The sequence below is a fragment of the Triticum aestivum genome, chromosome 1D (genome assembly GCF_018294505.1).
Source record: "Triticum aestivum cultivar Chinese Spring chromosome 1D, IWGSC CS RefSeq v2.1, whole genome shotgun sequence".
Taxonomy (NCBI): domain Eukaryota; kingdom Viridiplantae; phylum Streptophyta; class Magnoliopsida; order Poales; family Poaceae; genus Triticum; species Triticum aestivum.
Genome location: NC_057796.1, coordinates 83,158,623 through 83,230,711, shown reverse-complemented (window position 1 = coordinate 83,230,711; position 72,089 = coordinate 83,158,623). Strand labels below are relative to the sequence as shown.

General features: G+C 46.8%; 2 protein-coding genes and 1 long non-coding RNA gene across 11 annotated transcripts; 2 read left to right on the top strand and 1 right to left on the bottom strand.

The window, feature by feature from the left end:
- Positions 1-20,864: 20,864 nt before the first annotated feature.
- LOC123180471 (probable 4-hydroxy-tetrahydrodipicolinate reductase 1, chloroplastic) lies at positions 20,865-39,894 on the bottom strand. Its single transcript, XM_044592523.1, has 8 exons — positions 39,586-39,894; positions 37,399-37,636; positions 36,926-37,059; positions 36,782-36,856; positions 22,601-22,702; positions 21,802-21,911; positions 21,308-21,395; positions 20,865-21,216 (listed from the first exon to the last, which is right to left on the bottom strand). The coding sequence occupies exons 1-8, from the start codon at positions 39,793-39,795 to the stop codon at positions 21,148-21,150; spliced, it is 1,026 nt and encodes a 341-aa protein (XP_044448458.1). The 5' UTR covers positions 39,796-39,894; the 3' UTR covers positions 20,865-21,147.
- Positions 39,895-42,522: 2,628 nt separating this feature from the next.
- On the top strand, positions 42,523-46,167 carry LOC123180470 (uncharacterized). Of its 9 annotated transcripts, none has more exons than XR_006491052.1 (5): positions 42,529-42,882; positions 42,967-43,926; positions 44,859-44,943; positions 45,028-45,554; positions 45,748-46,167. It is a non-coding gene; the product is annotated as an uncharacterized lncRNA (long non-coding RNA). The 9 variants fall into 9 exon arrangements; XR_006491049.1 differs by having other exon boundaries at positions 42,530-42,882; positions 42,967-43,625; positions 43,795-43,926; positions 44,859-45,554; XR_006491047.1 differs by having other exon boundaries at positions 42,531-42,882; positions 45,405-45,554.
- Positions 46,168-52,235: 6,068 nt separating this feature from the next.
- On the top strand, positions 52,236-54,479 carry LOC123165810 (uncharacterized). Its single transcript, XM_044583544.1, has one exon. It carries the CDS (start codon positions 52,373-52,375, stop codon positions 53,543-53,545), a length of 1,173 nt encoding a protein of 390 aa, XP_044439479.1. The 5' UTR covers positions 52,236-52,372; the 3' UTR covers positions 53,546-54,479.
- Positions 54,480-72,089: the final 17,610 nt, after the last annotated feature.

Genomic DNA, 72,089 nt, shown 5'->3' with positions numbered 1-72,089 from the left:
GGTAGAGGAAAGTGATCTTTCGGGCAGGCCCGATTGATATGCTTGAAGTCAATGCACATGCGAAGTGAGTCGTCCTTCTTGGGGACCATGACAACATTGGCTAGCCACTCGGAGTGGTAAATCTCTCGGATAAACTCAGCTGCTAGGAGCCGAGCTACTTCTTCACCGATCGCTTTTCTCTTCTGTACGGCGGACCGTCGAAGATGTTCTTTGACTGGTTTCACTTTTGGGTCGACTCGCAAACGGTGCTCAGCCAGCCCCCTGGGAACACCCGGCATGTCAGAAGGTTTCCATGCAAAGATGTCCCAGTTCTCACGGAGGAACTGGATGAGCGCTTCTTCCTATTTGGAGTCGAGCGTTGTCGAAATGTGAGTCGGAGCAGCATTGGGATCGGTCGGGTGAATATGAATCGGCTTCGTTTCACCAGACGACTGAAATGCTGAATCCGTGGCAGGCTTCTTTGCTCGCAACAAATCACTCGGATCTGCATTCTTTTGATACTCCTGCAATTCCACTACTGCCATTTGTGCATCGGCGATCTTTGAGCCCTTCTGGAAGCACTCTTCTGCCTTCTTCCGATTGCCAGTGATAGTGATCACTCCTTTGGGACCAGGCATCTTCAATTTGAGGTACACGTAGCATGGTCGAGCCATAAAACGTGCATAAGCCGGCCTGCCCAGAATAGCATGATAAGCACTCTGGAAATCGACGACTTCAAACGTCAACTTTTCTTTGCGGTAATTCTTGGAATCACCGAAAACCACATCAAGGGCGATCTGGCCGAGTGATTCAGCCTTCTTGCCAGGAATAACTCCATGGAAACTCATATTGCTTTCACTGAGTCTGGACATCGGAATGCCCATTCCTTTCAAGGTCTCCGCATACAGTATATTCAGGCCACTGCCACCATCCATCAGAACCTTAGTCAACCGAGTGCCTTCGACGACTGGGTCGACCACCAACGCTTGCCTCCCAGGGGTGGCTATGTGTGTTGGGTGATCAGACTGGTCGAATGTAATGGCAGTCTGAGACCACTTCAAATAACTGGGCGTCGCTGGGGCGACCATGTTCACTTCTCTGTTGATGACTTTCAGTCGACTTTTGCTCTCAACATCAGCAAAAATCATCAGAGTTGAATTGACGTGGGGGTAACCATCATCGTCCTCTTCCTTATCCTCAACCTTGTCTGATTCTTTCTCCTTCTCTTTGGGCTGTTTCTCTCGGAATTGCTGGATTAGGAGCCGACATTGTCGAGTGGTATGCTTCGGGTAAATGAGATTACCCTCCTCATCTTTTTTGGTGTGAATGTGGCACGGTAAATCCAACACATCATTTCCATCTTGATCTTTTACCTTCTTGGGGTTCCATGGCCCTTTGGGCTTCCCCTTGAACTTTCCTTGAGTCACGGCTAAGGCTTCTCCGGGAGCAGCTGGCTCGGCTTTGCGCTTCTGCTTCCGACTGGAGTTCCCTCCCCCGGTTTCGTGGGCGACTGTTTTGTGCTTGCCACTCCGGAGCCGATCCTCCTCTTCACCATTAGCATACTTGGTGGCAATTTCCATCATTCGACTCAGAGACATATCTCCGGTCCGACCGAACTTCAGATTCAATTCCCGACACTTGACGCCTTCCTTGAAGGCACAAACTGCTTGGTGATCAGACACATTCTCCACCGTGTGGTGCAACGTGATCCATCTCTGGATATAATCTCTCAAAGTTTCATTTGACTTCTGCACACAAGACTGTAGCTCTGTCAGCCCTGCCAGCCGTTTGCATGTACCTTCAAATGTCCTGACAAACACTCGAGCAAGCTCTTCCCAGCTATAAATACTGCCAGGTGCTAACTGATTCAACCACGCTCTGGCCGAGCCCTCTAACATCAGAGGAAGGTGCTTCATGGCCACTTCATCATTACCACCACCAATCTGCACAGCCACTCGGTAGTCCTCAAGCCAAGTGTCAGGCTTGGACTCACCAGTGAACTTGCTGACTCCAGTCGCCAACCTGAAGTTGGGAGGAATCACTGCTGCTCTGATGGCTCTGCTGAAACACTCGGGACCTGAAACATGCACCCTGCTGCCGGTCGGGTAATCTCTATCGTGGCCATCTCTGTGTGCTCTGTTCCTGTCAACCAGACCTTGAACGAGAATGGATCTCGCGTCAAAGCCCGGCTCCCGGGGGTCGACTGGAATCCTTCGCCCACCACTGTGAGGGCGTCTGTCATCGTGTTGCCGAGGCGCGTATGACCCACTCCTTGGGGGAGGCGTGGGTACTCGACGACGATCATACTGCTCACGGTTCCTGTACTGATCCTGTCGATCTCCACGTCCCTCACGCCTTGGAGGCGATCTTGGGCTGTGAGCCGACTGAACTGTGTCTGCCATCACAGATCTACTATGAATCCTATTCCGAGACTGTGACACTGCTGTGTTCTGCTCCCCGCCGCCCGGAGCAAAGCCCGGATCTGCATCAAACCCCTACCAGCCTCCGACTGGGAAGGCTGAATCGACTCTGCTATTCGGGCAGCAGCCGTGAGATTCTGGATCGGAGTTCGATATACCTGGGTTGGAGGCGGAAAGAGTTGACGTCGACTGGATTCAGGAACTCGCTGCCGAGCACGCTCGTCGAGTGCGTGCTGGAGATTCTCCAGTCGAGTGCGCTCAGCCAAGTTGGCCAGGCGCACCTCCTCCAAGGCCCGGGCCTCGGGGGTTTCTCCAACGATAGGAGTGTGAAGTGCATCCATGTTACGGCGGCGAAGCTCTTCCCTCTGCTGCGAAGAGAGGGGCTCGGGGCGGTACTCCTCGTGGGCACGCGACGGATCGCCTCCGCCATCACCACCGTCGACGCGGGGGAAGCCAGGAGGACTGCGCGGTCCGTTGACCATCAGGACTTCCGCCGCAGGGTCACTGCTGTCGCACTCGGATGCGGTCTCAACGGAGCCAGTCGAACAGGCCGTAGAGAGTTTCGTCGGGCTCGATTGCCGCGACTTGAGGGGTGGCCGACTGGCGAGCCACCGCGTGCCTCACCCACCGCTGGAGCCTCGACCGACCGGAACGCTTGTGCCGGCGGGCTGCAGGGAGTGAAGACGCCACAGGAGCCGACCGATACTGGGTCGACGGCTGCCGCAGGAGGACGCCGCGGACGCACGCGCGAAAGTGCGTTGCCCCGCGGACGGGGAGCACCTCGACGTCGAGTGGAGCCTCTTGGAGCCAAGCGGAGTCGTCGGCGACGAACACGAGCGCGCCGAGACGGATCTCGCGGCCCTCGGTCAATCCTCCGCCTGAAACCATGCTGATGGGGATCGGAAAAATTGCAACTTCTCCAACAAGTCGCTAAAACACCTGCCCCACGGTGGGCGCCAACTGTCGTGGTTCTAAGTCTGATAGTAGAATGGGGGGTAGGGATGTAAAGGCAAGGTCCTAGCTATGGAGAAGCTGTAAGCACGAGTTTTACGAGTTCAGGCCCTTCTCGGAGGAAGTAACAGCCCTACGTCTCGGAGCCCAGAGGCGATCGACTGGATTATATGCGTGTGTGTTACAGGGGGTGCGAACCCTTGTGCCAGTGGAGGGGTGGCTTATATAGAGTGCGCCAGGACCCCAGCCAGCCCACGTTACAAGGAGTTCAATGTTCATAAAGAAGGAGCGTTACAGGTAACGTCTGTAGTAAAGTAATATAAATGACTATTAAGTCTAAGAGTAAATGCCCGACCGTTGCTGCGCGGAGTGGCTTTAGGTCTTCTGCACGTCGAGTGGTTTAGTGGTCGAGTGACATAAACCAGGGGGGTCTCCGAGTGAATGGTAAGTCGAGTGGATTGCACTCGACACTTTCGTTGGGTCCCCTCTATTTACTCCTGAACCTCTTTGCTTCTAGGACAGGGACCTTAGGTAGGAGGTATAGGTCAGGCCTATTACCTTACCCTAGGTCTATGTCCTCATCACCACCCTCGTGGGTGCCTCGGGACTCTTCTGGCCCATCTCCGATGCTCCGTGGGCTTCTTCTGGTCCAAAAATAATCGCCGTCAATTTTCAGGTCAATTGGACTCCGTTTGGTTTTCCTTTTCTGCGATACTCAAAAATAAGGAAAAAACAGAAACTGGCACTGGGCTCTAGGTTAATAGGTTAGTCCCAAAAATCATATAAAATAGCATATAAATGCATATAAAACATCCTATATGGATAATATAATAGCATGGAACAATCAAAAATTATAGATATGTTGGAGACGTATCAAGCATCCCCAAGCTTAATTCTTGCTCGTCCTCGAGTAGGTAAATGATAAAAACAGAATTTTTTATGTGGAATGCTACCTAACATATTTATCAATGTAATTTTCTTTATTGTGGCAAGAATATTCAGATCCATAAGATTCAAGACAAAAGTTTAATATTGAAATAAAAACAATAATACTTCAAGCATACTAACCAAGCAATTATGTCTTCTCAAAATAACATAGCCAAAGAAAGCTCATCCCTATAAAATCATATAGTTTGGCCATGCTTCATCTTCGTCACACAAAATACTCAAATCATGCACAACCCCGGTTTCAGCCAAGCAATTGTTTCATACTTTAGTATTTTCAAACTTTTTTCAACTTTCACGCAATACATGAGCGGGAGCCATGGACATAGCACTATGGGTGGAATAGAATATAATGATGGGGGTTGTGTGGAGAAGACAAAAAAGGATAAAGTCTCACATTGACTCAGCTAATCAACGGGCTATGGAGATGCCCATCAATTGATGCCAACGCGAGGAGTAGGGATTGCCATGCAACGGATGCACTAGAGCTATAAATGTATGAAAGCTCAACAAAAGAAACTAAGTGGGTGTGCATCCAACTTGCTTGCTCACGAAGACCTAGGGCATTTTGAGGAAGCCCATTGTTGGAATATACAAGCCAAGTTCTATAATGAAAATTCCCACTAGTATATGAAAGTGTCAACATAGGAGACTCTCTATCATGAAGATCATGGTGCTACTTTCAAGCACAAGTGTGGTAAAAGGATAGTGGCATTGTCCCTTCTCTCTTTTTCTCTCATTTTTTTTGTTTTTTTCCTTCTTTTTTTATTTGGCCTTTCTCTTTTTTTCTTTTTTTTCCTTTTTTTCTTCGTTCGGAGTCTCATCCCGACTTGTGGGGGAATCATAGTCTCCATCATCCTTTCCTCACATGGGACAATGCTCTAATAATGAAGATCATCACACTTTTAGTTACTTACAACTCAAGAATTACAACTCGATACTAGAGAAATATGACTCTATATGAGTGCCTCCGGCGGTGTACCGGGATGGGCAATGAATCAAGAGTGACATGTATGAAAAATTATGCATGGTGGCCTTGCCACAAATTTGATGTCAACTACATGATCATGCAAGGCAATATGACAATGATGAAGCGTGTCATAATGAACGGAACGGTGGAAAGTTGCATGGCAATATATCTCGGAATGGCTATGGAAATGCCATAATAGGTAGGTATGGTGGCTGTTTTGAGGAAGATATAAGGAGGTTTATGTGTGATAGAGCGTATCATATCACAGGGTTTGGATGCACCGGCAAAGTTTGCACCAACTCTCAAAGCAAGAAAGGGCAATGCACGGTATCGAAGAGGCTAGCAATGATGGAAAGGTTAGAATGCGGATAATCCATGGACTCAACATTAGTCATAAAGAACTCACATACTTATTGCAAAAATCTACAAGTCATCAAAACCAAGTACTACACGCATGCTCCTAGGGGAAGGGTTGGTAGGAGTTAACCATCGCGCGATCCCGACCTCCACACAAAGGACGACAATCAAAGAAATACCTCATGCTTCAAAAAATTTACACAACGGTTACCATACGTGCATGCTACGGGACTTGCAAACTCCAACACAAGTATTTCTCAAATTCACAATTACTCAACTAGCACAACTTTAATATCACCATCTTCATATCTCAAACAATCATCAAGTATCAAACTTCTCATAGTATTCAATGCACTCTATATGAAAGTTTTTATTATACCCATCTTGAATGACCATCATATTAGGACTAATTTTTTAACCAAAGCAAATTACCATGCTGTTCTAAAAGACTCTCAGAGTAATATAAGTGAAGCATGAGAGTTCATCTATTTCTCCAAAGTAAAACCACCGCCGTGCTCTAAAAAGATATAAGTGAAGATCAATGAGTAGTTGAATAATTATGTAACTATGTGAAGACTCTCTAACATTTAATAATTTCAGATCTTGGGATATTATTCAAACAGCAATCAAAACTAAATAAACCAAAATGACGCTCCAAGCAAAACACATATCATGTGGTGAATAAAAATATAGCTCCAAGTAAAGTTACCGATGAACGAAGACGAAAGAGGGGATGCCATCCGGGGCATCCCCAAGCTTAGGCTCTTGGTTGTCCTTGAATATTACCTTGGGGTGCCTTGGGCATCCCCAAGCTTAGGCTCTTGCCACTCCTTATTCCATAGTCCATCGAATCTTTACCCAAAACTTGAAAACTTCACAACACAAACTCAACAGAAAACTCGTAAGCTCCGTTAGTATAAGAAAATAAATCACCACTTAGGTACTGTTGTGAACTCATTCTAAATTCATATTGGTGTAATATCTACTGTATTCCAACTTCTCTATGGTTCATACCCTCCGATACTACTCATAGATTCATCAAAATAAGCAAACAACACAATGAAAATAGAATCTGTCAAAAACAGAACAGTCTGTAGTAATCTGTATCATTCGAATACTTATGTAACTCCAACAATTCTGAAATAAATTGGCGGACCTGAGGAATTTGTCTATTAATCATCTACAAAAAGAATCAACTTAAAATCACTCTCCTGTAAAAAATGACAACTAATCTCGTGAGCGCAAAGTTTCTGTTTTTTTACAGCAAGATCATAAAGACTTCATCCAAGTCTTCCCAAAGGTTCTACTTGGCACAAACACTAATTAAAACATAAAACCACATCTAAACAGAGTCTAGATGAATTATTTATTACTAAACAGGAGCAAAAGGCAAAGAACAAAAATAAAATTGGGTTGCCTCCCAACAAGCACTATTGTTTAACGACCCTAGCTAGGCATGATTATTTCAATGATGCTCACATAAAAGATAAGAATCAAAACATAAAGAGAGCATCATGAAGAATATGACTAGCACATTTAAGTATAACCCACTTCCTATGCATAGGGATTTTGTGAGCAAACAACTTATGGGAACAATAATCAACTAGTATAGGAAGGCAAAACAAGCATAACTTCAAGATTTTCAACACATGGAGAGGAAACTTGATATTATTGCAATTCCTACAAGCATATATTCCTCCCTCGTAATAATTTTCAGTAGCATCATGAATGGATTCAACAATATAACCATCACGTAAAGCATTCTTTTCATGATCTACAAGCATAGAATTTTTATTACTCTCCACACATAAGCAAAATTCTTCTCACTCAGAATAGTGGGAGTATCATAAGAAACTCGAATACTATAAATTGTTTCCACATTAAAAGAGTAATGTTCAGAAAAAGGGTAATCATAATCATGACAAGTTTTATAAATATAATCATCACTACTTTTTATAGCATAAGTGTCATCACAATAATCATCATAAGTAGCAACTTTGTTCTCATCATAATCAATTGAAATCTCTTCCAAGATAGTGGAATCATTACTAAATAAAGTCATGACCTCTCCAAATCCACTTTCATAATTTTCACAATAAGATTCAACACCTTCCAAAATAGTGGGATCATTAATTCCTAAAGTTGACACTCTTCCAAACCCACTTTCATCAATATAATCATCATAAATAGGAGGCATGCTAACATCATAATAAATTTGCATATCAAAACTTGGGAGGTTAAAAAATTCATCTTCATAAATCATAGCATCCCCAAGCTTGGGACAAACATTAATTGCAGCAAATAAATTCTCAAACATATCATTCTCATCAAACATGGCATCCCCAAGCTTGGGCCTTTTCATATCTTAAGAATAATCACTCTCATCATTAACAGTATGGATAGCACCAATAGTATAGCAATTATCATCATCACAATGAGTAATAGGAGCAACATCATTTGGGAGGGATACCTTTTTACCTTTGTTTCTCCGTCTTTTCTTTTTCTTCTTCACATCATGTGTGGGTTTAATCCTCTTTTTTGAGCTCCTTATTAATGAGATTGGTTGAATAGAAAGCTCCTCCTCGTTACCTGATTCATCATAAGAAATAATAGGAGGATATTGGGAAGTCTCTTCCCTTTCATTAGTATTCTCTTCATCTTCTATTTGTTTTCTTTTCTTTATGTAATTGGCAATATAAGGATTTTCAATGCAAATCACCGCATAATACATAAAAATTTCTTCTAGATCAAAATCAAGAACTTTATCAAGGACAAATTATGGCATATCCTTAGTTATACGTTTCATTTCTTCATAACCCAAAAGCAAACTAAGTTCATTATGATGTGCAAGGGAAATCAAGTCATCACAATTTTTGGACACGATTCGATCATGAAACAATTTGCATTGGAGATTTAAATGATCACGTTCATTGCAAAGTTCACAAGGATGGCAAAGAAATTTTAAATTTTCAGCACAAACATCTAGCCTTTCTTGCAACCATTTAGTTTCTAAATACTTATGCCTCTTGCAAAATCTATCTTCCCTATTTGGTGTGTACTTGCAAACTCTATGCACTCCACAAAAGTTGACATGCTTATAAGAGACATTTTCATCATGACTAGTGCAATCATCATTAGTACTATGGATATTCAAAGAGTTCATACTAACAACATTGAAATCATGCTCATCATTCAAAGATTTAGTGCCAAACATTTTAATGCATTCTTCCTCTAGCAATTGAGCACAATTATCGGAATCCTTATTCTCATGAAAGATATTAAAAAGATGAAGCATATGAGGCACCCTCAATTCCATTTTTTTTGTAGTTTTCTTTGATAGACTAAACTATTGATAAAACAAGAAACTAAAAGATTCGATTGCAAGATCTAAAGATATACCTTCAAGCACTCACCTCCCCGGCAACGGCTCCAGAAATTGCTTGATGTCTACTACACAACCTTCTTCTTGTAGACGTTGTTGGGCCTCCAAGTGCAGAGGTTTGTAGGACAGTAGCAAATTTCCCTCAAGTGGGTGACCTAAGGTTTATCAATCCGTGGGAGGCGTAGGTTGATGATGGTCTCTCTCAAACAACCCTGCAACCAAATAACAAAGAGTCTCTTGTGTCCCCAACACACCCAATACAATGGTAAATTGTATAGGTGCACTAGTTTGGCGAAGAGATGGTGATACAAGTGCAATATATATAGTAGATATAGGTTTTTGTAATCTGAAAATATAAAAACAGCAAGGTAGCAAGTGGTAAAAGTGAGCACAAACGGTATTGCAATGCGTGGAAACAAGGCCTATGGTTCATACTTTCACTAGTGCAAGTTCTCTCAACAATAAGAACATAATTGGATCATATAACTATCCCTCAACATGCAACAAAGAGTCACTCCAAAGTTACTAATAGCGGAGAACAAACGAAGAGATTATTGTAGGGTACGAAACCACCTCAAAATTATCCTTCCTGATCGATCTATTCAAGAGTCCGTAGTAAAATAACACGAAGCTATTCTTTCTGTTCGATCTGTCATAGAGTTCGTACTAGAATAACACCTTAAGATACAAATCAACCAAAACCCTAATGTCACCTAGATATGTCACCTCGAGTATCCGTGGGTATGATTATACGATATGCATCACACAATCTCAGATTCATCTATTCAACCAACACAAAGAACTTCAAAGAGTGCCCCAAAGTTTCTACCGGAGAGTCAAGACAAAAACGTGTGCCAACCCCTATGCATATGTTCATAATGTCACTGTACCCGCAAGTTGATCACCAAAACATACATCAAGTAGATCACGTGAATATCCCATTGTCACCATAGATAAGCACATGCAAGACATACATCAAGTGTTCTCAAATCCTTAAAGACTCAATCCGATAAGATAAAACTTCAATGGGAAAACTCAATCCATTACAAGAGAGTAGAGGGGGAGAAACATCATAAGATCCAACTATAATAGCAAAGCTCGCGATACATAAAGATCGTGCCGAATCAAGAACACGAGAGAGAGGGATCAAACACATAGCTACTGGTACATACCCTCAGCCTCGAGGGTGAACTACTCCCTCCTCGTCATGGAGAGCGCCGGGATGATGAAGATGGCCACCGGTGAGGGATCCCCCCTCCGGCAGGGTGCCGGAACAGGGTCCCAATTGATTTTTGGTGGCTACAGAGGCTTGCGGCGGCGGAACTCCCGATCTAGGCTATGTTCTGGGGGTTTCTGTATATATAAGAGGTTTTGGCGTCGGGAACAAGTCAGGGGGGTCTCTGAGGCGGCCACGAGGTAGGGGGCGCGCTCCCCACCCTCGTGGGTGCCTAGGGACTCTTCTGGCCCATCTCCGATGCTCCGTGGACTTCTTCTGGTCCAAAAATAATCTCCGTCAATTTTCAGGTCAATTGGACTCCGTTTGGTTTTCCTTTTCTGCGGTACTCAAAAACAAGGAAAAAAACAGAAACTGACACTGGGCTCTAGGTTAATAGGTTAGTCCCAAAAATCATATAAAATAGCATATAAATGCATATAAAACATTCTATATGGATAATATAATAGCATGGAATAATCAAAAATTATAGATACGTTGGAGATGTATCAATACAAATGAATAATTTAAATGCATAAAATAAAAATAGAATCAAACATTGCAGGTACATTATTTCCAGAACTCTTACATTTACATAAAAATTCTGTTAATTACATCTCCAAAGAGAAAACCCCTGATTAAGAATTCCAACATTTCTATTACATAGGATTGCATCACATTCCTATTACAATATACTAAAAGAGAAATCCTCTTGGCGGTCGACGACGAACTCCTGCTTGGTGAGCTTGAAGTTTGGTTCCATGCAAGTACTCCTCTATGATTTTGTGTGTGATGTTTGGGAATATATTTCCTAGCATGCAACCATTTGTGTGTGTTCAACCTCACTTATATGCAGAATGCAGGTTGATTTTGGCTAGGCATAGTTTTATCCTACGTTTGGCATATAGGATATGTATATATTTTCCTTTGGGAATTTTATATGACATCTTTGGTTTTAGTGGCATGGATATATGTGACATGCCAATTTTAATAAGTTTTGCATCATCACATTACTACTATCATCGCGCGACACTGATGTGGTGCCTGTGTGTAGCGTAATGGACTGAGCTTTCTGACACAATATTGATGCTTTTTATGGTGCATATGATATGTGCCATATTTTGTTGACTCTGAGTCCGGATAGTATCAAGCCTGACCGGAGTGGAATTTGCTTATGATATTTTTTATTTGTTTAAAGCCTATGTGGGCTACATGGAACATGGCTTATCATGTATTTTGCATGAATTTTGTATCCATATGTGGATGTGAAGTAAACATATTTTTATTAAATTTTGTTTTACTTGTATTACTAGTAACATCGCGTAGCATTATGGAACAATTTTAATATTGCATGTGTTATATGACACGTATATTTTTTGTTTATATTTGCACCTTACTTGGTATTAAAACTCCACGCCGCGTCATTTTAGTCGGTGCTTGTGTGTAGTCTAACCCAAGTAAAGTGAGTTTGTGATATCCATTTGTGATGGTGCTAGTAGTTTAGGCTCTTATAGCATTGGAGCATGTTTGTAACACCTTTTATATGATTTCTGCCAAGATATGTGGCATGAGTGTTTTATTTAGATTCATCTCACTTGTATTACTACTAACACCATGTAACACGAATATTGTGTCCGCATGTAGCGTAATCAAGTAACACTGCTTTTTTTATGATGCATTATTTATATTGCATGTTTTGGTCTTTGCGTGTGTAGCATGAACGCATTTTTAATTAACTTTCACCTTGCTTGTATTACTACCAACACAATGTAGCATTAAAATAACACCCACGTGCGGCGTAACCAAGTGAAGGAAAATTTTCGTATATTCTTGTCTATATTACAACTAGCGTGACATATAATGTTCGTAGAGTAACCGAACAAGAATTGTATCATCAATTCATTTGTAATTTGGCTCCAACTTAGTCATATCAATTTTGTTGATGATGATCAAAGCAAGACCATTTTTTATGAGGTTTTCGTACCTAAGACACTTCCTTGATTTGTACCGCGATGGCCGAACCAAGGACAAAAAATTGAGATGGATGCAACACACTCTTTAGTCTGTACCAAAATAGTCAAACCAAAGACAATTTTTTTGAGATAGATTAAACATGCATCTTAGTCTGTACCACAATGTCCACACTAAGGGCAAGAATTTTGGAAAGATGAAACATGCCACTTGATTTGTACTGCGATGGCCGAATCAAGGGCTGGAGTTTTAGGAAAGGAGGAAGAATAAAGCTCCCTGACCTGTACCGCAATGGCCAAATCAGGGACTAGGGGAGAGCGATGAATCTCACCTTTCAAACCTCCTGCACGCCTGCCTCCTTCTATCCTTGTGTGTGTATGATTTTTGGCTGAGCGAGGAGGTATTTATAGGGAGAGCTAGCGCTGATTTTTGGATCGCTGCCACGCTCGCCTGCCCACGTTCTGTGTACGTGAGATCGTGGGAACGTGGGCCGTTGCATTCCTTTCTCTTATTTCTTTATTGCTAATTAACCGGCAAGGTCCCATCAGCCAATATGGGCTTAATTAGGCCAAGTTTTTTACAACGTGTAGGTTCTGGGCGCATTGAGCCTAATTATTTGATTAAGCTCTAACTACATGTAGGCATAGTTTTTTCTTTCTTTTTCGCGTACTTATGACCTCTTGATTTAGTTAGGGAGCCTTAATACATGTACGTACATGCATGTCTATGCATGGACCAAGAGGAAAAGGAAAAATTCCATTACGTATCTGATTATATAGGCCATGTCACGTACATACATCCTATACGTGTATGTACATGTGCGCTTTTTACCCAATGAATCAAGTTTTTTTGAAGTTCCATGAATCAATATTATTATTGGCTTCACTTATATTTTTTAAACACCTAGTTAACACAATAATATTTTAGTGGCGCCGCGCTCGTACGTGTTATATTTCGCCATGTCGGCGCCGTCTGTGATGCCAGGGTTTTATGCAAGCGATTTGTCCTTTATGATTTTCTTAGGACAAAGACTTGTGAGTATTATTTCTTTCCGTCATATTTTATGTTTATCGGTCTTTTCAATGTTTACAATACAGTCAATATATCATATTATTATTTCTAACCGCCGTCGTTCTGAGCGGTTGTAATTTTTTTATTTTAAATTGCTTCTTTTTTGTCATAAAATGGATTTTTGTCATTTTGCATTTATATTTTATGTGGTTTATGCATTTTACTTTATCTTGGTCAAAATCCATGTCAACACCTGCTACTGGTAGGGTCAAGGACCTGACATCTAAGGCCCACCTAGGGTCCTACACCATCATTGGAAGGTCCCTGGACCACAGGCGCATTCGGATGCACACCATCAGAAATCCACTCAGATAAACCGACAACACTCAGACGTCCTCCCTCCACTCGGCCCAGCCTACCGCACTCAGGCAGAGGAGACATAGAGATGACATGGGAGCTGCAACTGTCGAGTAGCCTGATGTCGGGTTTCAATTGTAGGTATGGCTACCGTTACCAGTAATTACCGTAGTTATACCCCCCCCCCCCCTTGTAATGTCGCAGTAATGAGGCCGAGGCGCAGTCTATATAAGCCTCCCTCCTGCTCCATGGCAAGGGTTCAGCATCCGTTGTAATCATACACCCCAGAGAAAACATAAGCCTCCGAGGACGAGACGTGGGGTTGTTACCTCTCCGAGAGGGGCCCGAACTCGTAAAATCCTAGAGATACACTTGCGATGCAGCTAGGCTCCACCCCTTATTCGTGCCCCTAGTACTCAGTGTTAGGTTCGTTGCCTCGACAGTTGACACTCACTGTGGGGCTGCGCGTCTAGCGATTATCCGGCTCTGGTGGAATTCTACATCATCACCATGATCCTCAGTGGTGAGATCCGATTCGGGGCTCTCAGCTTCATCGCCGATGATTTTGCATGGCTCCAGGAAGCCCCGCTGGATGCAGAGTCGCTGCCCACCTGTGGCGAGGCACACTTCCGTGCATCTTCATACGGGGTTCTCCTCCGCCGGCCATCGGCCCCGTACTGAGTGGCTCCCCTCCTCCCCGCTGGTTGCCGTCGCAAGCGCCCCGGGCGCTCACGGCTCCAGCGTTGGATCAAGAATGTTGTGGTCCTCCAGGCCCCGACTGAGCAGGTGGCGACGCTCGAGCCGGACGAGCCCGCCCTTGATCTTTTTTATGGTCTCCATGAGGACTCCACGGACGGGTCAGAGTGCAAGAGTACCGATTCCACTTCCGAGCTCCTTATGGCCGGCTCGGAGCAGCACGGACCCCTAGGCTATGTGTGCGCCTGCGACGACCACATTGGTACATCACGCGGACGCGGCGGCGACAACCACGAGGATGACCGCTCCGCCGATCACGAACCGTACGTGCCCCAAGCTCTCACACGGGAGCAACGGGAGGATTTCCGGCAGAAGAATGAGCAAGCTCTGCGCACCCCCATCACCGGGATGACTCCTGAGGCCCTGGCCATGGAGTCTGCGCGTCTGGCTATTCTGGCCGAGCGCGAGTGCCTCGAGCGGCTTCAGAAGGAATTAGACGATCGCACCCCTCAACCACAGAGCTCAAGTCGAAACAGGCAGCGGTTGTTCCCGAGTGATCAGTCTCGGAACTACCGAGTGCTCAACACCCCATTGCAGAACCTGGCGGCTGCTACCAGGATCGCTGACTCCATCCAGCCTTCCGGCTCCATTGCCAATGATTATAATCTGCGGCTAAAGACCGTATAGAATTTGTGCTACCTGACGAGGGACTGAATCTGGCGATAGAAACATATCGCGGTGAGAAAAGGCTTCTTCCATTACCTCATGTTGGTAGGTATTTAATCTTCCAAAATAATTTTTTTCGCTGCCTTTTTATATACATGCCTGATGTTATATATTGTTTACCCTGTGTTGCATATATATCTTGTTCTAACCTTGTATACTTGGTATTTTCCTAGCTCTCGACACTCTTTCTTCTGACGATTTTGAGCACGTTCAATATTATGTCTACTCTCAGGATATTGAGCTTACCTACGACCAGACACGCTTCTTTCTACAACGCCTTTTTTGAGATACTTCCATCCATTGTCGTCCATTTGTCCACGTGTTGACTGCCACTAACACCAAAGACAACATCACGGTTGGTTACCTCTGTCCTTGTTAAAACACCCAACATACTTTGCTTCGTATGTCTACATTTACTCTTCTATGATATCGAGTTAATCTTGCTTATATATAAAATTATAAAGAAATAATTTATTAATCCAAAACCAACAAAACTTTGGTAGCTCTCTTATTTATTTTTTATTTCTTAATTATGAACTTAAACATGATGAGAAATATATTAGTTTCAATATGAATTTTTTTATTGATGGCGCACTCAGCATATTTAGTATTTCTTTTGAATGTACAAATGACAAATCAACCATTTTCATTTCTCTTTTTATTTCTATTTCTTTTATAAAATTCCAAAGAGTGTTGTCTCGACCCTGAAGAGATGGGTGGATGTGCCAACCAATGCCAGGGTGACCCTTGAAGCTGCTGATGAACCTACTCATGTCATCACTCCATCATACTCCGTATGCAAAAAAGACGGCAGGATGGTAATTGAAAGTCTTCTTTGGGAGAGTTTCTGTCAGTTGCATCCTTTGTTGAAGAGAACGTTGTCCTGATCACATTCAAAGAGCACAATGATTGTTCTGTGTCCATTATCATTCAGCGTGTTCCGTGGATTCTGTTTGTACCAGTACTTAAAATGGAAGCAACGTTGCCTCTTCTAGGATGTTTAGTGGTCGTTTCGTGACAATGACTCTCCAGCGCAAATGGCAGGATGCTATTATTTGGTTATTAAAATGGTACTAATGTAGCTGTTATGGACCAACTGCTGTTTGAAGTATGGGAATGATCTTTTGAAAATGATCGTTTTCGAATTTTTAGAATTCCAAAATTCAAAAGACAAAGAAAACATTTTTTCTTCAATTGTGAGTCAAAAATAAAACAAATGGAGAAACAATTTTTGCATCAAAAACTATAACAGAGTGTGTTATTAAAGTTCTTCAAACTATCTATTCAAAGAAGTCTTAATTAATCACCAAACAGAACTCCATGTTACAAATGTGTATTATGTTTTCTTCAGCGACTATTTTTAAATATACAAGCATGCACCAAATAACATAACAACAGTGTCTCATTCAATAAGGGATATAGTCAACCGGAAAAAACGTTTCGACCACAAAGGCACGACCGTGACTCTGCTGTGTGTTCCACCATGACTCGACTACCTTCACAGGTCAAGAAAGCGCATCATCCTAAACAGCTGGAATACGCAGGTAACACGTGATGAATAAAACATTTCATTCAACAAAATAAGTGGAACGTGAGATACTAAGACCACGCACAAACCGGCACGCCGAGTGAGTGATGTACTTACAGTAAAATATATATTACTCGAAAACCTAAAAAAATGATCTAACAGATGCCTGTTTCCCGTGACTCCTGGAACCGTCGGATGACGTCGCAACAGCTCTTTGTTGGTTACCTTTTTTGCACGACGAAGTAGCGATCCCATTCATTTTATCGAATCCATATCCCTCTTCTTCCTCGGCCGTTCCTCGTTGGCCGCCACAAATCACCACCGCCTCCCTGCAGCCATGGACGATGAGAAACTAACAATAGACACCAAACACGTCACTACCCATGGCACAACCGTGCTGGAGGTGGTGTACACCAACGACCCAAACACTGTGGAGCGAATCATTAAAATGGATGAGGAATGGCTAAAGGAGGAAAAGAACAAGTTCGTCGGCCTCGACCTCGAGTACACATGTAAGAGTAGTTATAGACACCGAGGGGTCGCCGTCATGCAACTTGCAATGCACGAGCATGTCCTCGTGTACCGCTACTGCAGGTCCGAGCGCTCCCAGGTGTTGATTGAATTCCTGCAACGCAAAGCGATAACTTTCGCCAGCGTCGACACCAGGAGCGACAAGATCATGCTTGCTCGTGTATGGATCAGAATTCCAGACGAGCACCACGTCGACATGTAGAGGCAGTTCTGTATCAAGGGTGGTGGAGAAAGGGACTCCATGGATGACCTTGCAGCGCCCATCATCGACCCCTCCTACAAGAACATGAAGAAACCATTCCCAAAGGAGAAACCAGTACTCGGAGTGGAAGCCGCTTTTCCCGCTACACCTTGAGTACGCAGCAAAAGACGGGTATGTTAGCTACAAGTTGTATCGTAGGATCCTAATCATCAAGGATAGGCTACGTCACCTTCTCCAACCATCATTGAGGGAACGCCTCCGCCCTCGTAAGAACAAAGACGAGGATCTTCGAGCGGCTGGAAGTGCCAGAAGGGAAACAACGGGTGATGAATTGCTAGAAATTGGATGTGTACATTCAACTAGTAGTATCCAGTAGTATGTTAATTTAGATTGAATGAACATATGTTGTAACTATGATTGTTATTGCTCAGAGATGCAGCGTGTACTATATTAATTATTGACGTTGAACATAGTGGTGTGCTGATGTACAAATGCACCGTACCTTTGGATGTCTAAATGCAATTAATAAGTTAACTTCTATTGAGCGAACATATGTTGTAACTATGATTATACTAGGTCAAAGATGCCGCATGTTATTATATTATACTTATCATACTTATTATACAAAACGCGGTGCTATGTAACAATATGTGATTCTATCATTGTTAACTTTTTGTAAAATGCTTATTCAAGATTGGCATGAGCACTTTCAGAAATATTTCTGAGGAACTTCAATATATCCATGTCCAGCTTTTTGGAAACAGTATGAGCACTTACACCAATTTGATATTCCATTGCAGAAAACACTGAAAGCATTTTCAGAGTCTTAGCGCATTGAAAATAAAATAAATCACACAGACACCATTTGACATCAAACACTGTCTAAATATAGGAGCGCGCCTCAACTACAACACAGAAGCATGACCGTGACTCTTCTGCGTCTACCACGGTGACTTTGCTGCGTCAAAAACCGTGACTCTACTAAAACTACCACCGTGACTATACTGCATCCACGACTGCTACTCTGCTGCATCTACCACCAGGCCTCGACTAGGTTCAGGGCCATGCCTCTCTCAATAAATGTGTCAACTGAAATAATGGAAACACATAGGCACAACCGTGGCTCTTGGTAATATAGCACCGTGCATCCACTAGGTTGACGAACCCTGCCTCTTCGACTAAACCTGTCGGCGCACAAACATTGGGACGACAAACACACGAGCATGAATCTTTATAGTATAGCAGTGTGCCTCCTCTAGCATCACAACAGTGCCTCTCTCGATAGAGATGTTGACAGAAAAAACATTCAAAACACAGAAGTAAGAGATAAGCAGCAACACTAAACAAAATACTCAGCATATACATTTTCAAACACAAAAGCATGACTGTGCCTCGAATTTATGAATAAACGTGCCTCTAGTATCTTCATGACCCTGATTTTGAGTCTCTACGTACCAAACGAAAACATTTCAAACAAACAAGCACACCGATGCTTCTAATTTATGTATAACCGTGCCTCCATTACCTACACGCCTGTGCATCTCGGACTGTCCATGTCAGAGGAAACATAGAGAAGACAAAGACACGCCTGTGCCTCTAATTTATGTATAATAGTTCCTCTCATAAATTGGCATCTGTCGCAAAAAACATCTAAAACAGAGATGCACAGCACTGCCTCTTCTACATCCATAGTACAACAATGAACAGGTAGGTTCATATGGTTTTATATATCTAAACAACATTATATTCTACCATAGATTTTTAAATAACATTTGTCTACTTCACAGCCTATAAAAAACATCACTGCGGCAGAAGACTGAAGATAACAACAGGCCTCTCATCACGCTCTTTGAAGATTATGAGCACCAAGTTGTTTACTTCAATAGACTTATGCCTGAAGAAAATCATTGAACACTTGCTTCTTGAACACCATTCTACCACCCAAGCCAATGAAATAGGAAGAAGGAATGCTCATATATATATCATCATTGTGAGAATCCAAAGTAACTTCAAGAGTTTAAACAGCAGACCTAGGAAATGACACAAACTCTTTCAAACTCCTCACAACCATGCTAGGAATAACCTGACGAAAACATCAAGCTATTAGAAATAAACAAAATTTAAAAACTATAAAAAAATGAAATAATAAATAAATATAAAACTAAGAAAAATAAAAGAAAATAAATCTGACCATATGATGACCATTAACATTCATGGAATTAATCCTGTGAACAAAAGGACAACAGAGTATGTAGTTGTCATCAAAGAGTCGTCGCGACATGAAATACATTTACTGATAATTGAGATCGACACCACGAGTGTAAAATAAGTGCCAACAAGTTCCTTCTCAGAGTCGCTCAGATTCTCAAGTGCTACAAAATCAAATTTCACAGGTTCAAGGGAACACCAAATCATGTGACATGAAACAAGCTAAAATACTTCCTTAAAAATAAACCTTGCCAACACAAGGTAAAGGGGACAACATATCTCCATAAAAATCAACACCAATCAACATTCCATAGTGCTCAAGCCTAACGGTCATTATATCATGATGACGAAGACCATAATCAGTGACCAATCGTTCCCAGGAAGAACCATGGAATTTACTGCTCATCCGACCATGACTATACAGAACACCATACAATTCTAGAGTGAAGAGCAAGATTAGTATCTTTGTCACCCCTCCTTATGGCTAAAGCTCGATGCTCCTCAACGTAACAAGCAAGATTAGCTCATCATAATCAGAAAAACAAGACCTAGAATACTTTCCATTCAAAACAGCATCAGCAGCACCAAAAGAAATAAGTATGTGCCACCACAATTTTTAACACCAAGTATTGAACAAATATAAAATGTTATTCTTACAACACGCCTCGAACAACGCCAATCCAGAACCACAGTGAACCGATCAACAAAAGAATCAAAAGAGGAACAAGGGCCACCCGGCATACAGCAAAAAGGACAAGCCATACCTGCAACGAACACAGTGATTATTAAGAACTGATTGTACAAACCGAGTTGAAAGTTGACATTTAATAGTGTTGGAAGCCCCCACCCATACTCACCCCATAAATCTCCATTGCCCGGAAATATGATGAAATTAAAGGAAAACAAGTCAGAAAGGAACCAATGAAGGCGGCCAGTAGGTAGGCAGTAGGCAACGACGATGGCGCGAATGGCGAAGCAGCCGTGGGCGGCAAAGAAGGACCGCTGTAAGCAGGCAATAACAGCGGCGGCGGCGAGGACGACAACGAAAGCAAAAAAGGAAACAGAGCAAAAAAGCCAGGCAGCAACAACGGGCGAGAAACAAATCTCAAAAACATATCAAAACTATATTACAAAACACTAAATATTCAAGGACTAAAGTGAAAAAAGAAAAAACAAAAACCAAAAATCATGGGAGTGCCCCTCTGCTTGAAAGTGTCGCGCCCCGAAAGTCTCAGGACACTTGTCGCACACAGAGCGCTTCCTGACTAACCTTTACGGGAAGCGCGCCTCAACTAGTGATTTCGTTCTTTCCCCGTCTCCTCAACTTTTGAATCACCATTATTTCCGTTATTCTTTAATGGAAAGGGGTTAAGCCCCGTTCAAAAAAATTTGCACATCGATGTCACGCAACCCATAATTAGCAAACTATTTCAACTTCCACAATATATTATTCGTACTGCATTTGCCTTCCATCATTCATGCCACAACAACAGCTAACTCTGGCCTCAAACAGAGGCCCAAGTCCAAGTTAACATCCTTATCTCGTCCAAATGACTCCTTTTTTCGCCGAGAAGTAAATAAGAGTTAATATAACTAGTAAAACAAATCTAAGATCCAATTACAACGCAAAGATGCTGCATCCGGACAGTGACCTAATTTTGCTGCATAAGCTCTCCTCCTAACCCTACAAATGCCCCTGCTCATCTCATGTTGCCTTCTCTCAGGACATCGATCATATCATATAATTTCTTGTCCGCCCCAGATCGTATCTGCAGTAGCAAAGCAGCAGTCAACATCAAGCTGACTCGAGAAAGCGCTAGGGAGAAAAATTTCAAGCAATCACATATTAACGATCCTGACCTTTGTGTGGAGAAACATGGCGGCATCAACAGTTCCCTCTGCGTATATTGAACGGCCACACACATTGTGCTGGAACTCAAATGACACTCTGCATTAATAACAGGGACAATTGTTATGTACCGGAAGACCAAAGCTGCTGTGTACTAGGTAGGGTTGTAGGGAGGTAGGGGAAGGGCTCTCAGCCCCTGAAGGCAAGACAGAAAAACTATTCTTCCAATTCTTGCTTGCTTTTCATCACAAGGGGTCATCTTCCTATAGAGGGCTAAACAACCCAGGAAAGCATACTCTAATTTGCTCAAGGCCCGAGATAAAGAGATATTACCAATTTAAAGGATAAACTACCTAACCGAGAGAATGGGGATCTTATCCCATGACTGGGAGCTGCCAGCGTGGGTCCATGTACTTCCGTACATAATAGTAATTACCTCAGTTCATCGAACTAGACAAGGTCCCCAAAGTCAAAACATAATCGCATCTTCTGAAAGAGAACTCACGTTTCATCAGGCGAAGTGAGATGGTAATTGTGAAATGCATGCCCTCCAAGATGTTCTTCTGGGACACCAACAATGGCAAGCTGCTCTTCGGGGTCCCTAACCAAGTTTACCTACACCAACAACATCAAACCAGTGTGAGAAAACCATACAAAACAGCATACCTTTCTCCACATAAGCTCAGATGGCTGTGCTGCGTTAGAAACAAAAGACCCAAGTATGCTTATGAACAACCGCATTCAAGACTACTGGACAAAAACTACCTCCGTCCCAAAATATAAGGACGTTTTTAACACTAGCATAGTGTCAAAAACGTTCTTAATATTCTGGGACAGAGGGAGTACAATTCATATACTGAACTAAATCCAAATCAAACTAAGATACTTTCAGGTTTGCCAATTGGAACTCAATGTGACATGGCTTAAATCAAACTAAGATACTTTCAGGCAAATTGGAACTTAATGTGACATGAAGTCTAAATAAAGCACCAAACTCCTTAGGAGGTTAACAGGTTGTTGTTCAATATGATAATCTATGACTGAAATTTGCATTACGTGGTGTGTAAAGTTCCAACTGGGACACTGGGACAGGTAACTGGTAAATTAGATCAAAATGTCCAAGCAGATGACTCTTGAAATGGCACTTGAGATGCATACATAAATCTTAACTATTTTATAGATCATAAATGGCAACCCTTCAAAACTAATCATAAATCAATAAAGTCAGAGATAAGATTTCTTGAAAACGAGTGCAGGGTGATGGTTTGCTGAATTGAAAAGTTCTCTTAAGTTCTTGATGGTACCTCGTTTAAGTCGAATGAGACACCCAACTTCTGAAAGCAAGAGATTACAGCTTTGGCAGTGCCAGAAACGTCCAATTTTGTCGCTTGATGAGACTCCATTACCTATGGAAGTGTGTTAGTTTGATATTTAAAAAAGGGCCATTGGTGTCAGCACTGATACGAAACAAAAAATGATGTAATTAGGCATTCAGAAGAAAGAACAGCAGTATTCATATATGGAGGCAAATAAGAAAATCTCTAATCATCTGAGTTATACTTGCTGGCTGAACAATATTAAACCACCACACAGGACATTTGGACTAAATGAAAAGTATCATATTCTCTAATTCATATAAGTATGTTATTATATATTAGCACAACACCCTGCGTCGCTACGGAGTAAAAATAAATAACGCGCATGTTTAAGAACATTATGCTATTAGTTGGCCAGATCAGACAACAGATAATTATTAGTTCTCATCCCAACTCTTTGTGCCAAATCCAATGATGGTCCAAAGATGAATTGGGCCGCCATCACCTATTCACATCTTTATAAGAGTTGCTTGTGCCAAATTGGACCACAGACAAGTATTAGTTCTCATTCCAACTTTTTGTGCCAAATCCAACAGGTGATTGTCCAATGATGAACGGACCGACATCATCGAATCACATATTCACAAGAGTAATGATTTGTGCCACTTTTGGAACAAACGATTGGATTGGATATCTTTATTCATACAAGCTGGTAAAATCTATGTGAATGACATTAAGAACATATGTAGAGGCGATGGAAGCATAATAAAAAAGTATAAACAGCATAACTGACAGAGCACTTTGGTCATTTAAATAAACGATAGCAAAGCTGTGTGATGTCCATTAATTTATTCCCAGCAGAGAAGAATAGTTGCGATGTATGTGTCTGGGATGTGATGGTGGGCAGTGGCATTAGTCCTGCATGCTCACATGTTCAGTTTGTCGGTGTACTAAAGTCTGGGCCTTTAGCACCCCATACTTGTGCACGGGCAGTCGTAGCCACACCTGCGGCAAGGCCTGAAGAGGGCGATTAAGGATAAAAACAAGATCACTAGAGAGGCAGCCAAGACCCAGGGGCGCATGCGTGGTGGCATGCAGATCTTTGTGAAGACCAGAAGCTGAGGCCCCGGCAAGATCCTTGCCGGGATGAATTGCAAGGCTCCGCCACCACTCCAGCGCGGCAACTGGCATGCCAACCTGGCAAGCACCTGCGTGGTGGCATGCAGATCTTCATGAAGGTCCAGCCACCGTTCCAGCACAGCAACTAGCCAGCCAGCCTGGCATTGCATGCCTCGTCGGCCTGGATGCGTGTCAAGACGGGGAGAGGCGGCGACGGACGGGATGGGCTCTATTTTCGTCGCCGATAAAGCTAGAGGACACGTAACGAGCGCATTTGATGCGTTTGTCCCAGGGGCGGAGACAGGGGGGCGAGCAGGGGCTAGACCCCCCCCCCCCCCCCCTCCACAACGATCGGCCCCCCTCAATTTTTTTTTTGCATGGTAATACGTGTCTCATTTATATAAAATAAAGATCCGATTACAAGGCACGTAAGCACTGACTTTACAAGACTGAAAAGATAGGATAATCATATGCAAAATACCAGCGCCTATTCCTCTCCTCCGACACCACCGAAGCGGCCACCAAAGGGAAAGAAAACAGATCACCTCTTCACCCGAGCTCGACGCGGCTCCATCGCTGATCAGCAGCTTTACGGACCTCGAAAGTAGTTTGCCAGAAGCAAAACCATTGCCAAGAATCAGACCGGGGCAACATGTCCGCAGACACGCCATCGAACTCTAGATCTGACACCCCCGCACGACAACGACGTCGAAGGAGGAAACCAGAAATGTCAGCCACCAACCACAAACCCAGCACGGGATGCACCATCTTCCAGCTGTCACTTGCGCAGACAACCGTCTGCGCGTACTCCTGGATGACAAAACCTCCCTGCTCCACCATGACGTCGGAGACAACACCACAGCAACGGGGACAGAGCAGAAGGAGAGACACACCTGATGGAGTCGCCGCCGCCGCCTCGCCGACACCATCCATGAACCCTAACACAGCCGATCTGAAGGATTGGCAAACACACGATGCCATCAACTCCGAGACGCCGCCATGAAGGGCACCGCCGGTGTGGGAGTGAAGCTGAGGCAAATTTATTCAGCCGGGCGCGCGCTCCCACCACCCCAACGGCGCACCACGACCTACAAATCCAAAACCTAACTACAGAGCGGAGGAACGGGCCCCCCCCCCCTCCCTCCTGCCGCCGGAGCAGTTGGAGGGAGAGGGGGCCAACGCCCTGGCCGGCTGAGATCGGAGGAAGAAAATCGCCTCCCTAGTCACCTGGCGTGGCGGCGGCTAGGGTAGGGAAGACGACGGAGGGAGAGATTGATTTTGCTTCTCTCACACGCGTATCGGCCCCCCTCAATGTTTCACGCGGCGTACTAGTAGTATTATATGCTAATACATCTGCTAATTGGCCGGAGCTAATGGCAACTTAATTAGTAAGTCAACCCATAATTGATACTAATCCGTGTAGTAGACAAACCGAAGCCCAGCCCACTTTGACCATCGGTTGTGAAAGGCTGGAAGCCTACATGCACGTTTGCTCTTTCAGTAATTTGGGAGGACCATCGGTTGTCATCTAGGGTTCGTGCCGCTGCTCGTGGCTTGCTGCTCCCGCCGCCTCGCTTCCAACCGCAGAGCGCTGCCCAGTTTACCGGCCGCCGGCAGCTAGCAAACTACTCAGATCACTATATGGACGCAGGTTGCTTTCCTTCGACGGTGTTAGTCACTCTGTTGATTCAGATATGGGGCCTCGTCATTAAGTCAATCAAAGTATTTGCGCGTGGTCTAGGATTCGGTTTCAAAGGTACACCAACATACACTCTCCCTACTGCTAGTACTTCTTATGGATTACGACATAGCAGCTAACTATTCTAGCAAATAAGATAACAGATCACTCTACTAATTAGACGTTTCTTTGAACCTTTTAGAAAATATTGCTACTAATTGCCATCATTCTGTACATAATTAAATTTCTTAGTTGTATGGTATTATCTTCTGGGCAATATTTTACAAGCTAAGTATTAGATTTTGTACATATAGATAATTGTTACAGAAGGCTATTTACGATGGTTAACAAAAAGGAGGTTTATTTACAAATCACAACGCTTTGTGGGCTGCGAAAATTTCAGTTTTCGACTCGTCCCCCCCCCCCTATGTCCAATTCCTGGCTCCGCCCCTGGTTTGTCCCAAGATGTCAGTGATAAGCATACGCACTGTAGCTACTTCCCACCTCCTGTATGCCGTTGTGGCGACCCCTTGGGCCCAAGGCTTACTGGAGAAGGATTCGGACTTTTGAACCTCTCGGCCCAGCTTGCATGCATAGCAGCTAGCCGAAGCTCAAGAACACAGAATATACACTCAAGCAGGACTAGGGTTTTATGCTTCCGAGCGGCCTGAACCTGGGTAAAAATCCGTCGTGTTGATCATTAGATCCGCTCTTTGCTCTACCCCTCTTCCCTGCCAAACCGTAGAAGGGATCCGCGTGGTCCCGTAGGTGTCGTTTTCCCCGACATCTTGGCGCGCCAGGTAGGGGGAGAAGAGTTCTGCAAACCCGATCTAGCGGTTAGCGCGCCGTTTCCTTGATCACTATGGCTCCCAAGAAGAAGGGGATCACGGCGGTCGGTTCCTCTGGAGCCGAACCGCCCGTGCCGGCGCGGACCGGCGACGGGGTAGTCGCGGATGGTGGCAGAGGTGCGGATCACGACCATCCACGGCACTCCGGCAACCGAAGCCAGACGAGCGGCATCGTTCGCGCCCAAGACGACGAGCCGCAGCGCCACGGGGTCCAAGGGCGGGGCCGTGCTGCCTACGGGAGGCGCGGCAACCTCCAAAACACCCCCGCCGGCGCCGCGGTCCTCCCAGGCCATGCGCGACGAGCAGCGCCGTGACGTTGGTGACCCCGGGCGCCGCCGCGGGAAGAGCCCTCTGCATCATTCTCGAGATGCGCAGGGCCGACATGCACGCCAAGATGCTGGTCAAGGCGGCGCACAGCCGCGGAACCGTGACAGCGCTCCTTCTAACATGGTTAGAAGTCCGAGCACCTCCCGTTCCTCGCGTTTGTCGCTGCCACCTACGCCAACAAAAGCATTAGCGCGAGTGCAGCTACTCCTCGACTTCCCTCCTGCTGCGGAGAAGCAAGAAGAGTGGAGGGCTGCTGTCCAGAGCCTCATTGGCTACGCCAATAAAGATCAATGCCAGGAGGCAGGCCCATCGCGGCGTCGGTCCACCGAGCCGGCGCGTGCCGACGACGAGAGGGCCGGAGGCGCCGCAACCACGGTGCACTCCCCTCCGCCACGACAGCAACGATTGTCAGCTCGGCAGGTCGATGCCCGTGATGATGGATCCACGGCTTCGTCCGATCCACGAGCTCGTCGCGACCAACGTCAGGTTCTTCTGGAGCGGGTTGAAGAGGACGCTCGAACTACCATCGAGCGGCGACAGGAAGCACGCCATCAATCTGATAGGCGTGCAGGGCCCGCTGCATACAGGCCTGCGCCGGGGGATTCTGGTGACCTGCCTTACGAGGTAGGTTGTCCAGCTTTTACCCGTGAGCTGCGGCAGTTCCAGTGGCCCACTACCCGCATGTTCAAACCAGAGTCCCGAAGAAGTACGACGGCAAGACTCGTCCGTCCGAGTCCCTGAGCATTTACACCATTGCGATGCAAGCTGCCGGGGCTCGGGACGGCAAGGTACTCACCAACTACTTCCAGTTGGTGCTCAAGCCCAACGTCAGGTCGTGGTTGATGCACCTGCCAGTAGATTCCATCTCTTGGTCGGACCTGTGCCACGAGTTTGTTGGCGCCTTTACCGGAGGCCATCAAGCTCCTGGCCAGGCGAGTGATTTGCATCTCATCCCCCAGAAGGATGGCGAATCCTTGCGCAAATACATACAGAGATTCAGCCGTGTGCAGTACAACATCCCAAACGTTCGTCCTGCCGCTGTCATCAGCGCGTTTCATCAGAACATGCGCAACCGCAAGATGCGTGAAGAGTTGGCCATGAACAAGGTTAGGGATGTTGCCGAACTTTATGTTTTGGCCGATAGATGTGCTCGGGCTGAAGAAGGAAAAAAGTACCCCGGCGAAGATGCCGGCACGAGAAGCGATTCTGGAGACGAAGACGCCGTCGCCCCGGCAAAGAAGGGCCGACGGCGCAATAGGAAGCGCATGGGCAAGACCGTACTTGCCGTCGAGGAATCCGACAACCCCGGCGCCGCCAAGAAGGCCAAGGCGGACAACCCCGGAAAGGAAGTTGCCGGATGCGCCACCTGCCAGAGCTTGGCGGCTGCCGACAAGCCGGAGGGCTCCGACAAGCAATATTGCAAGATCCATCGCACCAAGGGCCACGACCTCCAAAACTGCCGGCAAGTTGAGCAGCTTGTGGAGAGGCAGAAAGCCGAGTATGAAAAACGGGACAAGGAGAAGGGCCAGGATGGTGCTGAAGGGTCCGGCAAGAAGCGCGGTGGCAGAGGGGGGCGCCGCGGCAAGGAAAAGCAACAAGAGAGGCCTGCTTGAGGCCGCGACAAGAAAGAGGGAGATGATGACCGTGAAGAGGACGACGAGTCCTGTGACCAAGAATTTCAAAAGGCCACAGAAGCCATGTGCATCGATGGTGTCGCCTCGTTGCATTCTTCTCACCACCAACTTAAACAGTGGGCGCGCGAGATCAATGCGACAGAGCCATCGATCGATGCCCAAAAGCCACTGAAATGGTCCAGCACGCATATCATCTTCGACGCCGAGGATCATCCTGATCGCACAACAGCGGTCGGGTGCTTGCCATTGTTGGTTTCGCCAACAATTCGCAACCTCAAGGTGACGAAAATGTTAGTTGACGGTGGGGCCGGTCTGAACTTAATCTCACCCAAGGTGATCAAGAGGTTACAAATCCCTGATGGAGACCTCGAAGAGACGGGCACGTTTCAAGGGGTCAACCCAGGGAGAAGCCAGCCCAAGGGTAAGGTCACACTACCAGTAACATTTGGTGGCGAGTTGAACTACAGGACAGAGAAGATCGTTTTTTATGTAGCCAAGATCCCGTTGCTGTATAACGGGATCCTTGGCCTTCCAGCACTGGCCAAGGCAGCGTCACACTACGCCTACAACACGCTGAAGATGCCTGGCCCGATGAGCATCATCACTGTCGGCTCCGACAAGAAGGATGTGCTCATCTGTGCCGACCAGCTCTATCGGGAGGCGGTGGTAGCACATGCCGACAAGGCACTTGCTCCGGCCACTGGAGCCCCCGAGGGGAAGAAGACCGGCAAGACCTCAGTCGCCGGCAAGGCTTCTGGCCCCGGCCAAGCCTCTTGCGCCCACTCCGGCAAACGCGCCTCCTCGGAGTGCTGCGTTCCCGTTGAGGACGTGCCAGAGAGCTCCACCGGCAAGAGCAAGAAATCTAGGGCTGCACCACCAGAGATCAAGAAGGTGCCCGTCAAGGAGGACGGCACGGACGGAGCTTTCACTATAAGCTCCACCCTCGACGGCAAATAGGAAAGCGCGCTCGTCGCCTTCCTGCGGGCGAATGTCGATGTGTTTGCATGGCACGCATCTGACATCCCCGGCGTCCCCAGGGAGGTGATTGAGCACCACCTTGCTGTCTGTCCTCATGCGCGGCCCGTCAAGCAGAAGGTCAGAAAGCAAGCTTTGGAGCGGCGAGAGTTCATCATCGAGGAGATTAGGAAGTTGGAAGCGGCAGGCTTGGTCAGAGGAGTGCTCCACCCGACATGGTTGGCCAATCCGGTAGTGATACGCAAGGCAAATGGGAAATGAAGGTTGTGCATTGATTATACAAATATCAATAAAGCCTGCCCAAAGGATCCCTTCCCTTTACCGCGCATTGACCAGATCGTGGACTCCACTGCCGGGTGCGACCTGCTGTCGTTCCTTGATGCCTATTCAGGATACCACTAAATCTTTATGACGAAGAGAAGACCGCCTTTATCACCCCATGTGGTACGTATTGTTTTATACGAATGCCTTTCGGGTTGAAAAATGCTGGTTCGACATTTGCAAGAGCAGTTCAGATTGGTTTTGAGCCCCAGCTCCATAGAAATATGGAAGCTTACATGGATGACATAGTGGTCGAAACCAAGGACAGGGTAACACTAGTGCAAGATTTGGAGGAAACATTTGCAAATTTACGCAAGATCAACCTCAAGCTCAAACCTGAGAAATGTGTGTTCGGTGTCCCCTCCGGCAAACTCCTCGGATTCTTTGTGTCTCAGCGAGGGATCGAGGCAAACCCTGACAAGATCAAGGCAATTGAGCAGATTGAAGCACCAAGACGAGTCAAAGATGTGTGTCAGCTTGCTGGCTGCGTTGCTGCTTTGAGTAGGTTCATCTCCAAATCTGCTGAGCGCGTCTTCCCCTTTTTCAAGATTTTGAAAAAGGCAGGGCCAATGAAATGGACCCCAGAGACCGAGGTAGCGTTGCAGGATTTGAAGAGTCTCCTCTACGCCAATACTAGGTGCGCCTAAACCGCAAGAGCCATTGTTGCTATATCTAGCAGCAACGAATCAAGTGGTCAGTGTTGCGCTAGTGGTGCAGAGGGAAGTTGATGAAGAGGCGGTAGCAATAGCAGGATTGTAGGGCGACGAGCCAGAGCCCCCCCCCCCCCCCCCGCAAGGTCTGGTGCCGGCAAGGCGGTACCCCCGGCAGAGTCTGGCGCCGGCAAGGCAGGATCTGCACAAGTAAACGAAGTAATACAGAGGAAGAAGATGATGCAGCACCCAGTTTACTTTGTCAGCTTCCTCTTGCAGGGGGCTAGATCAAGATACTCTGGTGTGCAGAAGTTGCTCTTCGGCCTCCTTATGGCCTCAAGGAACCTGCGTCATTATTTTCAAGCACATGACATCACCGTCAAAACTCGCTTCCCGTTGCAACGGATCTTGCACAACCCCGATGCAACCGAAAGGATTGTGGAATGGGCGTTAGAACTGTCAAGCTTTGGTCTCATGTTTGAAAGCACTTCGACAATCCAGAGCAGGGTCTTAGCAGAGTTCATCGCAGAATGGACCTCAACGCCTGACGAAGAAATTCAAGAGACTGCTCTCCCCGTCAAGGAGACAAGCCGCAATTGGATTATGTACTTTGATGAAGCTTTCTTGCTACAAGGCGCCGGTGCCGGTGTGCTGCTTGTCGCGCCCACCGGAGAGCACCTCAAGTACATAGTCCACATGCACTTTCCCCGGGAGAGATCGACGAACAACACCGCGGAGTATGAGGGGCTGCTTGCCGGTCTCAGGATCGTGGCAGACCTTGGGATCACAAAGTTGATCGTCCGTGGGGATTCGCAACTCGTAGTGAAGCAAGTGAACAAGGATTATCAGAGCCCGTTGATGGAAGCTTATGTAGATGAAGTGAGGAAATTGGAAGAGCGTTTGACGGTCTACAAGCAGAGCATGTTCCTCGAGCAGAGAACAGCATTGCTGATGACCTGTCAAAACGTGCTGCCCTCAAGTTACCTGTGGAACCAGGGACCTTTGTGCTCCAATTAACTCAGCCATCTATTGAACCGTCGGTAGGACAGAACAAGTGAAGGAAATCAGGTCCCGGCAAGTACTTTCCCGCCGAGCTCCCAGGAGCCGCCGGCAAGGATGTTGCCGGGAATGCCAAGCTTGCCAGGGAGTAACAGGCTCCGGCAGGGCCACAAGCCCTTGCCGTGGAGACAACTGCTCCCATGGCAGAAGACACGCCTCTAGTCCTTGCCGTCGAGCCTCAGGCTCCGGCATGGGCGCAACACACCGTTCAGTTCCTCCAAACAGGGGAACTCCCATGATGGCATGTCTTCTGCCCCGGCAAGGAAGTTGCCTGTAGTCCTTGTCGTGGAGACAACTGCTCTAGTCCTTGCCATGACACGCCTCTAGTCCTTGCCGTGGAGACAACTGCTCCCATGGCAGAAGACACGCCTCTAGTCCTTGTCGTCAAGCCTCAGGCTCCAGCATGGGCGCAGCACACTGTTCAGTTCCTCCAAACAGGGGAACTCCCTGAGGAACAGGAAGAAGCGGAGAAAGTAGCCCGTCGGTCTGGCATGTACCAGCTTGTGCACAATGTCCTATACAGGAAAAAACCGAACGGCGTGAAATTGAAGTGCATTCTCCGGGAGGACGGACTGGAGCTGTTGGCAGAGATACATGGAGGCATGGCTCTCACATAGGATCAACAGCCCTTGCCGGCAAAGCATTCCGGCAGGGTTTCTTTTGGCCCACTGCTCTCCAGGATGCAACTGCACTAGTAACCCAGTGTGAAGCATGCCAGTTCCATTTGAAGAAACCCCATCAACCAGCCCAAGCTCTTCAGACAATCCCTCTTTCTTAGCCATTTTCGGTCTGGGGGCTCGACATACTGGGCCTCTTTCCCCGTGCTGTCGGGGGCTTTGAGTACTTGTACATTGTGATCGACAAGTTCACAAAGTGGCCAGAAGTGGAAGCAGTGAGAAAGGTAACAGCACAATCAGCCATCAAGTTCTTCAAGGAACTAGTTTGTCGTTTTGGTGTGCCAAACAGAGTCATCACCGACAACGGCACACAGTTCACAAGTCGCACCTTCATGCAATACATCCAAGACCTCGGCAGCAAGATCTGTTTTGCTTCTGTTGCGCACCCACGAAGCAACGGCCAGGCGGAAAGGGCAAATGCTGAAGTGTTGCGGGGCCTTAGGACGAGGACTTTTGACAGGCTGCACAAGTGCGGAAGACGCTGGATTGACGAGTTGCCGACGGTTCTTCGGTCAATCAGGACAATGCCAAATCGAGCCACCGGCCAGACGCCCTTCTCCCTCGTGTACGGGACGGAAGCAGTTCTCCCCACATAACTCACATACAGATCACCTCGAGTGCTGGCTTATGATGAGCTTGAGTAAGAGCAGTTGCGGCAAGACGACGCTACGCTCCTTGAGGAAGATCGTCTTCAGGCTGCTGTGCGAGCTGCGCGCTACCAGCAAGCCTTGCGCCGCTACCATAGCCGCAAGGTTCACGCTCGAAGCTTTGAGGAAGGCGACCTTGTTCTTCGGCGCGTTCAGTCGGCCAAGAATTCCAACAAGTTGACGCCAAAGTGGGAAGGCCCTTATCAGGTAATACGAGTCACCAGGCTCGGCACAGTCCGCCTGGAGACCGAAGATGGTATCCCAGTGAGCAACTCCTGGAACATCGAACATCTTCGTAAGTTTTACCCGTAAGGCACGGTTGCTGGGCCTCCCGGCATACCACCTTTTGTACAAGCCTTGCCGGCAAGGCATGTAACCCTGTGTACAAAGCCAGGCGCAGACCCTGAGCAGCAAATGAATAAACAAAGCGCTGGCGCCCTAAGAATTAGCATGCATGTTAGGTTGAGCTTCTCTCTCTGGTGGGGTTGCTAGTGCTTAGCGGCAACTAACCCCTAGCATAGAGGTCGAGTGTGTCTTTTTGTCTCTTCCAGTCCTTTTTGATTCGCAGGCTGCACGGATGCTTCAGCGGAACTTTTTGGAGGAAAGGAGACGAACTGACACCCCGATCCCGGCAAGCCAAGGCTGCCAAGGGCAGCAGATTCAGATAAGTCCTCTTTTTCCCCCACTGCGTACTTCCATATGAAACTTGAATGTACAAAACTTCGCTCAATCCCATGTCACCGTGCTCCCTCCTGCCTATGCCCAAAATCCCTTTTGGGCTGGAATTTGGTTGTAGTTGCGGTGGAAGGAGGATGGACGAAGGGCCTAATCCTACTTGGCCCCTACCTCCGCCAAGGGAGTGAGCGTAGTCGTGCTATGGAGCGGGAGGACGGCATGGTCTCTTGCCGGGTGACGTTGTTTACCTAGATAACAAGGACTCGTTCCTTGGTGTGGGCCGTTGCCGGGTGACGTTGTTTACCTAGATAACAAGGACTCGTTCCTTGGAGTGGGCCTCGCTCACGCACAAAAGAACCCGGCAAACACCCTTTTCTTATTAATACGTTGATTAACGAGTACAATTCATACGGAATGTAAGCATGAGCAAGGAGTTACAAAGTCTAAATTCAACAAGTGCCCGCAGGCTTAAGATCTAAAAAAAGATAAGATGCCCATAATCCCTTTCTTGTCCTCCTCAGAAGGCGGATCAAGATGGCGGGAGGGCAAAAAGGGTACCTAGGCGAGGTGCGCGCGGCAGAAGACACCAAGAGAACATCCCGGCGGCCATCCAGAAGAGGGCTGGTGATGATGGTGCAGGGGGAGGAGCCAAAAGATGAGGCAGCGGGCCGGCAATACGAGACGAAGGCGTCGATGCCATCGTACTACGACTTGACGACCCGCCACCCGCCTTCTTTGTCTTCTCCGGCCTTCCAGCGCCAGCAGGAGCGGCGGCCCCGAGAAGTTCAAGGAGCTGGCTTGAGAAGCCACCGCCAAGAACTGCCCCCCGGCAAATCGCTCTGCCGGGGAGAAGACCAGGTGCAGATGATGGTGCTGCCGGTGTCGCCTGGTGACGGTGCGCCCGACGTCTAGTCGAACCCGTCCCCCTCGTCCTCCCCATCGGTCTCCTCCTCGTCCTCGAGGAGGAGCTTTCGTCGTCGGTAGAGCTCTCCGCGCAGCACCCTAACCGGATTCCCGAGCGCCCAAAAACCTTGACGGAGAGCAAGTCAGCCTCCACTAATTTCAAGCGGAGGATGTGCCCCTTCATCAGGCAGTGGGCGCGTGCGAAGGTTTTCCAACCGCGACGAAGAAGCATTACATGAGGGGCAGGGAACTCTACGTTCACCCACATGTCGCCATTGCAACAACCCCTCATATGAAGCCTCAAACTCGGCGGCTAGTCGACCTCCAGCACCCTCGCGAACGGCTCGGGAAGGCGGAGACGGCTGCGCGGCGGTTCGCGTAGCTGCGAGATAAACTCCAGCGCCGTGTCCCCGACATGGCCACTTGACGGAGCAGGAGGGGACGGCGGCACCGCAGGTGCTCCACTTCCACGTCCACTTCTCGCCGACTACAACCCCGTCCGGCACCTCCGCCTTGAGCGCTTGGCTCTTCCTTAACCGCCACGGCCCTCTGGCGAGAGGAAGATCTAGTCGCCTCCGCAGGAGGGCGGCCGCGACCACGCCCTCTCGGCATGACGGTGGATGAAGAACGGAGAAGAAAAGAAGACGCAAAGGGATGCCCCTCCTTCTCCTCCCGATGCCCCTTTTATAGCCAAGCAGGAAGGGCTGGGGGCTGGCTCTATACCTTCTCTGAAGGGCCCTTTCGAGTCCGGCTCATTAAGGCCATTGGCAACGAGCGGAGTCGTCGACCGCCCTCCCCGCGCCAATTAAAGGCGCATGGGTATCTGCCATGGCACGCCTTTCCATATCCCGCGCGTCCGCCACCTACCCCGCGCCATGCATGCGGCGTACGTGGCGAAAAAGGCGGGCGTAGTGGGAGGCGTGGAACGGCGATTACCATCCCGTGAATAAAGGCCATTGACGGGCCGCTGCAAGCACGAAAGACGAGAAGATTATAGCAATCGATCGCTGCCACGCGTGCCCGTGCCCTGTTTGGGCCTAGCCCAACACCGCCCCGCACCCGTGTGTGGCCCAGGCCCGGGGGCTCCTGTCGATGTACTAAAGTCTGCGCCTTTAGCACCCCATACTTGTGCACAGGCAGTCGTAGCCACACCTGTGGCAAGGCCTGAAGAGGGCGATCAAGGATAAAAACAAGATCACTAGAGAGGCAGCCAAGACCCAGAGGCGCATGCGTGGTGGCATGCAGATCTTTGTGAAGACCAGAAGCTGAGGCCCCAGCAAGATCCTTGCCAGGATGGCTCACGAAGCCCCCGGCAAGATCCTTGCCGGGATGAATTGCTAAGCCCCCGGGAAGGGGGAGTACAAGGCTCCGCCACCCCGCCATCACTCCAGCGCGGCAACTGGCCTGCCAACCTGGCAAGCACCTGCGTGGTGGCATGCAGATCTTCGTGAAGATCCAGCCACCGTTCAGCACAGCAACTAGCCAGCCAACCTGGCATTGCATGCCTCGTCGGCCTGGATGCGTGTCAAGACGGGGAGAGGCAGCGACGGACGGGACGGGCTCTATTTCCGTCCCCGATAAAGCTAGAGGACACGTAACAAGCGCATTTAATGCGTTTGTCCTAAGATGTCAGTGATAAGCATATGCACTGTAGCTACTTTCCACCTCTTGTATGCCGCTGTGGCGACCCCTTAGACATATAAAAGGAGGCCCAAGGCGTACTGGAGAAGGATTCGGACTTTTGAACCTCTCGGCCCAGCTTGCATGCATAGCAGCTAGCCGAAACTCAAGAACACAGAATATACACTCAAGCAGGACCAGGGTTTTACGCTTCCGAGCGGCCCGAACTGGGGTAAAAATCCGTCGTGATGATTATTAGATCCGCTCTTTGCTCTACCCCTCTTCCCTGCCAAACCGTAGAAGGGATCCGCGTGGTCCCGTAGGTGTCGTTTTCCCCGACACAGTTCAACTTGCATCAGAGTTTTAAACACAAGAGAACCTATCACAGAACCCACAGGTCTTTCAAAACTCGTGCATATAAATAATATAGATAAGTGGTTCAAAATCTAATAAAAATTTGAAGAACAGTTCTGAAGTTGTGTCTATGTGCATTTGCATCTCGCAGGTTTGCAATCCTGCCCCATCAATGTTAATAACCCTTTTAGATGAAGCAAGAACGGATAGATACTAGGTATACATACCCAAGGTGTTTCAACTTACAATGTCGACATATTTACCATGCGTCAGCAGATAAATTTGTTAACATACTGGATATAAACTGTTTCCAATTAATAAAAGATACCCCTGCTCCTAGGTCCGAATTTCCAGTGACAATCCAGTAGCTAATTTCCCTCCTTATTACTGTGGCATGTCAGCTGATCAGCTGCTGTCTTCTTAGAATAGCTTTTCATATATATTCCACCACATTGGCTTGTAGATATTTTACTAGTTGCTACGTCAAGTTAACATCTCTGCACCATCTCACGACTCCTTAAATGTAACTAACTTTAAGTTAGAAGGAAAACTCTGCATATCATGACAAGTACTGAGCCCATAATGAACACAACCCATGGCAATCAAGGACGACACCAAAAATTTGTTAAAACAGAGAATACAGAACGAAATCATGATTTTTTATTGTAAGATTAATGGATACCTCTAGTTTGTAACCTGCAAATGCACCAGGGAATTTCTCTGCCATGATTTCCATGGCAGCAAGGAAAGCAACAACCTAATAAGAAGTTACAGTGTCAATAAGGGAACGATCAATGCATTGACCAGGTGATGAAAATAATTATACCTGCTTCCCCATCTGTGGAGATATCACAGCATAAACATTCGCATCCTGCACAGTTTTGTTCAACAGTTGCCTATTTCCACCAGTTGTGCCCATTACAAATGGCAAGCCAAGTTTGCAGTAAAGTTCAGCATTGGCTGCAAGCCAAGTCATGATCAATAGCAGCAAAAACATGGAGCAAATAATGTACAAACAAAGAACATCCAAGCAATGGGCAGAATTGCAGACAAATTGCTTGCCTAACCATGAATAAATAATCCCTCAGTTCGTAATAGACGGTTTTTAGATATGGGCATGGTAATAGGCAACTTTGACCATCACTGCTCGTAAATAGACACCGTTTAGATATCACAAGGGATTAGGTATATGAATTCACAATAGTACGAGTGGAATATAAACTATTGTTTACAGTGTTATATTTGTATCTAAAGGAAAAAAACACTCAGTTGCCCAGTACAAATTACTAATATGCTTACCATTAACAGCATCAGGCACAGTGTAGTCAACAACTATCATATCTGGGTAGTCCTTAGCAATGGAACGGAGAATACGTTCACTTTCAGATGGATCATGAATATGAATATCTCTGTCACAGATGTTGAGCTTTCCATCAGGAACCTCTATTGCACTGAATGACACCGGAACTAACTGAAGACCAGCAGACACAGCTGCTTCAGCAACAGACTTCCCCATTTTCCCGGTGCAACTGTTCACCTATAAATATAAGTGCACTGGGTCAAATATAATATATGCTTTCTGCTGCCATGTGGATCGTATTAGCAATTCAACTTTGCTTTACTGAAATGCTGGAAGTAATTGGGATATGATGAATGGATAAACTCAATAATGGCAGAGCTTAGAGTCAGTAGAGAAGATTCTAATCAAGGAAGAGAATTTCGGTAAGCAGACATAATTTAGGATATTGAATATGAAAAGTTGAAAGCAACAACAAAAGTTAAAACAGCAACCACAAGATCTTAATGCAATCCATTGACCATAGTAATTGAACGTCGACCAGGTCATGCTTCTGTTTCGTGGTTTCACTTGTCCACATCTTTACATAGAGCTATACTATGAAATTAGTTAATGGGATGTTATTTCTATACTATACTTCCTCCGTTCCTAATTACTTTAGGCCTCCTTTGGTTCATAGGATAGGAATAGGAAAAAAATAGGAAATGAGATGACATGTATCTCAACTCCTATAGGGAAAGAGATGTCACTTGATTCATAGGAGAGGAACTTTTTCAATGGGTCTAGGCTAATGTTTTTTTTATTCCTTTGAAATGTGAAGGATTTGTTCCTATCCTACATAGGAATAGGAATCCATTCCTACAAACCAAAGGGCTCCAAAGGGATTTTTCCTACAAAATTCATCTAAACCAAAGGAGGCCTTAAGTTCTAGCTTTGTCTTAAGTCAAACTTTTTAAGTTTGAACAACTATATGGAAAAATATGCTGACATTTACAAAATCATATATATATAGTACGAAAATAGTTCATGGCTAATCTAATGAAATTATTTTGGTGTTGTAAGTGTTAATGTAGTTTTCTATAAACTTGGTCAAACTTAAAAAATGTTGACTTAGGACAAACTAGAACTTCAACCAATTTGGAATGAAGGTAGTACATAGCAGACAACTTCAGTGAAGTGGCTAGCCCCTAAAGACATGTTCCATGTATGAATAGTTCTTCAGGCTCTTGTTTGCAAAGTACTCCCTCCGTCCCATAATGTAAGACGTTTTTTGACACTACAATAGAGTCAATAAACGCCTTACATTATGGGACGGAGGGAGTAATATCTAAGAAGGCAGGAGCTGACCAGCTTTATCGAGCTTGCCTTTCAATAGTTCCACGAGAGACCTGGCAGAGAGACTACACTTTCACTGGCTCAAAATGGAAGTCCAATTGTATAACTGGAGCCCACCAAGCCTTGATTCTGGTTTTCCTTTTTTTTGCAGCAAAAACACTGGTCTCTTCTGCTTTCAATAACTGTACCACTAACTGAATATCAGGTATCAACTCAGTGTTGTTATCCTGGAGTACCTATGGCACTCCGACCACACCTATATAACCTCGGTTAAATTTGCTAAAGCGACTGTTGCAGAATGAATACAACGGTGATCATGCCCGTTTCAAAATACTAGAATATAACAGGTGCGGTGTCACATAAGCAAACAATCACAAGTCCAACATACATAGCAATCAATAGACGCAAGTTTAATAATTTTAAAAGAACAAAGTTCTTGATGAATTCAAGATTTCAAGCGGGCAGATCCTATCCTTCTCCATCGGAGCGCTAAAAGTGTTTGCAATGTCACTCTGCACAGGAATAAATGAACGGTATGGTTCACAATTAGTCCATGTCAGCTCATTGCCAACATCGCGTCAAAATGTATGGTGCTGTATGCCTAAACCGTGAGGCTCACGTTAGTCAGGTTCGTATATCGCCATACCCATATGCTAAACAATCATTTTTATTTTTATTTTGTGGATTCACTAAATAAGTATACCAAACTGAAACAGTCCTGCAACCACCAACGCATATTGATTTAAAACTGAAGCAACAAAAGATATCCAAATATACAGTGCCACATGAACCTAAATAACAATAAAACTGAACAGTGATGAAACACGGCTTAAATCTCAAATCCGCAATCGTACCAGTATCGGGAAAGAGAGCTTGCGAGGCGCTGCGGGGGCGCTCTCGCGGCTCTGGGTGGTGACGGCGTTAGTGACCGAAAGCATCGCCACTGGCAACCGCCGCCTTGGCGTCGCCGTGCCGATTGGAGCGCAGAATTGCTGGCGCTGGCGGACCGAATGCAGCCGCGGCGCGACGGCGGCGGGGTGGACAGCGAAGGCAGCGGAGAGCATCTCCGCGCGTTTCGGGAGAAGGTGGTCGGAGGAGGGTGGGGGAGAGGGAGGGGGAGGGGGGAAGAGCGTGGTGCGCGGCGGCTGGGCTGTGCTGCGCCGCTGAGCTTTTGTCTAGGGTTTTAGCCTTTCGGGGTTAGGGTGGAATGGGCGCTTGCGTTTGGGCCCGTTGTATGTGTTTTCTTTTCTTTCTTTCTTTTTCCTTTTTGGGTATGACGAGTGATAAAATGTACCGTTGGTTTGTAAATTTGGAGGGAATGAAGTCCATGAATTTGAAAACAGCTTTGCTAAATATTATGTGCCTGAAATTTTACTTGTGTCTGTCGATTGTGAACAAGACCGAAGACGGGGCAATGTGACGAGCGCTGGCGAGGAGCGTCGCCCTCGGCAAAGCCGAACCAGGACCTCGCTGAAGACGGGGACAATGCTGCGAGCGGCACCGAGTTGCGACTTTTCTGATGCAGAGGCAAGGAAGAGGGTTGACTGGTGTGAGTCAAGGAGGGGAGGGTATCATCGACACTGGAGAAGGGGGAGGCTCAGGGGGGTGGTTAGGAAGATGAAGGGGGAGGGGGAAAGAGCGTGACTCAAGACCACATGCGTTCCAACGGGAGAGAAAAAATACCCCACGCCCTTGACAGGGTAACCATGACTCAAAACCCCGATAGGCCAAGTCCGTTATTTTAACATGGCATCACATATGTGATGTATACGGAACCTCGAGGTGAGATCCGATCCGTTGTTGCGTTCCGACCTTTCACGACACTCCACCTTCAGCAGTAACAACCTCTCGCCCGCGCACGCGATGTACACGAAGTAGGGGGTTTGAACCTTACGGCTCGGCACGAGAAAACCAATCTTGATGATGGTATTCACGCGCAAAACAATTTTCGTGAAGAGAAATCGCAGCACAAAGGTTTTCTAAAGATCATTCCAAAACTTGATACGGGTGTCTACCCTAAAAAACACATAGTGCCTATTTCATAAAAAAAATAACCTCTGTTTTACAAAGGAGGCTTTATATAATAGCCGCACCCAAACTTGGCCCAAAGACCTCACGCACGCACACCATAAGTAGCTTGGAAAACAAGCATTTGGTGCATATTTAAAAGAAAAATAACTCCTACGTACTATATGCTAAACCGACTTGATCTATTAAAAAACAAAAACTGCTAGTTCTGATGCATGCGTCGCTGGCTTCTTCCCTGGCTGTGGTGGAGCTAGGACTCGGCGTTCGGTTTAGATGGTTAATACGGTTCGGTTTGTTTGGTTTTTAATAATTTCGATTTTGAAGAAATGGAAACCGAAACAATCACACAAAATTAATAAACCGAACCATATTAACCATAATATATCGGTTCGGTTTCTTCGGTTAACCGAAAAACCAAAATACATGCACTGTCAGTATAAGTGTAATGATTCATGAGCGTTGATTCGCATTTATATAGAAAGCATAAAATAGTCACAAGAGCATGCAACTTTAACATTAGGCAATACTTTATTCGGTCAAGCAAACTAGTGAACATAATTAAGTGGAAAAATCACATGGACTATGCCATGTATTATATATGGAAGAATACGTATGATGCCTCTAAATTGAGCGGCTCATGCACTAAATGATACACTAGTATTCCCTCCGTCCCCGCCTAAGTACCTTTTGGAGATACCTCCGCATGATGGAGTGAACATGGTATTACACAGGGCATCCTACACTTCGGTTTGTTCGGTCTATTCGGTTTCTGGGCATTGAAAACCGAACACAAACCAAACACCGAACAACCTTAAAATTTCCCACCAAATCAAAAACCAAACCACCGAATTAACCGACATATCGGTTAATACGGTTCGGTTCGGTTTGGTTTTTTGGTTTTCGGTTTACTGTGCCCATCCCTAGGTGGAGCCCAGCCGACGTCCTTTAAGCTGAATAATTCCCAAATAAATAGAATCCTCATGTCTATCTTTTCCTTGCGGGGCAGAAAAAGAAACGTAAATAATCTTCTTATTTTAATTCTGGTGTAACAAATGATTCTCCCAAGGAAACACTCACGATGGCTCATGGGCTCCTTCATGCCATCCTCTAATCGTGGCTTACCAAAATAATTAGGATACTCTTTTCCTTGGTTTCCTCCACATGCACGTCTAATCCAGAGGCATTTAATCTCAAACTGAACGCCCTTCTTTTCCTCTATGCACGTGGTCTCCAACACATCAGTTTGCATGACCATACCATTTACTAGTGCATTGTTCATCTTCATGACTTGGCCGTACGTAATCAGGTGTATATGCAGTGTATTTTTGAACAATACCGGCTTCAGGCGAAACATCAAAGACCTCGGTATTTATATTACACCGTGTCGCATCAATATGTGTTGTTGCTTATCCCTCTTCTCACCCTCACTGACGGTGGCCTCAATGCTCACACAGCCATAATGCGTTTGAATGTGGTCAATCCTAAGACGTCTCTCTCTCGGCAAAAGATGAGAAATCAGCTTTTTTCTATAAGGTTTTGCCGAGGCGTGCATGTGTGGTTATCGATGGTTTCTTTCGTCTTCAATCCGATTTTAATGAGGTGTTCATTTTACTTTGAGATGAACTATGGGTTAATTAAATAAGATAGTGGGTTTTTGTAAAAGTGTGTGACAGATGGGCAAAAGTTTTCTTCCTTTGCTAGTAGGTATCTATACTACTATTAAAAAAGCAAACATCAATCCCCCTAAAGCACACAGTAAATTGTACACGGGATTACCAAGACCCTTGGATTAAATTAACTTAAATACATCCTACCATTCATATTGCATCAATAGTCTATCACCCTGATCAACGTCTCAGATTGGATGTTCTGCCAAACAGACGCGGTAGTCTGCCAATCCTCGTAGCCCTCAGCGTCGCCGATCCCCGCAACCCCGCCGACAATTCCTAAATTTCCGGATTGACTCCACCGGAAATCATGCCAGAAAAACGGATCCGCAGCAACTTGCACGGCCCCACCTTCCTTCCTCTCCTCCCGTGTGCTTCCTTCCCCATCGCCGCGAGTCGACCCGGCCTCTGGTCGTCTCCCGCGCTACTGCAAGCCGCCGCCCACCTCCTCTGCCGGTAAGCTGCGCTCAACGCCCTCCTCCCCCCTTTTCTCTCCATCTCCTCACTAATATCTCTCCCTTTCCCTGTTCCGCACTGCAGGACGCCATGGCCATCGAGCAAAGCTCCGTCGGACCTTCCCGACCAGATCGACGATGACGACAAGCGGATCTGCCCCCCACGAAGAGGTAGAAAGCACGGGGGAGGCGGCGGCGGCCCCAGTGGGCGCCGACGAAGCCCGCCAGCGCCGCCAGGAGGATGAGCCCGCCTAGGATGGACACGGGCCAGCGCGAACTCCAACCCCCGCCCATCCCCATGCGTACGCGATCAGACCCCCGAGGCGATGACGGGGACGACGCAGATGTCCGCGTCACGCCCACCGTGATGTTGGGGATCACCCCCATGTCTGGATGCTCAAGCTGTGCTACTGCTGCTGACCCAGACTGTATACATACTTGTGCTATGAAGCCACATGAATTCTTCCAAGATGGTTAGCGAGACCACTGCCCCTTTATCCTCTTCCTCCACCCCCTATTCCTCTTTTATGTCATACCCCAAAGGAGATCGAGATCGAGATTTGGGGAAAACGAGGCTAGGGTTCGTCCAGGAACGAGAATATGGTATCAAGGAGGAATATACTGTATTAGCTGTAAAGTATTTGGGGTTCTTGATCATAGCAAATGGCATACACTTACAACCGAGGGCGCTGGCTTATATAGCTCAGCTAGCAACAGAACAGTAAACAGTAATGCTACAGAAAGGTAAGTAACGCTTCAGGGGATGGCGAGCCTTGTGAGCCATCCGATCTTCTCGCCTTCTTCCATCTGTGACGTCCGTTAACTGAATGAAGCAATACTTGTAACTGAAGATATGCAGTGAGCTAATATTTTATTCCTCTGTTAATCCCACAAGCATATTGTGTTCCTCCAGATCTAACCAAGTGAAATCGTTGATTTGGTGATTGACTTCTCGGCTTCATGGTGTGGGCCCTGCCAACGCATCAAACCGGCCTTGAGATGGCCCCTGCTTCCTCGACGCCATCACCACGTCAACAAGCTCAGGGTACCTGCCACCATATCTATCCCTGCTTCATGTTGTTCAGTCTAGATCAACTAATCAACGTGTGTAACCTGGTTTCAGTTTGTGCAATTGGGAAGGGAAAAAGGCTCTGATTCTGTTTGATCTTGGACATGTATCTAGCTTATGCATTCCATTTAGTGAATTCCATCCATGTTTTGCCATTTAATAGGATATGTCGATAGTGCTCAGTTCCAGTAGATTTGGATGCATCCATTTGTTAAGACAGATCTCAGATGAATCAAGATGGTAGCAATGCTTCTGATGTTGAACATGTAGAGCATTAAGTAAAATATTATTCATCACAAATTATCTACCATGTGTTGTTGGCATCCTTTAACTGATCTAGCGTGTGGGTTCTATATTTTGCTCTAAACAAATTTCTTCTCATCAAGAGTAAATTGATTTCAAGTAATTTTAGATTTTAGACTCTGCCAAATGTGTGGGGCGTGCCTAATTTGATTAGGTGGTTGCCTGGTTAAACAGGAGGGAAAGCTAACCTTAGTTGCCGCTTGCTGTCACTGTCAGCAGGTCTTTACTTTGCCAACATGAGAGTGGGATAGGTGGCATAGGCATATGTTGGTGGGGTTACCTTTGTTTAGCATGCTTTCAACAGAATGCATATGTCATTGTCACCTTCTGAGAATTATTAGCATGCTTTCATATGGAGGTATTGTTTGTTTGGATTATGTCGATCCATGGGAGATGTTTCTGATTGCATTTGCCGCCCTACTGAAAATGGGACATGTACTGCACTCAAAGCTTCAAGTTTCAACTCTACTTCTGGTTTGCAATATGATACGTATTAATTTATGCCTTATTTGAACTTTCCATTTCCTATATCAATTTATAGCATTTCATGTCTCTTAATTTAAGCCGGAGCAATAATGCTTGTGGCGTTTTTACTTGTAATACAGATTGGAAACATTGACCCTGACTGTAGATTGGCCTTCAACTCTATGATGGGTTGTTTTTTTAGAGGACTATGATGGATTGTTTAAGGTGGGTCCATTGTCTGCTACTTTATTTTCATGAATTTTGGTCATCCGTTCTTGCAGCCAAGTGACACTTTGACACCGCCAACAGTTGTAGTCGTGTTTGATCTGCACAAGCAATGATCTATATTTCTCATGCCTTGGCATGCGCAGTGTGAGTCCGTGATCTATATGCATCATAACAAAAACGGAAAACCAGATCATATGAAAAGGAAGACAAATATAAATTTATTTAGCCTAAAATTAAAACAGTGCATATGAAAACCAGATCCTAATTTTGGTGTTACATTATTTAGTCTCCAAATAGTCTATTTGATACGTATAGAATCATTCAAGTTTTTAAATATTCCTTCGAGAGTAGTGATTCTTTCCAAATTAATGGCACAAAACACTAATAGTGATCTTATATTATTTTGTCGGAAGTGGAAAGCCTAGAGCATTTTTTCTTACTGCCCACTACTTTTCCAGGCACTACTAACCTCTTGTACATGTGTGCATATTGGGACAATGATGATTTTTCTTGGGGATAAATTATTGCCGAGGAGGTTGAGCAGAGATAGTTAGGTGGAACATACGGAGACTAATATGTCCACCAAAATGTTGAGTAACATCTTGAGGGTAAGCTATATGAATGTTAATGATGAGGTGTGATGCCCACTGTTTTCAGATTAGATGCATTGTTTCATTATTCAAGTTTCCAATTGTACGTTGAAAAACAATTCTCTCAAGTGTTTGAGATAATTTCCTTTTTCTTTTTGAAAACCGTCATCAGGTTCTGATCACATTGAGGCAACATTACTCTTCTTATTAGGTGGGGTTGAGCGTCATGACCGAGGACAGCATGGGCAATTGATTAGCTGCTTGTAGCCGACTACTTGATGAGGTTTATGACATCACCAATCACATAAGCACTTACCATCAGGTGTGCATTGACCCTTGAGAAGGCTTGAACAACATCATATTGGCTTGTGATTGTCTCTCCGCGGTTGAGCGCACCAATTCCTCCACTATCGACCAATTGCTGGTTGGTGTCGGTATGGAGGATATCAAAGCCATGTCATGCTCTTTGGCATAAGTGACTTGTTCTCACATTAGTATCTTAGCTCATCGATTTGAACTTTTTGTATGTTCTCGAGTGCACCAGTGTCAATTTTTGTAGATGGAGACGTGCGTTGCACGTGCACATTTACTAGTAATTATAGATAAGGACTTTTGGCTTAAGCCTCCTTTATCTCTTGTTAAGACATGTCTTCTCTGTCGTTCTTCTTGACACACGCCTACACACAAACATAGAAAATCATCATCTACCTCGTACATACCTTTGTGTGGCTACAAGTGGGCCAATTCCTTTCACGACGCAGGGTATCTGCGTATGTGTACATACACCGACGTATGGGTATTTGAACTATGTATGGCGCAACCAGCACATGTGTATAGACATTAGTTACACCAGCACAAGCACGAGCTTAGGAGGTAGTTCAGGAGCAGATGCAAAATAATGGTCTGCGTCGGCGCCATCTGAAATATGGTGTATTGTGTGTTGGGTTCATGGCTGGTAGGTATGGTCTCTTCTCTCTGTCCGAGATTGGATCTCTTCTTTTGCCTCTTTGTTTTTCAGTCTTGTTTTATGACCGAACATCGTTTTTTTATAGCCGAAGATCCTTAACTCCGATCAAGCTTAAATTTCAAGGGAATTTTTCTTCGAAAATTAGCTTTCTCGTGGCGAAAGAAAGCTCCAGCCGACTTAATGGCTGCCCACAAGGGCCCATTGCGCGCGATTAGGGGGATGACCGTGTCCCATGCCTGTGTGTGGCCCTTGGTCATCGTTTTGCTTTGATTCTGTTGCCAAAAAATCACATATAATTTAGAAAAACATTGTAACACCCCGCATGTCACTTGCCATATTTGTAACTCCGACTCTTGCCATTTCCGGCTATGTGATATGTTTTTCCCTCCGTTGTTGGGTTTTGTCTTTCGTTTTGTATTTTGTCATGTCATGCATTTTCATATCATGTCATCATTGCATTGCATTCGCATACGTGTTCGTCTCATGCATCCGAGCATTTTCCCCGTTGTCCGTTTTCCAATCCGGCGCTCCTATCTCCTCCGGTGCACCCCTCTTGTTTTCTTTCGTGTGCGTGTGTCAAACTTTCTCGGAATGGGCCGAAGCTTGTCAAGTGGTCTTAATATACCACCCGGAGACTACCGGTCAAGTTTTGTTCCATTCGGAGGTCGTTTGGTACTCCAACGGTTAACCGGGCATCCGCAAAGTCCATTTGAGTGTCCAGCAAAACCCCCCTCCAAAACCAGCCCAAAACCCACCAAACTCTCTTCCATGCTCTAGGTCGTTCGATCACGATCGTGTGGGCGAAAACCACACCTCATTTGAAGCCTCCTAACTCCCTCTACCTATAAATAAGTGGGCATCCCGAAAACGAAACTGCAGTCGAAACCCTAGCAAAAATCCCTCGCGCCGCCGGACACGTCCGCCCGCGCCGGCGGACGAATCACGCGTCGCCATGTCAGCCTCCGCCGCTGCCGTCCCCCGCCGGCCCGCGGGCCCGACCCCGGCCCCCGCGGCCCACGCCCGCCCCGCCGCCGGGCGCCGCGCGCCTGCCCCGCCGCCGGGCACCGCCGCCGCCGCCTCCGGCCAGCCGCCGCCGGCGCCCCTCCGCCGCCTCCGGCCCCGCCGCCGGCGCCCCTCCCCCCTCCGGCCCCTGCCTCGCTGCCGTCGGCCTCGGGATCGAGCTCGAGCACGGGATCCGGTCGATCCGATCTGGTAGAGCCCCCCGTTGACTTTCTCGCGACCTCTAATTTTGCCAAGTCCTGGAAATTCTCAGCATGTGCTCCTGTTCGAGATGCGATAACTTCTTGCATGTAGCTTCGATTCGCGCGTATAATATGTTAAATTGTTCGTATCATGATGCTCTTCATTTTGTTCAATTGCACCATTTTCATTAGAGGTAATCTTGATGCCCAAATCGTCGTTGGAAGAGGGCTAGTTGCTGTTAATCTCTGGTTCTTATCAGAACTTGGAGATTTGTCATTTTTGTATCTTTTATTCTGTGCATCTTTTGAGCATGAGCTCTACATGTGTTTTGAATTATGCCATGCCATCTTTCCAGTCGTGTAGTCCATGTATTTTTGTGATCTTTGTGGTGACTAGCACAAGCATGCAAAGTAGGCCCCGTAATATTTCTGATTTCAGGGACAGTGATTTCTCTGTCTGTCTGCTGTAATTTTGTTACCATGTAAACTTGATGCTACAGAGAGATCCATGCATATTTTGGAGATGTTTAATAAGGATGTTTTGTAGCTATAGTTGTAATTGATCCATTCCTGCAATTGTTTGCAATTTTAGAGTACCATAGCATGACTCAATCTTACTCTACTTTTGCTATAAAATATTTCTGGCAGATTCTTAACATAATATGCATTTTTGCCAAGCTTATTGTAGTTGATCCATACATGCTATGCAATTGTTCTTGCCATGGATAGCTTCATAAACATGCCATATTACTGTAGGTATGCTTGGTTTGTCATGCATTGCTCTGTAGTGAGTGCATCAAGCTCACAAAGAGGCCTACATATTAATATTTCTTCCATGCTCTGTTTTCTGCTAAGTCTGAAACCTGATAACGAAACTTGCTATGTTTACATGCTTGCCATCATATTTTCTGGTCCTTTTTGGCTTATGGTCAGTAAAGGAATTTTGTCATGTGGATTTAGTAGAACACTACCATGCCTTATTTTGCTATATTAAGTTCCTGTAGCATGTTGATTTCGTGCTCTGAACATTGCTACCTGATGCTGATTTCTGCCATGTCCAGTTTTTCAGTAAGTCTGTGAACCTGTAATCTTTTGCATTTTTGCCATGCTTGTTTGAGCTTGATATGTTGTGAACTAGCCGTAGCTTAGTGTTCATCTTTTGTCAAGCATCTTCTGTCGTTTACTGTCATATGCTTTGTTGCTATGTTGGGGTGCTTTAGCATTTCTACTTGTTGCATTTTAAGTGCTATCTTGCTGTTAATCGCAGATTCGTGTCATTCTTGTTTTGCTTGCCATTTGCAAACCGTGCATCCGATTCCGGTGATCTTTATATCGATTTCGACCGAAATCATCTCATCTTTCCAGTGGCATGCTTGGTTTGCCAAGTTACTGCCATGTTTATTATTTTTCCTTCCGGAGCACGCATATGCATCGCATATCATATCTTGCATATCATACATGTTTTGCATCATGTTGCTTGCGCATTCCTCGTTGTTGATTGTGGTTCCGTTTGTTTGTGTTCTTGTCTTGGGTAGAGCCGGGAGACGAGTTCGTGAACGAGGAACCTGTCGAGTACGCTTACGAGGATCAAGCTTTCGACAACTCTGAGAATCTTGCAGGCAAGATGACCACCCCTCGAAATCACTTCTATCTTTGCTATGCTAGTTGTTCGCTCTATTGCCATGCTCCGCTACCTATCATTTGCTATATCATGTCTCCCATTTTAGCCATGTCAGCCTCTAACCATCCTTTCCTAGCAAACCGTTGTTTGGCTAAGTTACCGCGTTTGCTCAGCCCCTCTTATAGCGTTGCTAGTTGCAGGTAAAGTTGAAGTTTGTTCCATGTCGGAACATGGATATGTTGGGATATCACAATATCTCTTATTTAATTAATGCATCTATATATTTTGGTAAAGGGTGGAAGGCTCGGCCTTATGCCTGGTGTTTTGTTCCACTCTTGCCGCCCTAGTTACTGTTTTACCGGGATTATGTTCCTTGAGTTTGTGTTCCTTACGCGGTCGGGTGATTTATGGGACCCCCTTGACAGTTTGCCTTGAATAAAACTCCTCCAGCAAGGCCCAACCTTGGTTTTACCATTTGCGACCTATACCTTTTTCCCCCGGGTTTTCTAGAGCCCGAGGGTCATCTTTATTTTAAACCCCCGGGCCAGTGCTCCTTTGAGTATTGGTCCAAACTGTCAGTCGCCGGTGGCCACCAGGGGCAACTCTGGTCTGGCCTATCGGAAGCTTGGACAATCCGGTGTGCCCTGAGAACGAGATATGTGCAGCTTCTATCGGGATTTGTCGGCACATTCGGGCGGCTTTGCTGGTCTTGTTTTACCATTGTCGAGATGTCTTGTAAACCGGGATTCCGAGACTGATCGGGTTTTTCCGGGAGAAGGTTTATCCTTCGTTGACCGTGAGAGCTTATGATGGGGTAAGTTGGGACACCCCTGCAGGGTATTATCTTTCGAAAGCCGTGCCCGCGGTTATGAGGCAGATGGGAATTTGTTAATGTCCGGTTGAAGATAACTTGTCACTTGACCCAATTAAAATACATCAACTGCGTGAGTAACCGTGATGGTCTCTTCTCGGCAGAGTCCGGGAAGTGAACACGGTCTGTGTTATGTATGACGTAAGTAGGTGTTCAGGACCTCTTCTGGGTCATTGCTAGATGACGTTCGTTCCATTGCTTCTCTTCTCGCTCTCATTTGCGCAAGTTAGCCACCATATATGCTTTTGCCGCTGCAGCTCCACCTCCTTGCACCTCCTTGTCCTATAAGCTTAAATAGTCTTGATCTCGCGGGTGTGAGATTGCTGAGTCCCCGTGACTCACAGATACTTCCAAAACAGTTGCAGGTGCCGACGATGCCAGTGCAGATGATGGCGTCGATCTCAAGTGGGAGTTCGACGAGAAACGTGGTCGTTACTATGTGTCTTTTCCTGATGATCAGTAGTGGAGCCCAGTTGGGACGATCGGGGATCTAGCATTTGGGGTTGTCTTATTTGCATCTGGATTTTGACCGTAGTCGGTCTATATGATTGTATTTTGGATGATGTATGATGATATTTATGTATTGTGTGAAGTGGCGATTGTAAGCCAACTCTTTATCCCATTTTTGTTCACTACATGGGATTGTGCGAAGATGACCCTTCTTGCGACAAAACCACTATGCGGTTATGCCTCTAAGTCGTGCCTCGACACGTGGGAGATATAGCCGCATCGTGGGCGTTACAAACATATTAAATGGTCGGATTATTTTGACCTTCGTTAATAAATGATGTAAACATAGCATGATTGGTTTAAAAATTATAGATACATTGGAGACGTATCAACATTTTTCATTGACTGCGGAGGCACTTATGGCTACTTCGTCAATCTTAAGATAATGTGTCGGCTGAGTCTCTTATATTTCATAACGATAAGATGTTCGTATATACGTATATAAAAATGAATGTATGTGCGTACGTATAAGTTTGTGCTTATGTGTTGTGTTAAAGAAAAGACTAACGGCAAGGTTCCAGCACCACGGCATCCTCGGAGAAAAAAAGTTATGTCATATGATCAAGAGACATGCGGGTGACCGGGTGTGTTCTTTGTAATAATCAACAAAAACAATGACCCACTCAGCGGACGAATGTTTGTCGGAAGGGTTGACATTTGCAGGGCCGGCCGTTAATTATTCAACTTTTTATCCATGATCTATTCAAAGTTTTGTGTATAATTGTCTAATTCAATCTTTCCTAGTATATATTCAACTATCTTATTTTTTTTTATCATTCTATGTCCATATCTAGGGTTCCGATCATCCGATCTATAAATTTTCAATTTTTTGTATACTCTTTACTTCATAATTTTAGGGCACTAGCGTGCCATGTTGCCTAAGAAGCTTTTTGTGATGATAACTCATCGGATGTTGATCTTGATAGTGCTTTTAATGACTTTGCATCAAGAAACGTCCTAAGAAACTTTTTCTGAAGCATCGAAGTATTATTGTTATCGACGGAATCAGTCGAATTTGTTTCTTTTTTAAGGTAATAATGTCATGTTAGTTTTATTTTGCTATCTTTTTAGTATTGTTGTCGTAATATGGCATTGTCGTATAATTATAACAGTCTATGTGGTTGAAAGATTACTATATATATAATCATGCGCACCCATATATATATATATATATATATATATATATATATATATATATATATATATATATATATATATATAGGCTTAGGACTTAAGGGGCCATGTCGTCAAGTTCGCCTAGGGCCTCCCAAAACACAGGGCCGGCCCTGGACATTTGCGAACGTTTTGATCGTATTTTTAGTTGTGTGTGGGCTGACAGTTTTTTAGAATAGCATGACATTTTCTAGGATGAAGGCTCGACTGCCACCTCCATCATAACTAAAACTGCGAGTAAAAATGTTTGAAATGCCACCTCTCTCAGGGAACGATAAGGTTTCCCAAAAATATAACAACACAAACCGAGCACACCTACGTCACCGCTCTCCCCGTTTTCACTTCCACACGCGTTTTACCGTCCCAGAACCAAATTTCAAAAGGAAAGCCTTCGACCGCAGCCACACGCGCGCAGATCCCCCTCTTCTTTCGGCCCCTCCCCGCGCACTCGCCTTCAAACCCTAGCTGGCAAGCTCCGTCCCTCCTCCTCTCATGGCGTCCCCGCGCACGCCCGACTCGCCCCGCGGCCTCATCTTCGCGCCCTGCGACGCCGACCTCGTCACGATCTACCTCCAGCGCAAGATCTCCGGGTCCCCGCTCCCCGCCGCCGCCGCCCGGTACATCCACGACGCGGACGTGTACGCGGCCGAGCCCGCCGCGCTCGTCACCGGCCTCCTCCCCGCCTCGGCGAGCAGCGACGGGGAGGGCAGGGAGTGGTACTTCTTCACCTCCGTGCGGGCCCAGAGCAGCCGGGGCACCCGCAGGTGCCGCGCCGTCGCGGGCGGGGTCGGCACCTGGCATTCGGAGAAGGCGCGGTGCGACGTGCTCGACGCGGGCGGCGCCGCCGTCGGGTACCGCCAGCCCTTCACCTACGAGCCCAAGAACGGCTGGCTGATGCTCGAGTTCAGCCAGGAAGACCCCCGCCCCGGCGAGGCGATGCCCGCCCTCTGCAAAATCTATCAGAAGCGTCGTGCTGGCCGGTCCGCCTCGAAACCCATTTCGTCTGGGTCGTCGTCGATGTCCGGATCCAAGAGGAAGGCGGCGGCCGCGGGCGAGCGCTCCGGCGTGAGGCGATGCCTGCAGTTCCGTCCGTCTCCTGCCGCACCAAATCCGCCCACCGTGGTTGCTACATCGGAGATTCAAGAAGCGTTCTTGCTTCCAGTTGAGCGGCCGCAGGCAGAGCAAGAAGAGCAAGAACCGCCGGTACGGAGAGCACCCACAGCCACACCGCTGATTCCCAGCTTCTCCCTGACCTTCGACAGCACCGCCTTCCTCCGCCCCGCCCAAGATTCGCCCACGCCAGCGAATTCGGACCTGAGCGACACGTCGACGGCACTGCTGGGCAATTACGAGTTCGTCTCACCAGCCAGCTCCGAGCTGACCTGCTACAATGCCACGACACCCTCGAGCGATAACACCGGCGCTTGGGCCTTCCAGCCGTCCGCCCTGACCTCCTCCAATGGCACCACCTCCCTCCTCCCTGGCCAAGATTGGGCCACGCCAGAGTCGTCACAAGTCAGTGAGGCATCGACGCTGGAGAGCTACAGCTGCTTCTCGCCCGACCACGCCACATCCAGGCCCACCACACTGCCGATCAGCAACGGCACCGGCTATTGTTGGTCTTTGCCGCAGTACAGCGAGCTATCGGCAATTTTTGGTGCCTGATCGAATGCTTTGATACGCTTCCATGCTAGGCTGAGAGGAGTGTGGGTCTGCCTCCTTTAGTTTGTAGGGATTTTTGGTCATACTCGATTGTTCTTGCTAGACTTGTTCAGCAGCAACTCTGCTTTCTGTTCGAACTAAGGCTTGGTTCAGTTAACTGACATCTTTGGCGATGTAACTGGGATGCACACAGCACACGTAGCTGTGGATCCTTCGGTGTGCCCTCTTCCTATAGCTTTTTCCATATGATTTTGTGTCTCTTGTGCCTAATTTTTCTGATTGCTGTGATCGAATTCAGTGAGCATGTATATTTTTTGCTTTTGGCCCAGTGAAGAGTAAATTAGTCTTGGTTTCCTTGTAGGATTTTTCAAACGAAGAGTGAGTGATTATCCTGAAGCGTTAGTCTCTGTGTCTCTTTATTGCAGGATTAATCCCTTTATCTGAAGCTGATGGCCTTTTCTTGTTCATGTTGTCATATTTTGTATAGTCTACAATTCTCGCAGCTGAATGTTGTTTGTTTTGCTTATATATGCCGAAAAAGGCTTTCGCCCCGCTTTATAAATAAAGCAACCACCAATCACAAAGTTATCAAAGTCACACGAACACACCACACACACGCACCCAAAGCCACCGCTGGCACGGTCCAACACAAACACCAACACACAGACACAGAGACCCAAGTTCCGCTGTGGGCACAGCACAACAAGCCCAGCACAAGCACACAACTAGATAACAAACACAACGGCGAGGCGGTGGCGAAGCCGACGACTATCTAGTCTGGCTCCAGGGGGGGGGGGAGGTGGGGGAAGCGGAGGAGCCATCCGGAGAGCCATCGCGCGAAGCTGGGTGATGATGGAGGTGATGGCGTCTCTCTCCCTGGGGCGGCTAAGCGGCCGCCAAAGCTGCAAGTAACCAGACCATTTGAACAAAGCGTCAGTAGCACGACGAAGAGGGATGCGCTGAATCACAAGTTTATTCCTAACAGTCCACAGCGTCCAGGCTAGCACCCCAATGGTCAGCCACCTAATGTGGCGCACTGCGGTTGGGATTGCCTGGAGTTCGGCGAAGAGAGCGGGGAAGTTGTTGTGATCCCAGCTTCCACCCACTAATTCGCGGAAACAACTCCATAGGAACTGCGCGGACACACAGGTGAAGAAGATATGATTTGAATCCTCTTCCGGTCCGCAGAGCGGGCAACGTCCATCACCCGGACCATTGCGCTTCAGGACCTCGACGCCAGACGGGAGGCGGCCGCGGATCCATTGCCACAGGAAAATCCTAATCTTCAGGGGAAGGCGAATCTCCCAGATGAGGGTGAGCGCCTCATGGCCAGGCGAGGGGGCAATGGCCTGGTACAGGGACTTGGTGGAGAATTGCCCAGAAGGCTCTAGACGCCATCTGGATGTGTCATCTTCGGTCGTAAGATCAGGCGCGTGCAATGCAATGCAGTCAAGCATCTCCTGCCAATTGGCTGTTTCAGCCGGCCCAAAGGGCCTCTGGAACGCGAGCTGTCCTAAGTCAATAAGGGCTGCCGCGACCGATATCTGAGGGGCCACCGCAATGGAGAATAGGCCTGGAAAGCGGGCCGCGAGGGGAAGGTCGCCATTCCATCTGTCGAACCAGAACAAGGTCGCGGTGCCTGATCCGACCTCAATCGAAGTCCCAATCCGGAGGACAGGGAGGAGCTGGATGACGGAGTGCCAGAACTGGGACCCCCCAGACCGCTGGCAGAAGGCGAGAGGCTGGCCTCGGAGGTACTTCTGCTGAATGATGCGAAGCCACAGGCCACCATCACCGTTGGCAATCCGCCAAAGCCACCGAGAATAATTTATGGTATCCAAGAATAATTTATGGTATCCACATGTTAGGTGTTGATATGTTATTACTGTTATTGACACAACAAAGTCATGCCATCAATAGTCACTCTTCTTTTCAGATTCAGACATAATGTAGAGCTTACTGAAGTAAAACAAAGTAGTATATGTTATTAGCTGTCATGATGTTCAAGTTAAAGTTGTCTTGCATATCACTGACTGCACCTTTGGTCGTGACACGTCAAGATAAGTGTTCTATGTTGTACATCGCATCAGTTCTCTGAATTTCAAATAATACCTAAACCAATTGATCTTATATCTTATTAATGTAGCTTCTTTAATAAAGAGCCATTATTGTTTGTTTGCTGTTGTTGCTTATCTTTTCTTACTACACCCCCTTAAAAATTATCTGGATCTTAAAGCAATTTTTGAAGGGTATTTTCGTACTTGCATTGTGATGGATGTGTTACAAAACTCAAAATTTTCTCTGATTTTGTGCAAAATAAAATCTGCATGTGTTCAAAACATGTAAATTAGAGTGTGTGATTTGGTCTAGAAATTATTTGATTTGCTATAGAAAGAAGAGTCAATGTTTGGAATCTGAATCTGAAATCTTCCTGTAGCCTTTTCCATTTGATTTTGTGTCCCCTGTGCCTAATTTTTCTGATTGTTGTGATCGAATTCAGTGAGCATGCTAGGTGTTGCATGATTTCACCCAGTTGGTTAATCTGGGTAGAACAATGGTTTTCCTTCTGTGTATCTGAAAGACTGAAAATGAAAAAGTTCAGTGCTCTAAGTGATACTTACGTATATAATTAGTAGAGCCCCTATATAATTAGTTATACTTCGAGATATATAATATGAGTAGAGCCTGAATATATAAAACTAGTAGAGCCTAGATATAATTATCTCTTTTTTTTGTCTATCAATGGCAGTTCATTCTGTTCTGGTTTGAATTAGCAATGTACCTGTACCTTCTTCAATGATGTTTTAATTTGTTACTCTACTCACCTATTACTGTTATTGACACAACAAAGTCATGCCATCAATAGTCACTCTTTTTTTCAGATTCAGAAACAACGTAGAGCTTACTGGAGTACTCGTAAAACAAAGTATATGCTATTAGCTGTCATAATGTTCAAGTCAAAGTTGTCTTGTTTCACATCACTGACTGCACCTTTGGTCGTGACACGTCAAGATAAGTGTTCTATTCTGGACGGAGGGAGTATATATCGCATCAGTTCTCTGAGTTTTCAAATAGTACCTAAATCAATTGATCTTATATCTTATTAATGTAGCTTCTTTTTTGGTCTATCGGCATCTGTTCATTCTCTTCTACTCCCTCCGTCCCATAATATAAGAACGTTTTTGACACTAGTATAGTGTAAAAAACGCTCTTATATTATGGGACGGAGGGAGTAGTTTTCATCTGTGCAGGCATTGAGCTTTCCAAGGAGGAACAAGGCCTTAGATGATGCACTGTTTGGTTTTTCAGCAGACAGTTCTCCCCCTCCATTATTACTACTCCCTCCGTTTCCCTAATATAAGACCTTTTAGCTATTTCAAAATATTGACTACATATGTATTAAAATGGGTGAACATACACACTAAAATGTGTCTAGATACATATGAATCAAGAAAAAGTTAAAAGGTCTTATATTAGAGAACGGAGGGAGTACATCATAATGAACTTTTTTTTTACTTTTGCGATTCATGCGCCTTCATTTGTTCTTTTGTGCTTTTTCTGAGGCAGGAATGCAGTCCGTGAAATATCTGAAAAGAAATTTCAGCAACTTCTGAGGATTCCTCATTAGTGAACAAATTGCTGCCTATTTATATTCTCTACACCCCGCCCCATCCTCTACATTTCATACCAGCTAGATGCAAAAATGCATTACATTTTTTGCTGCTTGCTATGGGGCGTGTTATCTTTCTCTGCGATGTTTTCTTTTTAAAGTGTCTATTTATTTTGTAGGCCAAAAATAGCAAAGTAGATGGTGTGGGCAGGGATGCTTTTAGCAGATTTTCAGATTAGTACTTCTCGAAAGTGCTGAAAAATCTAACTCCATATCAGAGTGCTGTCATTGGTTCAGGTTTGGAACTTTGGATGGCTCCTTGTGTACGGGAAGCGCGGAATTCTGTCAGAGTTTGCCAGATGGGTGGCTGACCAGAAGATGCATGGGCTGCAGACACCCAAACAGAAACAGGGTTGTTCCTACCTTAGTCCGCAGTCACGAAGATGCTGAATTCCATATATCTTGATCAACTTATCCCCCTTTGCGCAAATAAATCTGTCTTGGTCACCACATGGGTCTTGTCAGTCACTTTGTTTTCTGACCTTTTGTTGCTAATAATAAAGAGCCATTCTTGCTTGTTTGCTGTTGCTTATCCTTTCTTACTACACCCCGTTAAAAAATATCGGGATCTCAAAGCAATTTTTGGAGGGTCTTTTTGTACTTGCATTGTGTGGATGTGTTAGAAAAAGTCAAAATTTTCTCTGATTTTGTGCAAAATAAAATCTGCATGTGTTCGAAATATGGAAATTAGAGTGTGCAATTTGGTCTAGAAATTATCTGATTTGCTATAGAAAGAAGAATCAACGTTTGGAATCTAAAATCTGGTCCATGAATACATTGTACACTACATTGTCAAGAAGAGCAATCAGCTCTAGATTGGTACAACACTAGAAAGGTTGAGGGCGCTTCGAATGGACCTAAGACACCCTAGCTTGCATGCTGTCCAAGAAGCGGTCAAGCCACGGTAACTCCTGATGCCTCGGCAACAATCTGCAGAGCTGAAGAAGGGAAATCATTTTGTACATGACATCAGCCGGCTGTTTGAATCTAATATCCACAAATAAAGCTTTATTTCTGACACCCCACAAGAACCACGCAAGTGGCCCAAATGCCTACTCAACACCAAGTTATACAAATCGGCAAAGCCAGTCGGAATTCAGGACGATCGAGTGGCTTCCCAACACTCCACATGAATTGTGCTATCACGCACCGGAAAATAATGTGATCACATGTCTCATCCTGCCCACATCACACACATTTGCCATTATCTGGTCCATTGCGTTTCAACACTTAGTCGCCATTAAGAACCCTATTTCGCGCAATTAGCCCTAAAAAGATCTTTATTTTGGCTGGGATGGGGCATTTCCAAATATCGATAATGTCGCAACCCCATGGTTCCTAAAGATTTCCTTATAGAGGGAACCCGTAGAGACCCCGAGTGCTCCATATTTTGACCATATGTCAACTTTGCTTCTGCTTCTTCTTCTGCTAGAAGAAACGGGTTCTAATTTTATCAAACTGGTGATGCACTCATGTGGTGTCCTACTCATGAATCAAGATCTTATTTATCTATGGTACTCCCAAAGGATTTCTTCTAACAAGAAGCGCACAACTACCGGAAATTCAAAACCAAGAACATTTGTTAACAAGAGAGCAAAAGACATCAAGGAAGTGGCCGTTCAAGTGCGATAGGACTTTATGATAGTTTTGTTGGGGAACGTAGTAATTTAAAAAAAATCCTACGCACACGTAAGATCATGGTGATGCATAGCAACAAGAGGGGAGAGTGTTGTCCGCGTACCCTCGTAGACCGAAAGCAGAAGCATTATGACCACGCGGTTGATGTAGTCGTACGTCTTCACGATCGACCGATCCTAGTACCGAAAGTACGGCACCTCCGCGATCTGCACACGTTCGGCTCAGTGACATCCCACGAACTCACGATCCAGCAGAGTGTCGAGGGAGAGCTTCGTCAGCACGACGGCGTGATGACGGTGATGATGAAGCTACCGGCGCAGGGCTTTGCCTAAGCACTGCAACGATATGACCAAGGTGGATTATGGTGGAGGGGGGCACCGCACACGGCTAAGAGATCAATGATCAACTTGTGTGTCCTAGGGTGCCCCCTGCCCCCATATATAAAGGAGCAAGGGGGGAGGCCGGCCGGCCCTTGGGGCGCGCCAAGGAGGGGGAGGAGTCCTCCTCCTAGTAGGAGTAGGACTCCCCCTTTCCTAGTCCAACTAGGAGGAGGAAGGGGGAAGGAAGGAGAAGGAGAGAGGGAGGAAAGAGGGGGCGCCCCCCCTTGTCCAATTCGGACTCCGAAGGGGGGGGGCCAGCCCTATGGCCCCTCCTCTCTCTCTCACAAGGCCCATGTTGGCCCATTAGTTCCCCCGGGGGTTCCGATAACCCCCCGGCACTCCGATACTTATCCGGTGACCCCCGGAACTCATCCGGTATCCGAATATAGTCATCCAATATATCAATCTTTATGTCTCGACCATTTCGAGACTCCTCGTCATGTCAGTGATCACATCCGAGACTCCGAACTACCTTCGGTACATCAAAACACATAAACTCATAATACCGATCGTCACCGAACGTTAAGCGTGCGGACCCTACGGGTTCAAGAACTATGTAGACATGACCGAGACACGTCTCCGGTCAATAACCAATAGCGGAACCTAGATGTTCATATTGGCTCCTACATATTCTACGAAGATCTTTATCGGTCAAACCGCATAACAACATACGTTGTTCCCTTTGTCATCGGTATGTTACTTGCCCGAGATCGATCGTCGGTATCTCAATACCTAGTTCAATCTCGTTACCGGCAAGTCTCTTTACTCGTTCCGTAATGCATCATCCCACAACTAACTCATTAGTCATATTGCTTGCAAGGCTTATAGTGATGTGCATTACCGAGAGGGCCCAGAGATACCTCTCCGACAATCGGAGTGACAAATCCTAATCTCGATCTATGCCAACTCAACAGAGACACCTGTAGAGCACCTTTATAACCACCCAGTTACGTTGTGACGTTTGGTAGCACACAAAGTGTTCCTCCGGTATTCGGGAGTTGCATAATCTCATAGTCATAGGAACATGTATAAGTCATGAAGAAAGCAATAGCAATATACTAAACGATCAAATACTAAGCTAACGGAATGAGTCAAGTCAATCACATTATTCTCTAATGATGTGATCCCGTTAATCAAATGACAACTCATGTCCATGGCTAGGAAACTTAACCATCTTTGATTCAACAAGCTAGTCAAGTAGAGGCATACTAGTGACACTCTGTTTGTCTATGTATTCACACATGTACTATGTTTCCGGTTAATACAATTCTAGCATGAATAATAAACATTTATCATGATATAAGGAAATATAAATAATAACTTTATTATTGCCTCTAGGGCATATTTCCTTCAGTCTCCCACTTGCACTAGAGTCAATAATCTAGATTACACATTAATGATTCTAACACCCATGGGGTCTTGGTGCTGATCATGTTTTGCTCGTGAGAGAGGCTTAGTCAACGGGTCTGCAACATTCAGATCCGTATGTATCTTGCAAATCTCTATGTCTCCCTCCTTGACTTGATCGCGGATGGAATTGAAGCGTCCCTTGATGTGCTTGGTTCTCTTGTGAAATCTGGATTCCTTTGCCAAGGCAATTGCACCAGTATTGTCACAAAAGATTTTCATTGGACCCGATGCACTAGGTATGACACCTAGATCGGATATGAACTCCTTCATCCAGACTCCTTCATTTGCTGCTTCCGAAGCAACTATGTACTCTGCTTCACATGTAGATCCCACCACGACGCTTTGCTTAGAACTGCACCACTTGACAGCTCCACCGTTCAATATAAATACATATCCGGTATGTGACTTAGAGTCATCCGGATTAGTGTCAAAGCTAGCATCGACGTGACCATTTACGATGAGCTCTTTGTCACCTCCATAAACAAGAAACATATCCTTAGTCCTTTTCAGGTATTTCAGGATGATCTTGACCACTGTCCAGTGATCCACTCCTGGATTACTTTGGTACCTCCCTGCTAAACTGATGGTAAGGCACACATCAGGTCTGGTACACAACATTGCATACATGATAGAGCCTATGGCTGAAGCATAGGGAACACCTTTCATTTTCTCTCTATCTTCTACAGTGGTCGGGCATTGAGTCTGACTCAACTTCACACCTTGTAACATAGGCAAGAACCCTTTCTTTCATTGATCCATTTTGAACTTTTTCAAAACTTTATCAAGGTATGTGCTTTGTGAAAGTCCAATTAAACATCTTGATCTATCTCTATAGATCTTGATGCCCAATATATAAGCAGATTCACCGAGGTCTTTCATTGAAAAACTCTTGTTCAAGTATCCTTTTATGCTATCCAGAAATTCTATATCATTTCCAGTCAACAATATATCATCCACATATAATATACCAAAACCATTAACAAATGATGTAAATATAGCATGATTAGTTCAAAAAAAAAATTAGATACATTGAAGACGTATTAACATTTTCGTTGACTACGGAGGCACCTATAGTAAGAGCATCTCTAGCAGACTCCTTAAAATCGCGACCGTTATAACCGGGATAAGGGCCGAGAAAAGCGCGTTTTAAGGGTTGAAAGTGGCAGCGCGCCGGACAGACCCTGCAAACGCGGGATAAGGGAATATTGGATATTCCCTCATACTGCTTGCGGGGTCTGTTCAGCGCGCTGCTACTTCTGGCCCTTAACGCACTTGCTTTTCATCATTTTGCCACATATATGTCATATAGCAAATATATATAAACTAAAATATAAACATTGCTACCACCATTGATCCACGTCGTTTCTTCTTCTTCCTCTCCTCGAGTTCCTTCACGACGAGAATCGATATCAGTTAAGTAATCCCGGAACTCTAGAAATCGTAAAGAATTTATTCCATTTTGTTAAATATCGCGAATATAGTGGAAAAAACCCTAGAACATTCCTCGCCACCACCATTTGTTGCCGATGGCTTTCGATCAGCGTACCTATGTTTGAATCGTCAGACGAGGAGGAATTCTCAAGCAAAAATTCCGCGGCCGAGCTCAAATCCATCTACAAAACTGCGAGCAAATAGATGAATTGGGGCGGTGACTCTGTCGTGGCAGACGGGGAGCAAGCAAATACTCATCAGCGGATCCAAGGGGTGCCGACTCGGTGGCGACGCGTTCCCGCCGGGAGTGGTCGATCCGGCGCGACAACTGCTCGATGGCGGCGCATTGGTGGGGGAGGCGGCGGATCCGGGGCTGCGGCGCGTCAATAGCAACTTGCCGCCGCCAAATGCCCGGCATCTTTGGCGGCGACGGTGGCGGCAGAGAGGGAAGGGAGGAAGAAGAAAGCGCGTGCATGAAATGTCTACCGCGCCACCAGTTTTCGTCTGACACAGGGCACGTTCGGGTCGAGTCACGAAACTGGGACTTCTCGGGTCAAGGGGGGATTTTTCCGTGCCCCTCAATTTTTTTACGGTTACAGGGCGAATCAGGATTCTGGTCGGGGCGTATTTGGCTCGCGAAACTGTAAAGTGGCGGCCATTTAAGGGTCCGCTCGTTTTAAGGGGTCTGCTAGAGATGTTCTAACCTCGTCAATCTTAAAATGATGTGCCTGCTGGTCTCTTAAATTTCATTTTTTTAAAAGGAGGATGATCCCGGCCTCTGCATCTGGAAGATGTATGCAGCCATTTTATTAATTATTCACGAAGACCTTACAAAGTAGTGCATCAATATGTCTGAATCCACCATCTTGGCAACATCTGTCGCTACTCCTATCCACTTGATGAAGTGGTGCAAAAATGTTGAGCCAGAGACCCAGACCTCTCACCTAAGCCTAACATCTAAAGCCGGAGGCCCCAACCAAGCCACATACCAGGTTTGGGGCACAAACTGGTCCGACGCACTCTCATGTGTCGTCTTCACCGTCTTGCACTGATCCATCTTCAGAGCAGATACTGACGCATTGACTTTGCCATGCCTCTCTGCCATCGACGCCACCATGCCGCCAGACAGCGTCGTCCTCCCGCACGAGTCCATCTTCGTGCATCGAATGTCGGCTCTCCACTGCGCCACGCCGCCGAGATCCGCCGCCATCAATTTGTAAGATGAAGCACCGCTCCACCAAAGATGCCGTCCACTAGTCCCTTGAGCCCGTGTACACCTCCCTCGCCGATGACGCAGCCAACCCAACAACCACCTCGCAACACCTCCGCACTCTCCTACCATACCCATGATGGCACCTTCAAGAAGGTGGCAACGCATGTCGCGCCTTTGCCGTCTAGTCTTGACAAGACAAGGGTTTTCACCCGGGTAATGGAGCGGGAGGGAGAGGGAACGGACCTCGACGACGCCTCCAAGGAGGAGAACGGCACCTGCCGGTGTCGCCGCCGCCGTGGCCGGAGAACCAGCCAAGGATTTCTCCCGGTCCAATTCCGCAGCTCCAGGCATCCCACCTTCAACGGACCCGGCGTCCATAGGCCGCCGGCGACCAGATCAAGCGAGGAGGAGCGCTGGGAGGGGAAGGGAAGCAGTGTCCAGATCCGAGGAAGGAGGCCCCCCCCCCCCGCTGCGACCGGCGACATAGCCCGCCGTCACTAGTCGCCCTCGCAATCGAGGAGACGGGGGCAACACCCGCGACGCTGCTCGCCGCAGAAACGGCGCTGCTGCACTACCCGAGGCTGCCGCCTCGGCGTCCTAAGCCCTCCGCATGGAGCGAAGCAGCCAGATCCTCACCGCCGCCGTCCTGGGCGACCACATGGGCTTTGCCGGAGGCCTCCTCGGGCGGCGACGAGGGGAGAGGGGGGGAGGGCCGGCGGCTAGGGTTTTGTCGCCTCCCGTGTAGCCAGGTCTCTTAAATTTCATAAAGATAGAATGTCTATATACGTACATAAGAATGAATGTATGTGCGTATGTATAAGCTTGTGCTTATGTGTTGTCTTAAAGAAAATACTAAGGTGGGGTTCCAGCCCCACGGCATCCTCGAAGAAAAAAGTTATGTCATACGATCAAAAGACACACGGGTGACCGTGTGTGTTCTTTGTAATTAACAAAAACAATGACTCACTCAGCCAGTGAATGTTTGTCAGGAGGGTTGACCTTTGCTAACGTTTTGATGGTATATTTTCTTTAGGGAAATTGATTTTTGATGGTATTTTTAATTGTGTGTGAAATGACAGCTTTTAGAACAACATGACATTTTATGGGATGAAGGCTTAACCGTCGTTGTAACTAAAACTGCCCATAAAAATGTTCGAAATGCCACCCTCTCCCGATAAGATCCCCCACCCCCACCCCCCAAAAAAGGGCGAGTCTAGGCAGCGGCCGGCTACTCGCTGGCCTTCACGAGCGGCCGGCCTAAAATAGAAACTTTTGGTCCCTAATCTATAAAGGGTAATAATTTGTCCCCTCTAATTAATATAAAATAATAATTTTTACTTCATATATTCGAAAAAGTACATGTAACAGAAAAGTATTACAAAACCATCAATGTAAACAAGTGTGAACACATTTAATTTGAGTTTTCAAAATTTTAAAAAGTCATAACTTTTAAACCACGCGTCAGAATTGAGATCCATTTTCACCGTTGGAACCCTTGCGGCGTGTTCTTTGAAACTAGATCCCGTAGGGGTATGTTTCGACTATTTTTTTATTGTGCAATTTAGTCTCCGTTTGGTGTAACTGTTTAGCCGTCGATGTGCAACTAGCTGACAGCCAATGTGTAACTTTTTTTGTAACTGTGGACATGCAGTTTTCACTGATAGCACCACCCCATACTACTCTCTAACAGTGCAATGTGCAATTTCATCTGCTGCCCCGATGCCTTGGCCAAATGCCAGGTAGTTACCGTGCGTGTGCAGCCCCGCGGTCGGGCGTCACTATTACAAAAGCACATGTGCGACTATGCTGACAAGTGTGTGCAACTCCGCGGCCAGGCGGGAGCACCCCCCACAACAATTCGTGTCCGACCATGCGGATGAGATTGTGCGACTCCATGGCTACGGATGTGCGACTATGCCGACGAGAGTATGCAACTCCACGGCCAGGCATGAGCACCTCCCACAGCAATTCGTATGCGACTATTCGGACGAGATTGTGCGCCTCTATGGCCATGCACATGCGACTATGCCGACGCGAGTGTGCGACTATTCGGACGAGAATATGCGACTCTGGGGCCATGCATGTGCGACTATGCCGACGGGAGTGTGCAACTCCGCGTCCGGGCATGAGCACCTCCCACAACAATTTGTGTGTGACTATCCGGACAAGATTGTGCGACTCTGGGCCATGCAAGTGCGACCATGCCGACAAGAGTGTGCAACTCCGTGGCCAGGCGTGAGCACCTCCCACAACAATTCGTGTGCGACTATCCAGACAAGATTGTGAGGCTCTGAGGCCATGCATGTGCGACTATGCCGACGAGAGTATGTAATTCCACGGCCAGGCGTGAACACCTGCCACAATAATTCATGTGCGACTATCTAGACGAGATTGTGCGGCTCTGTGGCCATGCATGTGCGACTATGCCGACGAGATTGTGCAACTCTGCGGCCAGGCGTGAGCACCTCCCACAACAATTCGTGTGCAACTATCCGGACGAGATTGTGCGACTCTGGGGCCATGCATGTGCGACTATGCCAATGAGAGTATGCAACTCCACGGCCAGGCATGAGCACCTCCCACGGTAATTCATGTGCGACTATCCATACGAGATTGTGCGGCTCTGGGGCCATGCATGTGCGACTATGCCGACGAGAGTATGCAACTCCACGGCCAGGCGTGAGCACCTCCCATGGTAACTCGTGTGCGACTATCCGGACGCGATTGTGCGGCTCTGTGGCCATGCATGTGCGACTATGCCGATGAGAGTGTGCAACTTCACGGCCAGGCGTGAGCACCTCCCACAACAATTCGTGTGCGACTATCCGAATGAGATTATGCGACTCTGTGGCCGTGCATGTGCAACTATGCCGACGAGAGTGTGCAACTCCACGGCCGGGCGTGAGCACCTCCCACAGCAATTCATGTGCGACTATGCAGATGAGATTGTGTGCCTCTGTGGCCATGCATGTGCGACTATGCCGATGAGAGTGTGCAACTCCGCGGCCGGGCGTGAGCACCTCCCACAGCAATTCATGTGCGACTATGCAGACGAGATTGTGCGACTCTGTGGCCATGTATGTGCAACTATGCTGACGGGAGTGTGCAACTATGCGGCCGGGCGTGAGCACCTCCCACAATCAATTCGTGTGCAACTATCCGGACGAGATTGTGCGACTCTGTGGCCTTGCATGTGCGACTATATCGATGAGAGTGTGCAACTCCATGGCCGGGCATGAGCACCTCCCACAATCAATTCGTGTGCGACTATCTGGACGAGATTGTGCGACTCTGTGGTCATGCATGTGTGTCTATATCGACGAGAGTTTGCAACTCCACGACCATGCGTGTGCGGCTATACCTGCGACAGTGTGAAACTCCGTGGTCGTGCATCTGCGATGGACAGGAGTGTGCAACTCTGCTGCCAGGTTAGCCAACTTAGTATCGCCGTTTGTGCACCTTTTCACTGATTGCATCCAACTGAGAACGACTATATGTACAACTAGAACTATTATAGATGTCAACAAAAAATTGATCATCATGTGTGTAACTTCCCAATGATTGTATCCAACTTCGAATGACTATCTGTGCAACTAAAACTACTATAGATGCCAACAAAAAAATAATCGTTGTGTGTGCAACTTCCCAATAATTGTATTCAACTAAAAATGACTATTCGTGCAACTAAAACTACTATAGATGCCAACAGAAAATGATAGTCATTGATTCACAGGGAAAATGTATTCAGTTCCATTTTCATCACCGTAGGGAAAATGTTCATTGATTCGGCTGTCTGTACATTCAGAAGCAAACAATCTCCCACTCAGTCGTGAATTTGTCTCCTCCTTTCTCCATGTAAAACAAGAGGAGCACAATTACATTATCAAAAGGAATGCGCTCGTGCAGATTGAATCCAACAAGAGAACAACAGACGCAGCACAGGGCCAACCGCCGCTATCTCTGAATCTAGCAAAATACGGGCCTCTGCATCGACTGGATGACGTGGTGGACTGGTCTGGCGGTGGTGCGGCCAAGCCAACCGTCGTGGTGGTGGTATAACGAGGACCTCGGGGCAGAGCCACCCAGGCTGGTCCTCCCCTCCTCCGATGAGCCGGCTATGACGCCCTCGATTCAATCGTACACTAATCATACACGCAAATGTGTACGATCAAGATCAAGGACTCACGGGAAGATATCACAACACAACTCTAGACACAAATTAGAATAATACAAGCTTTATATTACAAGCCAGGGGCCTCGAGGGCTCGAATACTCAAGAGTCAGCGGAAGCAACAATATCTGAGTACAGACATAAGTTAGACAAGTTTGCCTTAAGAAGGCTGGCACAAAAACAGCAACGATCGAAAAGGCAAGGCCTCCTGCCTGGGAGCCTCCTAACTACTCCTGACCGTCGGCGGTCTCCACGTAGTAGTAAGCACCCTCGGGGTAGTAGTAGTCATCGGTGGTGTCGTCTGGATCCTGGGCTCCACCATCTGGTTGCATCAACCGGAAAGAAGAAGAAAAGGGGAAAAGGGGAAGCAAAGCAACCGTGAGTACTCATCCAAAGTACTCGCAAGCAAGGATCTACACTACATATGCATCGGTATCAATGAAAAGGGTTGTATCTGTGGACTGGACTGCAGAATGCCAGAAGAGAAGGGGAAAGCCTAGCCTATCGAAGACTAGCATCTTTTGGAAACCACCATCTTGCAGCAACCGGAGGGAAGCATAAAGTAAAGTAGTAGAAGTGTTATCAACCTCGGCCAGAGATCCTTTCTCGACTCCCTGCAAGAAAGCAATCCCAGAGCCATACTATCCAGTTCCAATCATAATCCAATTCTCATATCCATGTCTCATCTCAAGTATCCAGTTCTAGTTGTATCGATCGGGATACAATCCAAGTGTCCGTAACCGTAGGACAGGCTATCGATAGATGTTTTCTTCCCTGCAGGGGTGCACCAACTTACCCACCACGCTTGATTAACTCCGGCCGGACACACTTTCCTGGGTCATGCCCGGGCTCGGCCAAACAATACGCCGCAACCCGACCTAGGCTTAATAGAGAGGTCAGCACGCCGGACTAAACCTATGCCCCCAGGGGTCATGGGCCATCTTCCCGGGAACTCCCGCACGTTGTGAATGCGGCCGGTGAGCAGACCTAGCTACCTCCTTAAAAAAGGCAGGTGCTTACCAGTCCAACCCGGCGTGCGCCGCTCAGTCGCTGACGTCTATTAAGCTTCGGCTGATGCAAACGACGCAGAACGCCCATACTATGCCCACGTGATGGTTAGTGCTATCAGGCCAGAGGCCCCTCGGATCAAATATCCAAATCATAGTGGATTAGGAGCACGCGGTAACAAGCAGAGACTCACGAAAGATGTGACCCCGTTGCCCCGTCTGGAGGACTTGCGGCAAGGGCTAGGAATGCCCGGCCACGCCTGTAATTATCTCGCGGGCGCCCTCCAGGTCAACCCGTCTCCACATCACTCGCAAATATGCTCGCGCGGGTACCCCTCAGGGCCGACCCGTCTTTAGTAACAGGGTTCAGTGTAAAGTCATAGTAACCATAGTAACCGTGTGTTTAACACCAAGTGGAAAACCTGAGGAATCACCCTTGACGGATTCCACTCGATGTAATCATCAAGGTGAACGTAAGAGGAACCACCTTCGATGTTCACACTTGAGGGGTTGCACGAAGAGTCGTATCGGAAGTGGTTAAGGCGGAATCACCCTTGATGACCACGACCGAATAGCTACACTACAGGGTAACATCAGAAGTGCTGATGAGGTCTCACCCCCGGCACTCGATAGTAACCCAGTAGTGTCGAGCAACTAAGGGGAAAGTGATGTGCGGTGTCGGGGCCTGGTCTTCGATCCCGTTGATCGGGTCTTCAATGATGAAGCAGGGGCAACAAGGACAAGGTGGGGGTCATTGATGGATAATTAACCAACTTATACTAAGCAGTTTAGGATAAGCAGGTAGATAACAATGAGCAGGTTACAAAAGCAGGCTATGCATCAGAATAGGAGCAAACAATAACAGTAGCAAAATCAAATGCAAGCATGAGAGAATGGAATGGGCGATATCAGGATGATCAAAGGGGGGGCTTGCCTGGTTGCTCAGACAAGGAGGGTCGTCGTCGACGTAGTCGATCACAGGGGCAGCATCGGTCTCGGGGTCTACCGGACAGAAGAGGGGGAAGAAACTGTAAATATAAAGCAAACATAGCATCACAAAGCATAACATGGCAATATGTTGTGCCGGGTGTGACCTAACGTATGGCTACACGATAAAGGTGAGGGGGGAATTCAACCGGGAATGTTTTCCCGGTTCCGGACCTGTGTCAGACAGGTGACCGGAGGGGGAATGTTCCATGTTCAGCATGCTAGGGGCATGTGACAGATGAACGGACCGCGGATTCGGATTCGTCTCGTCGTTCTGAGCAACTTTCATGTAGAAAACATTTTCATCCGAATTACGGTTTATTTTCTATGAATTTTCAAAGTTTTAAAATATTTTCTGGATTTATTTCAATTAAATTAAATAGAAAGATAAAAAACAAAAGGGCTGGGTGCACCTGGTGCAGTGCACCCATCAGTGCACAGAGGCTGATCAGTGGGCTCCATTGACTGCCCAGCCAGCAGTCAACGTTGACCCGTTGACTGGTCAACGGGGCCAGGGGGTCCCACACGTCAGTGTCTTAACAATTCTAATTTGATTTTCTTTAATCTAATCAATGGGAGGCCCCACATGTCATTTGCTGTAGACTAGTTTAGTACTAATCTAATCCTAGGTTAACCTAATACACACACACGCACACACACACACAGACCGCACGCACACATAACGCACGCACACACACGCAGGGAGCCGACGGCGCCATCGGCCAGGGCCGTGGTCAAGGCCAGCAGCCGCGGCGGGTGGGGCATCGGCGGGCGCGGCCAGCGGCGGCCGGAGGTGGGCGCTGCCAGGCGCCGGCGCGCGGGGCTGCAGGCGGGGCCAGGGAGTGGAGCTCCAGGCGCCGCGCCGCTGCGGACGGGAGCCGGCGAGCGGCGGGCGCAGCGGCGGTGGTGGGCGCCGGCGACTGCAGCAGGGGCGGCGAGCAGTGCGGGGCTCGGCGAAGCGGGCAGCAGGAAGAGGCGGCAGCAGCGGGGCGATGCGGGCGAGTAGTGGGCGCGGTGGTCGCGACCAGAGGCGTGTGGGAGCACGAGCTCCGACGGCCTCACGCACGGGCACGGTGGTTATGGTAGGGAAACTAGGGGTCAAGTAGAGAGGGGATCTGCAACGGTGCTCACAGTGGTGCAGACGAGCAGCTCGATGGCGATGGGGGGGTGGTCGTAGTGGTACAGATCGACGAGATGCGGCGGCGGCGGCCGAAGCTGGAGAAGATGCTCGATCCCGTAGCTCGGTGAGGTCCAGCTCGAATCCATGCGCGTAGAGGACGAACTCAAGGGTGGCGCGGCTCCTCGACATCTCTACGCGACTCGGGGTGGCTCCTGGGCGCGAAGACGGAGACGGCGTGGCGTCATCTATGCTCGGGTCTGCGCGAGGAGGAAGAAGGTGGCGCGAGGGAGAAGGGAAAGAGGGTTAGGGTTTGTCCATGGGGACGGGGGGATCTTATCCAGCTAGGAGGGGTGTCGTGGATGGGCGCCACAGCGGCATCGCCGACCAGGGAGGCCTGGATGGCCGCCACGCTCTCCTCTGCCTCCTGCTACAGGAGGTTGATGGAGAGGTGGTGGGCTGGGCCGGCCATTGTGGCTTTGCTGGGCCTGCAAGTACATGGCACCCTCTTCCTTTTCCTTTTTTCTTTTCTTTTGCGGTCAAGGGAATCGACTACAATTTTCCATTTAATTAGAGATAGCAAATGAAATTGGTTTGAGTTGAAACTTGGCACATAATTATAATACAACATTCCAAGACCACAATAAGGTTTCTCATCATTTGGAAACGTATAGATATTTTCTTATTTTGAAAAGGCCAAATTAATTGTTGCTGGACCATTTATTAATTTCCTAGGAATTATTTGGTGAGTCAAATGATGTTGGTTACAACATGACAATGATCAGGCAAATTTATAGGATAAGGTGAACATTTTAGTTTTACTGCTCAAATAAAATAATTTATTCGACTTATTTTATACTTGAAAAAGGCTTTGATTTTTGGACAAGCGGCAAGCTGCATAGTAATCACGATGACATGGCCACCATCAGGGGGAGATTACTGTAGCATGATTCTCGGGGTGTTACAAATCTCCTCCACTACAAGAAATCTCGTCCCGAGATTTAAGAGGTGGAATAAGGGGGAAAGCGATAAGGATGGATGTCTGAAAGGATCGGCATCCGGTAGTTATCTCAAGGAAGGAGATTTTATAAGCACCAGGAAACGTACTGAGAGTGCTATAAGGAGGTTCAACAAGTTTCAACCAGGTAGGCATCTAGCTGATGCCTAAAACAGGTGATGAAGGGGTTCAGAGCAATGAAGAATAATGTTGCCTCTGATATCAGAATGAAACATGGTTAGGAAGTTAGCTCATGAATTATATATGAAGCCAAGTGCAAAGAATATTTCGGAATCAAAGTTGTACAGGAGAGTCAGGTTTCGATCCTGTGGAACTGTGGGTTATGGGCCCACCATGTGAGTTAAAAGTAGAAATACGCTGACATTTTGCATGGCCATGATAGCAAGGCACGTCAGAGGGAAAACCTGTCAGTTATGGTGGCAACAACGTTGGTACCAAGGGCGAGGGATGAAGAGAACCATTTTCCTGCTCACAAGGCGAGGCGGATCAATAGACAAAGTTCTCG

Bases quoted from the DNA above. Each gene is read 5' to 3' on its own strand.
- LOC123165810 (XM_044583544.1), top strand. From the start codon at position 52,373: ATGGCGTCCCCGCGCACGCCCGACTCGCCCCGCGGCCTCATCTTCGCG.
- LOC123180471 (XM_044592523.1), bottom strand. From the start codon at position 39,795: ATGCTCTCCGCTGCCTTCGCTGTCCACCCCGCCGCCGTCGCGCCGCGG. The intron at 22,703-36,781 runs GTATCCATTAAT...ACACTTCCATAG, and splicing joins TTGCAGGTTACAAACTAGAG to GTAATGGAGTCTCATCAAGC. The intron at 21,912-22,600 runs GTACCATCAAGA...TTGTTGGTGTAG, and splicing joins TCTCATTCGACTTAAACGAG to GTAAACTTGGTTAGGGACCC.